General features: G+C 47.9%; 4 protein-coding genes and 1 long non-coding RNA gene across 6 annotated transcripts; 2 read left to right on the top strand and 3 right to left on the bottom strand.

The window, feature by feature from the left end:
- The first annotated feature begins 11686 nt into the window (after positions 1-11686).
- Positions 11687-31195, top strand: GNA11 (G protein subunit alpha 11). The gene is made up of 7 exons (XM_032780091.2): positions 11687-11887; positions 18190-18374; positions 20462-20616; positions 21961-22089; positions 23742-23871; positions 24694-24847; positions 26944-31195. The coding sequence occupies exons 1-7, from the start codon at positions 11752-11754 to the stop codon at positions 27132-27134; spliced, it is 1080 nt and encodes a 359-aa protein (XP_032635982.1). The 5' UTR covers positions 11687-11751; the 3' UTR covers positions 27135-31195.
- On the bottom strand, positions 12758-35146 carry LOC116824692 (uncharacterized). The gene is made up of 2 exons (XR_004373686.2): positions 34437-35146; positions 12758-13493 (listed from the first exon to the last, which is right to left on the bottom strand). It is a non-coding gene; the product is annotated as an uncharacterized LOC116824692 (long non-coding RNA).
- Positions 35147-35690: 544 nt separating this feature from the next.
- Positions 35691-43393, top strand: GNA15 (G protein subunit alpha 15). Its single transcript, XM_075070889.1, has 7 exons — positions 35691-36976; positions 37917-38101; positions 38863-39017; positions 39857-39985; positions 40468-40597; positions 40854-41007; positions 41655-43393. Exons 1-7 carry the CDS (start codon positions 36829-36831, stop codon positions 41894-41896), a joined length of 1143 nt encoding a protein of 380 aa, XP_074926990.1. The 5' UTR covers positions 35691-36828; the 3' UTR covers positions 41897-43393.
- Positions 43394-46440: 3047 nt separating this feature from the next.
- Positions 46441-61535, bottom strand: LOC116824401 (mast cell protease 1A-like). Its single transcript, XM_032779695.2, has 5 exons — positions 61292-61535; positions 61041-61188; positions 54164-54299; positions 52774-53025; positions 46441-47928 (listed from the first exon to the last, which is right to left on the bottom strand). The coding sequence occupies exons 1-5, from the start codon at positions 61353-61355 to the stop codon at positions 47737-47739; spliced, it is 792 nt and encodes a 263-aa protein (XP_032635586.1). The 5' UTR covers positions 61356-61535; the 3' UTR covers positions 46441-47736.
- Positions 61536-64741: 3206 nt separating this feature from the next.
- On the bottom strand, positions 64742-68177 carry LOC116824255 (mast cell protease 1A-like). Of its 2 annotated transcripts, none has more exons than XM_075070888.1 (5): positions 68042-68177; positions 67790-67935; positions 67473-67616; positions 66699-66950; positions 64742-65680 (listed from the first exon to the last, which is right to left on the bottom strand). In XM_075070888.1, exons 1-5 carry the CDS (start codon positions 68103-68105, stop codon positions 65549-65551), a joined length of 738 nt encoding a protein of 245 aa, XP_074926989.1. In that variant the 5' UTR covers positions 68106-68177; the 3' UTR covers positions 64742-65548. The 2 variants fall into 2 exon arrangements, with proteins under 2 accessions (XP_074926989.1, XP_032635361.1); XM_032779470.2 differs by having other exon boundaries at positions 67473-67608; positions 67788-67935; positions 68042-68176.
- Between the last annotated feature and the right edge of the window lie 980 nt (positions 68178-69157).

Genomic DNA, 69157 nt, shown 5'->3' with positions numbered 1-69157 from the left:
CTTTGAAAGTTGTAATTGTCGCCTATATATAGTCCTCCTTGGTACAGAACACCGTGTCAGGGATGTTGCCTCCTGGGCCCACAGAAATGCACAGAATGCTGGCAGAGGACAGGAGAAGAAAAACAACTCAGAGGGGAGGCCGGTGTAAAGGCAGAATGGCAAGGAAAAGGGCAGGAGAGTGGAGGCGACAGAGGAGAGAAGGGAACGGCTGGCAGTGCAGGTCAATCCAGATCAAAGGGGCCATAGTGGAGCACGGAAATGCACCAGGCACTGAGCCAAAAAATTTCCCCCATGCAGGGTATCAGGATTCCTGGGTTCTGTTCTCAGATCTGCCACTTACTCGCTGTGTTGCATTGGGCAAATCATTTCCCCTCTCGGTGCTACTTTGTGCTTGGAGTAGAAGGTGGGGAGCTGGGTTGCACAGGCTCAGGCTGGCCCCGAGAAAGCTCTGGCTCCTGCTCAGACGAGATTTACCCTTATTTCAGAAAGTCCCAGGATGCCTGAGTGGAGCTGTCAACCAAGATCTTCAGCCCAGAACTCTAGGTTCTTTTAGATATCCTGAGTCCAGGCCACCGAAGATAAGGACGGAGACTTTGAACTCAATCCCTCTACTTGACCTCGAGCAGCCTCGGCTGTAACCGCTAGTGAGAGAACACATCTCCCCTCGACAGCTGGCTGAAATGTTCGGAATGAGGTGGTTTTGGTAAAAATGAATTAATAAACCAACTTTTCTCAAAAGTGAAAGTTTCCCACAAAAAACATCATTGACGTTTTTCCCTTTTTTTTTTTTTTGGCAAAAAGCTCCCAAAAAACAACCACCACCCCACCTCTTCCAAAAATAACACCAACCCAACAAAAACTTTTGAAGAAATTATCCACATTTTCCTTGAACCGCCATTTCAGTGCATGAAAAACATCAACAATATTTTCCATAAACACATATGAGTTTTTTAAAAGACGTCTCCTTTCAAACACACTCCCATAAATACAGGATTTCATTTTTCCATTGCTTTTTCAGCCCCCTAGTTTCCCCTCTCCATCATGCAGTTCTGGTTTGTACCTCCTGCTCTAGAGACGCGAGAGACTTTCTTTGGCTTATACAGAAATATTCCATGTCTGTAGCTGGGCTGAGCGAGCCCAGCTTAGGATGGGGCAGGAGCAGCTTTCGGGCTGTCAACATCCACTTTGCATTAACATCCCTTCATGGGTCTTGCGTTTCTGCTGTGCTATGGGTGGGATGAAGGGACGTCCCTGAGGCTGTTGAAATGTCTCAGTGTGGCTCTCCGCCAGAGGCTACTTCCATTGATCCCAAGCCCTGTCTCCTCCTGTTCTCTGGTTAGGCCTGATCACAGCCCACAGTAGCGTTTATAACAATTCCCCCGGAAGACTTGGCGCGACGGAGATGCTCAGACCCAGGAGCTGCAAAAAAGCTGGGGCTGGAGCATCAGAAACACTAGGCAGGGGCTTTTCAAAACGTGTTATTTTAAATGGTAATGGGCAAGCAGCATGGTGCCTGGATCAAAGAGAAGAGAGATTTGTCCCTAGAATGACACCGTTGCATCCTGGTACAAAGCGCAGCAGGCAGCGCAGCTGCTGTGAGGAATTCAAAAGTATCTTACCTCCAAGAGCCACGCCATATGCTTTTGATACGCTGTCCCGGCTCCCTGCTGCCAGGTGAGTCAGTCACACTGATTAGGCTGATGACAGAGGCAGGCGCCTTGGGGCACAGCCCGAGGTATGTGTCCTGTGCAGCCCCATAACCTGGGCCCAAGGGCGTGTCGCCGCAGGGATTCTGCTGGCAAAGGCTGGCAGCCTTTGGTCTTGGAGTTCGAAGTCGTGTCACCAGCAAGCAGGGCCGGCTTTAGGAAGTGCGGGGCCCAATTTGAACAGTTTCGACAGGGCCCCGGCAGGGAAGACAAAAAAAAAAAAACCTATAAAAAAACACGTGGGGCTTGTACTCACTGGGTGGTGCTCCGAGTCTTCGGTGGCACTTTGGCGGTGGGTCCTTCACTCGCTCCAGATCTTCGGCGGCACTGAAGGACCCGCCGCTGAAGTGCCGCCGAAGACCCAGAACAAGCGAAGGACCCACCGCCGAAGTACTGCCGAAGATCCGGAGCACCGCCAGGTGAGTAAAAATTAAAAAGGCACCTCTAGTCAGGGAAGGGATTCTCACTGGGTGCAGGGCCCTCTTAGGCGCGGGGCCCAATTCGGGGGAATTGGTGGAATTGGCCTAAAGCCGGCCCTGCCAGCAAGTGTTCCCTGTCGTTACACATTGCAAAGGGTGCAGGCCAATGCAGTTTCTTGGGCCCAAGCGCAACACTGGGATTATCCTGACGTTGCTCTCTGCCTTCCAGAGATGTGCACCTCCAGCCATGATGTGAGGAGACATCCCTCAAGAATGGCCAGCAAGCCACAGGAACTTAGGCCTAGATCCCCAAAGGTATTTAAACGACTCCCACTGAAATCAAAATATCTTTGAGTATCTGGCCCTTAGCAATGGCCAGACTGGATCAGATCCAAGGTTCCTCTCCTCCAGTATCTGGTCTCTGGCAGTGGTCAGCACTAGATGCTTCGGAAGAAGGTGCAAGAACCTTGCAGTGGGTAGTTATGGAAAAACCTGCCCTTCAGGGTAAAATCTACCAGTTTCTTGTTAGCCCCATGAAAGCTACATACCCTGAAGGGAGCAGGCCCTAGGGTCCCAGACAGGGTGTCCACGTCCCCTCAAAAGGGAGGCAGAGTGCAGAAATGAGGCTAAACCAGGCAGTAGTTCCCTGTTCACTCTCAGACCCTCTGCAGCCTTTGCCATGGGGCCCTGGAGGATAGGCTGGCTCCCCGTATGTCTTACTTCTTTTTTTAAGCCCTGCTCTAAGCTGACTTGTACTTCTAGGCACAACACAGTGCTGGAATCAAGCTGCCACTTTTGCACCTGAGGCTCCCATGAGCCACATCTGGCTAACAGTTGCATCAGCTAACAACTCACAGCAACCCACCTCCCCTCCGCTGATAGCCCCAGCAGGATGAGGCACAAGGTGGCTGCCTGATGCAGAGAGCATTGCCCAGTGCTCAGGACTCCTGGGTTCTCCTCCCAGCTAGCTCCCAGCCCTGCAACTGACTTCCACCTCTTGGTGCCTCCGCTTATTCTCTGGATGCAGGGTTAAGGATGCTGAGCTGCCTGGCAGGCTTGGTGGGTGTGCGCCAGCTTGAAGGACAGCAGGTCAGCAGCCTTGTGAGACAAGAGGCCGGGGCAGCAGAAAGGCCATTTTATTTCCATTCCTAGAACGAGTTTCTCCCTGTGATGGACCCGAGAAGCCGGCGCTCGGTGCCGGCCAGACGCACTACAACACTGCCCTCTGCTGAAAACCAGCCACTGCAGCAAGGGGGACCAGCAACCTCGGAGCACAGCAGGGAGCTGAGGGAAACAGGAGAATTCTCCATGGGGAGCCCCAAGCCATGGACCTGCCTTTTCTCTCCCTCTCCTTCAGCTCCATCAGGCCCTTAACAGCCTCCGGTACAGGGTCCAGAACACGTGCCTGCTTCCCTGCTCTGCTCTCCTGCCCCCCCCCCATTTATTATCCACCCTCTACCAGCCCCGCAATGGAGCTGCCCCAAGAGCACTGCTTCACCCCCCTTCCTCCAGCCTGCATTCAAAGACTGGCTGAGTGGCACCTAAAGTGCCCTCTCGCGTCCCCACAACACTCCCCCTGATCATAGTTTGCAACAGTGTTACCTGGGTGCCTTAGAGACCTGGGGCCGGCCAGAGGCAGGAGGGTTCAGTGGTTAGGATGCTGGACTGAGAGTCAGAAGACTTTGTTCAAGTCCCAACTCTGCCGCTGACCGGCTGACAGACTTCAAGCAAGTCCCTTCCCCTGCCTGGGTACTTCCACATGGCAGCAAGTCTCATCCTCACCACTCCCCGCCCCAAGTTTCAGAGCCCATGCTCCCAACCCGAACAGGAATGGCCACACGGCTATTTTTAGCCCTGCAAACCCAAGTCTGCAGACTCGGGCTTTGAGACTCTCTGCAGCAGGGTTGTTCTGGGGTTTTTTTTTGCACTGTAGATGTACAGTCTGTGCCTCTTTCCCACCCGTGGTCCGCTTAGATTGTAAGCTCTTCAGGGCAGAGACAGGCTCTTATTCCGTGTTTGTATAGCGCGACCCGGTCTTGAACGTCTGGGACCTTCAGGCACTGCTGTAAAACAGTTAGCACAGGGTTCTTTTCTAGGCTGTCTGGAAAAAGGGATTTCACTTAAACGAAGACACTTAAAACAGACATTCAAGTTAGCTGCTGTAGTTCTGCCAGAAGGCTGAATTTTCCCCTGATAGGTTGCTCCTGGCAAGGGCTTTGTGATCTTAACATACCAGCTGCCTCTATTTTCTATTCCCCCTCCCTCTCTCACTTCACAGGCCAACTCTCCTTTTATTCCTTACTCTCTCCTCCCTCCCTTTCTGTTCCTGCTCGTTCTGGCCTTTCTGAGTATTCCTTGTGGTCTTCTTTCCAGCTTTCAGTCTGTTTTCCCGTCGCGTCTAGCCAAAAGGGTGCTTCTGCTTATCAGACAAGACATTAAATGGAAGTCCAGGCTACTTGTGGCTTTTAATCATCCCGGGATGCTTTTTGGTAAGAGTTAACTCTGGTGTCCTGGCCACATCTGAACTCAGATAATTATATTCTACCTCAGCTCCAATTCCCAGTTAGACACCGAGGAGTGAAAACACACACTGCAGTTCAAAATAGCTAGACAGGATTATAATTTCAACTGGCTCTTCCATCTTACTGAACAGATGTGTTGTTTAAAAGATAGTTTTAAAAAAGATATCGAGCATTCCTCAGTTATAGAGGCTTTTTCATCTGTAGATCTCAAAGCAAGTAACGCATAAGGCATAGCTTTAATGTGCTCATTTGGTTCACGGACGTATTTGCCCAAGCTACAAGTCAGTGGCCAAGCTATGGATAGGACGAAAGAGTCCTGACACCCAACCCTGCCCTGATTCAACAATCACTTAAGCAGCTGCTTAACTTTAAGAACATGCTTAAATCCCACTGTGATTAAGTGGATTGCGGAATTAGGGTTTCTCTGCCCAGATTACTAAATCACATCCACTCCTTGTTTAAGGAGAAAAATGTTTCCAGTCCAGTTGAAAGCAGCTGTAATGCACTGAAAGTCTGACCTTGGCTTTAAACGGTGAGACGTTCCCCATGCCAGTCTTGGGCAGACAGCTGCAGCAAGATACAAACAGCAAATTTCTAAAACATGGTGTTATTAATTGTTTTCTGAGAGGCCAAAAAATGAGCTCGGCTCCTCTCCCGAGGAGCAGGAGGCCCAATAGCCCTTCAGAGCAGAGAATACAAATCTAAACTGCTCAGACACACGAAGCAAGGGTCAAAAATGGAGGAGGGTTGAGAAAGGTGACAGTAGCCAGACTGCCCAGTTAGCCAGAAAGGTTTGTCAACATCTTGATGGGCCCAGTGAAAGTGTGAGGGAGGATCTCTTACAAGGGCGTGGCAAAAGCAAATCACAGGCCATCTTTGGGCCCTGGGCATAGGCATTCACTTTCTGTGAGGGAAGACAGATGCTGTGCCGGGCCTCCATGCTAATTAGCCACTAAGGATACAGACTGTGATGACAACTGCTATTGCTCTGAAATTGCCTGCACGTTCGAGATCATGTTTATGCTCAGTACATTCTCATTTATTTGCAGGGGGTGCCCTTCACACAACACACTTGAGAAAAGAGTCACCCCACAAACAAAACACTGGGAAATTACACTTGGAGCAAGCAGAACAGCCTTGAGAGGCCCGCAGTGCATGGGCTAACAGAGTTGGCAAACAGAGGGTGGTATTTTTAGACAGCATCCAGCAAGAGGCAGCGAGGCCAAAGTGAAGGAGGCGCATGGCTGGTGGCATCTGCTGATAGTGGCCGTTAGGGCCATCTGGGGACAAGACAGGACCTTGAGATGGGAGAGAGAAAGTCGGATAAATTAAAGAGACCGGGAAGATGATTAGAAAAGAAGCCAGAAGGAAGATACGTTCTGGAGTGAAGCAAGGAAAGTGAAGAGGAAGGGTTGGAGAGTAGTTGTAGAGGATGAGGTGAGACTCCAAAACAGCTTACAATCAAACCAGACTAGACAGACTAAGGGTGGGAGGGGAAACTGAGGCACAGAGATGGGTTATCGACTTCTTCAAGGTCACGCAGCAGATCAGGGAACAGAGTCTGGGTCTCCAGGCTCCTCGTTCTGTGCCCTACTGACGGACCGTGCTGCACTAGGACAGCGATAGCAAAAGAGAAAGTGGGAGGAATATAATTGCTTGAAGAATGTATGCTTCTATTGTTTTAGCAGTTTATAGTCGAGCAGGAACCATTAAAGCAGATGCCTATCAGTGAGAGACACGCAAACAGCCCCAAGAGGTCATAGGACAAGGGCAAATTTGAATTTTTCCCCCTTTTCTTACCAGTGATGGGGCTGTGGAAGTTCCTTTTGTGTTCACTATCTCCTGAACTTTGGATTTTGGACCTGTGCATAGGAGATAATAGTGATTTTAATCAGTTTTAGAACTTACATCGCACTTCGCAACTGCAAAGCAATGTAGAAACATTAACTACATAGCCAAGTCTCCCAACACCCCTGGGAGAAAAAAATATTTCTCCTCTCCCCCATTTTACAGAGGAGTGGAGATGCAACGAGGTTATGTAACTTGCCCAAGGTCACAGAGGGAGGCGGGAGTAGAACTCAGGCCTTCCTGTCTCCTTGTCATGCCTTCAGCCCACGCTAAGGCCATGCAGGGAACACATTGACTTCCAACAGCCAGGTGAAGTGCACAGGTCAAAAGCCAGCTCCAGAACGTTTTAGCCACCCCCTGCCTGTGACCAGGAAGTCCCAGGGCATTTCTGCCCCGTGGAGGTGCTCCTGGCTGCAAAATCAGAACTGGGCACCAGATAGTGCTCTCACCTTGACTCATCCCACAGCTACACAACGGAAACTCTAGCACCGTAGCTATGTCGGCAGAACTCCATCGTGTAGACACAGCCATTCCTCCATTTTTCAAAATGGCAGTTTTCCTTTTCTGTAGGAAGAGCACCTCCTCTAACAACGGTTGCTATAGTGACAGAAGCATTCTTCCATTGATATAGCTGCATCTACACTGGGGGGTAGGTTGGCGTAGCCGTATCAGTCAGGCGGGGTGGAGGGGAGGTTGATTTTTCACACCCATGATCAACATAGCTACATCAACCTAATTTTTGAGTGTCGACCAAGGCGTATTCTTCACCTCTCTGGCCCGAGGTTTGTGATGATCTGCCTATGAAGGGGGAAGAGAGAATGCTGGGGGAATGTCTACACTGGAGCTGACAGTGAGCCTACTAAACACAATAGAGTGGGCATTGTAGCCTTTGTTAAGTCCCCCAGGTCCAAGCCTGCCCCACATACTGGCTCCACCAGAGCTACCACTAATGACGCAACAGCCACATGGCTATTTTTAGCATGGTAGCTTGAGCGGCACTAGCGTGAGTCCGACTGCTGGGCTGCACGGTTAACTCCCAGCTGCAGCATGGATGTACCAAGAAAGGCCGTGGGCGCCAGGACCAGCCAGAAACCATTGGAAACAGGGAGTTATGAGAATGGCCATTGGAAGCTGAGTCATGGTAATCGGAGTGGGACAGATATTGGAGGGACAGTTGGAATGAGGCGCACAACGGAGCCAGCCTGTCATGGGTACGACGGTTTGAACCAGGGACTAACAACAGTTGGAGCTGGGCATTTATAGAAGTGACAGCTCGGACAGGAGAGTAGGGGGTGACAACTGGAGCCAGGAAGTTTGGGGCTTGACAGTGGGAACTGGATAGATTTCAAAGCCAGGAAGATGTTGGAGGCTAGGCCTTCAGGCAGTAATGGCTAGAACCAGGCAGTTAAGAGAATGATAACCAGAACTGGGAAGATACCAGAATCGGACCCTTTATGGGAGCAACGGCTGGAAAAGGGTGTTTATTGCGCCTGGTTACACCAGAGAGTGACGGGAGCAGAATTTTACCCTGGGAACGGCACTTTGAATGGATGGAACTGAGCAAGAAGGGGAAGGACAATTAGATAAACAGCATGGGGGGGGGGGAGGAGGGAACAACCCCAGCAGAACCAACCTTGGAGGAAAGAAATAAAGAACAGGTAGGAAAGAAAAATGAATAGGAAGCTGGATAAAGTTCAGGAGAAGAGAAATGAAAGTGAGGAACAGAAATGACTATGGAAGGAGCAACAGAAGCATGCAAAAGATGCCTGGAGGAATGAAAGCAGAGGAAGAAAAATAGAGCAAGGAAACCCCCCACACACACCCCAAAAAGCTGAGTGGGCATCTATTTCTGTCTCACCACATGGAATGTGTGACAGGTTTGATTTTTCTATTTCATTAGTTATGGGGAGAGGAAAATAGGATTAAGCAGGAATAGTCCCCTTATTAAAGTATTTATGCAAATCAATGGGGCTTGTGGGTTCCAGATGAAGTGGAATAAATGCCCAACCCTGGTTACAACAGGAGAGTGTAGCTTATAACAGTGTGTTGATCTTGTCAGGTCCTGGTCTCTCTCATTCCTAATTAATAAGTGTGGTAGGTGGGAGCTAGTGCACAGGGAGTATCACAGCATCTATCACAGTGGGGAGCACAGTATGAATGAAAGAGAAAAGGAAGACGGTGGAAACGAAAGGAAGTGGCTTGGAAGGAAAGGGGAGCAGTGCAAAAAGCGACTCGTGTGAAGAGTTCCCCCACCAGGAAGAGACAAAGAGGAAGCCAAGACTAGAGAAGAGATCAGACTAGACAGGAAGGGTCTTGAGAAAACCACGATGGGAAAATAGGGAGACTTAGAAGGGAAGGCAATTAGAGCCCAAAATCTAGGATAGCTCAACGATTTCTGACTACGGGCGGGTGGGAGTCAAGGTTCAGGAGAGCAACAGTGAAATCAGAGATGTGGAATCAAGAGGACTTTTCACCAGGAACATGCACTAGAGTTTCGGATCCATTTATCAGTAACGAGACCTAGTCATAAGGTGACAAGCAAGACTGCCAGGGAGCGATCAGAGATTGATAAAGAGAAGCAGTAGAGTTGGGGGTCACCAGCTCAGGAGTGATCTTCAAGGTTGAAAGCTACCTTATGAGATGTCTCTGTGGGACAGAGAAAAGTACCAAGGCTGAAGGTGTAAGGGCTCTTTAACAGGAAGAAGGCAGCATGGGGGGAAATATCGACCTCTGAAGGAAGCATACTGGAGGCACTGCTTCCTTGGCGGGGGCACGCCAAAAGTGCAGTGACTGTCTAAATTGGATGCTTCCCTGAGATCAAGTGGGGGTAGCAGAGAGAAGGATCTGTAATCACAAGCAGGACATAGGTCAAATCTACCCCTTAACCTCTGTCTATCACTTGTGCAAGTTTGTGCAATGAGACAAACTCATGCATCTCACCCTCATAAAGTTTGTGGCACGCTGGCACATCACAATGCAATGACAGTGCCTTGAAACACTATCCGACCACGGTCCAACTTTGTAACATCAGTCCCAAGAGTTACAGCAGGTACATCTATAATGTTAAAAATACTAATTAAAAAAAAATTAAAATAATAATAACCAAAAAACCTTGCATCAGTGCCCAGGGCTACAGACTTGAGCTTGCAGGGCTTCTGCTAAGGCACTAAAAATAGCCATGTAGATGTTCCCACACTGAGGCCCACTGCCCCACCGGCTTTTGGAGCCCAAGTAGGAATGTCTACAGCGTACAGCTATTTTTAGTGCCGTAGCGCAAGCCAGAGTCTGTAGACCTGGACTCTGAGACTCGCTGCTGTGGGCTTGGGTTTTTTTCAGTCTAGACGTACTCTTAGAGTCTTATTAACATCTTACAAACAAGATTTGCAGGACAAGACATCATTCATTAAAACTAGGACAATCTTGCAGGGAGGGAAGGAAAATGGAATGGGTAGTAGTGACCCTCTCTCCTTCTGACGAATGACAGTCTCTATATTCAAGGAGATAGTCTGGGGAACGGTATTCCCCAAGCCTCATGCCTGCTTATGGTAATGCCACTGCAGTCTTCTTTTCACGTGCCCAAAATATGCATGTAACCCCCTCCGCATCACTCGAGTTAAATAATTTATGGAAGAGGAATGAACTATTGTAGAACGATCTACATATCTAGGTTTCTATGCACCCAAGAGGCTCTGAAGGTGTATCTTCTGCAGGATGTTTTGTTGATCATATCTGCACAGGCATAAACAAATGCTCTTCTGAAACCGAAGGATAAAACCCATGGCACACGGAGGTATGAAATAAGAACAGGCCTGAGAGCCAGGAATTTCCACCTCTGAGGCATCAGGGAAGTTACTTAAATTCTCCATGCCTCAGTTTCCCCCTCTGTAAATCAAGGGTAACAAAATGTTTACCTGACACACACGGATGGCAGGGAAGACTAATTTGTCAAAGTTCTGCAGGGATTACAGGCCCTGTATGTAATTACATTGTAATTCGCTGATATTTGTGTGAAGCAGAAGATAAACCGCTGGTGCTACCAGAACTCATTTTATCTCTGGCGGGGATGGTTAGCCAGGGAGTGGGTGGATTACTCTACCAAAGCCAAGGAAGTCTCCACAACCCTCCCTGCCCTTAGGCACACATTCGCCACCCAATTCTCATCCCTCCATAACAAGCCATGTTTCTTGGGTCTGTCAGCCTGGGACCATCGACTAGAATGGACTGAAGCAGGTCCCCAAAACACACCCAACAAATGTCTCTCTCGCAGGAAGGGCAGGCTCTGAAGTCAGCCTACAAACGAATCTGCCACGCAAGAGGCCTGGCCGTTCTGATAACTGCTGCTATTGTTTCCCTCCCATAGGGAAAGTCACACAGTCTTTCCAGAGAAGTTCAAAATAAAGGCGCGCTCCCCTTCCTCTGCCTGGCTGGGGTCAGCACTGCTCCCACATAGCCCCCCCATTTTCCTAGCGCTTCCCCCTAGGTGTCAGTCTGCGTTAACCCTTTCCTTCCCACAACCGTCTGATGGTACCTCTGGGTAGGTGCTTGGCCATCCCTCCGACTTTCCTTCCCCCCCATATGCCCCAGCTGGTGGAAGCAAATCCCAGCTTCCCCCCTATATGCCCCAGCTGGTGGAAGCAAGTCCCAACTCCCCCCCACATCTCCCATATACCCCAGCTAGAAGGAAGCCCCCACCTTCTCTGCTCCCTCTTTGTCCTGCTCCGCCCCACAACCCAGCTTGGCCAGCAGCGCCCCCCCATCCCCAGCTGTTCAGCCTCCTCCCACTCTCTCCCTCACCTAGCCTCCCCCTTTTCCCATAGTCCTCCACCATCCCACAATGCCCAGCAGCCCCACGCCCCGGCTCCTGAACGCGCGTCCAGCTCCCTCCTCCCTGCCTGCTCGGCCAACCAAACTTGCACTCTGCTCCCTCCGCGAGCCCCGTCAGGCCGTTACTAACCCCGCCCCTCCCGGCCAAGAGGAGCTTCCCATTGGTGGCGGCGGCAGTCAGTCAGGTCTTGTTTTCAGAGACAGCGGGGTAGGGTGTGCGCGCCTGTCGCTCGCTCGGCGGGGCTGAGGGGGAAGGAGGGAGCGGACGGCGGCTGCGGAGGGGAGAGCCCTGAGGGGGGGAGTGGTGCTAGGCCTGGCAGGAGGAGGCGCACGGGTCCCGGGCTCGGGGCTGGGGGCGAGGCCGGGCCGGGCCGAGCCGGCGGGGTCCCGGGCTGAGGAGGCCGGGCCGGGGGTCCCGGCAGCGGCGGAGCCATGACTCTGGAGTCCATGATGGCCTGTTGCCTGAGCGACGAGGTGAAGGAGTCGAAGCGCATCAACGCCGAGATCGAGAAGCAGCTGCGGAGGGACAAGCGCGACGCGCGCCGGGAGCTCAAGCTGCTGCTGCTGGGTGAGGAGCCCCCCGCGGCCGCCGCCCCGCGCCAGGCCGCCCCCCGCCCTGGAACCCCCGCTCCGGATCGCTTCCTCTTCTGGGTGCCCTGCTGGCCCCCGCCCTGGTCCCCACAGCGCCGCCCTGCCCTGGATCCCACCCCGAGCCCCTTTTCTTCTCCTCCCCCACAGCACCGCCCTGCCCTGGATCCCACCCCGAGCCCCTTTTCTTCTCCTCCCCCACAGCACCGCCCTGCCCTGGATCCCACCCCGAGCCCCTTTTCTTCTCCTCCCCCACAGCACCGCCCTGCCCTGGATCCCACCCCGAGCCCCTTTTCTTCTCCCCCACAGCACCGCCCTGCTCTGGATCCCACCCCGAGCCCCGTTTCTTCTCCCCCATAGCACCCGCCCTGCCCTGGATCCCACCCCGATCCCCTTTTCTTCTCCTCCCCCACAGCACCGCCCTGCCCTGGATCCCACCCCGATCCCCGTTTCTTCTCCCCCACAGCACCCGCCCTGCCCTGGATCCCACCCCGATCTCCTTTTCTTCTCCCCCACAGCACCCGCCCTGCCCTGGATCCCACCCCGATCCCCTTTTCTTCTCCCCCACAGCACCCGCCCTGCCCTGGATCCTCTCCTTCCCCTGCCCTCTGACCCCAGCACCTGCCACTCTCTGGATCCCATTCTTTTCTCTCTTCCCCTCCTCCCCTCTTCCCATCGTTCTCGCCCTGCATCTGGCTTTCACTCCCCTGCATCAGTTACCTTCTTCCCTAGTGATGATTGCTGTGGGCACATCCCTTGTGGCTATATGGGCAGCCCTCTGCATATGTTAAAATAGGGATTCTTCACACCCATCACATGGTTAAAAACTAGGTCCCTTTTAAGCACTACATGTATTTGTTGACAGTAATCGTGTTTATTACACTAGTCCCTGAGGCCCAACAAAGAATGGGGTCCTGTTGTGCTAGTAGCCATCCTTCCTTCCCCTGTCTTAGAACCCACTTTTTAACCTCTAGTCTAGTGACTCTCTGGAGGCACATCTATGCTGGCCAGACCCCCAGCTCTGTACACCTTTTTCTACTTATCAGAGTTGACAACTGTCAGGCACTTTGCTGTTGTCCAAAATATAACTTGTGAGGAAGAACAGTATGGGAAATTTTAAAAAGAAGGGCATGGTAACTTCTAAACAGTTATCTTTCTTACTCATTCTAGATGTGGAGTAACTTTAATATTCAGTCCGGGGGCTGACTGGTTTGTTTGTTTTTCTTTCATAGTGGATTTTGTGTTAAAATTACTTTTGACCTAAGCAGAAATTTCAAAATTGAGATGACTCTTAGTCTTAAAAAAAATCCTGTTGGAGAACTCAGTTGGATCTATTGACTTATTTATGCATGAGAATTTTCATTACTCAAACTGGTGTAATTTGTAAATTGTTGGCAGGCTTCTGGGTCTTTCATTAACATCTCTCCATGGAGGAGTCATCTCTACCTAGTCTGGTGGTCTCTATGGTCTTCTCTCTCCTTTGTTAAATGGGGGAATTTATCCAACTACAGCTCCCAAGGTCCCTGGGTGCCATTCTTTTCCTCCCATTCTCTCCTCCAGCAGGGCTCAGAGATGTCTAAACCAACCTGCAGGGAGAAATAAGGATAAGGCAAAGTAATTCTGAAGTCAAATGGAGTCATAAGAATGGTGCAGGATTAATATTGGAAAGGAAAGTAGTCAGGACTAGCTCTAGGAGTGGGGCCCCACTGTATTAGGATGAGGACATACTGTTCAGATACCACACAGGTGGGGTGAGTGTCTTTTAAGTATGTAAACAAAATTTTGTCTGTGTTCATATCTCCATCAGCATACTGAGGTGTCTCATAGTACCTCCGAGGTTCCTAGTGGATAGGGAATCAATTCTTCTATATGGTTTTCGGAGAGCTGCCATCATAAGTTTTCAAAAAGTAATAGATTACAGACTTTAATGTTAGCAGGAAATGTAATGCTGGGGTGCAGCTAGCCCATAAGCTACTCTTAAACCAGGAGGCCTATGAAAACACTAAGTTATTGCTGCTCTTTTATACATTCTGTCATGGGCCTTGTCATTTATTGTATCTGTGATTTCAAATCAAAATGGGAAGCGAGTCTGATTAAACAAGGCTGTTAATTTGGTATGTGTACTGAACTGGCGTGCCAGTCAGGGATTTTTGAAGATGTAAGGTGTCCAGTTCCAAATCCACATGTGAGTATGTCTGCATCAGCTTTCACAAGCTAAGTGAGGCTGGGTCTGGCCAGGAATGATTGAATAGGAATATCTAGGCTGATGCATAGTGGTGTTACTGATTGAGTAAATGGCGCACTTTCTTTCTAGCCATTAATAGTACAGTATCCCAGCAGCATGTTAAAAGCATGTTGGAGGGGCTGCTCTCCAGGTGAAATGTAAAACCAGGTTTCTGATCGCTTGTCCATTTTCTTAAGGCTGAGTCTATACTAGGGAACTTTCCTTCCCCCAAATCTAATTGTCTTTAAAAACCGTTAATGTGAACCAGTTTTAAAACTGGTTGGACCATGGTTAGAGTAAGCTCCAGGAGGTGTGAACCATTCCTTGACTCAACTAGTTTTAAAACTGATTCATTTAAAAAAAAACAACAAAAAACAAACCCTCAAGTTGCCTGGACCCTGGTCTTACAACTGGCTCCAACCTGTTTTTAAAATCAGTTCAGCTAAACTTTTTAAAAAACAAGTTAGGATTTGGGGGGAGACATCCATAGTTTAGACAAGGCCAAAGAATAACAGTGTTAGCCCTAATAACTGCATTCTGCCTCCTTATATTCCATTTTCACTTTCAACAGGATATGATACTCTTCAGTGCCTCTCCTAAACTATTACGTAGTATTGTGCACTTTTAAGCTGCATTCACATTAGCCCATAAAGGGGGTAGTGCTAGTGGTGGGTGAAGTTAATTTCCTCTGTGTGGTTCATAAAGTCATTCAGAATCGTTTAGTGTGTATGGTGCAGCATAAATGCAGATCATATTAGTTAGAGAGAGGCATTTTCTTGGTTAAGAATTTTGGGGAGGGTAGAATATATTTTAAGAGAGATCATATAAGCAGTAGAGTATCAATAAGAATGTAGGGTAAGCAGAGGTAATTTCTTCCACACTGCTTTGCTGTCCAGTGTGGTGTCAGTCGGTTTATATTGAAGGCTGAATTAGAAATATTGAGTGAAAAATAAGTGCTGTTATGAGTTGGACTGCTAATAAATAGTGCTGTTTCAGTGCTTCAGTTACTGCTCACTGATACTGGGCATACATTAATCTTTTTAATGAAGAAAATGAGGTTATTTTTCTTGTGTAAGTTACTTTGTCCCAGAAGAATATGAAAGTAAGCAATGGGTGCCATTGACCTAACACATGAGTTCGTTTTCAAATGCATTTGTCATCAGCAACAGTTATTATAAACTATGTGGCTTTTATGGGTTGACTGAAGGAATGATGAGCTCAGATTATTCTCTTGTCTCAACATTATCATATAAAAAAGGTTATTACATTCTTATGAACACAGGAGACTATCCTCACTTGTGTTTTTGGTGTTCCATAACAGTCATGGTGTGTATATTGTTGAGGGACCGAAGCCAGGCCAGGAGGCACGTATTTAAAAATGGAAGGTCAGGGGTTGTGCATTTGATCTCTTGTGTGCTAGAATAAGTGAACCTAAGTTAGTGATCTGGTGCTGAAGTTTGTATTACAGTTGCATCATCAAAGTGCTTTGAGACGCCTCTACTCTTTGTTGGTTACTGTGGTAAAAGCACGAGGAAGTGTTTCTCACCACAGTGTACTCAACCGCAAAAGATTTCACTTTCTGATTTTGTGTGTGTGTGTGTGGTGTAACTTTCTAGAGGAGACCAAGATAGCTAGTTAGTGGCAATTACATAATTTATTTTAATGTTCAGCAAATGGAGACATTAAAAAGCCTAGCAGAATTTATAGACTTCTTTTCTTGCTCTTTCTGGTTTGGTGTGTGTTGTTCTTTTTTCTGCTTTGGTATTTGTTTGTTTGCCCTGCAGAATAGACATAGGAACTTCAGAATCTACTCATAGGGAGTTAATGTACATTTGTGATAAAAGAGCCTCTGTCTTTATACGTCGAACCCCCCTGATTTCTAGTTGGAGATCTGATGGTGCATGTTGCTGAAGCCAGGGATTTTCCATACATTGTGTCCCTGAATCTGGAGAGTTGAAGGATTTGTCACCTTCCTAATATTTCTTAAGATGGTTCATTACCCTGGTGATCTAGTAATACGCAAGTCAATATAATCAGTAAAGCTCCATATTGAGGCAACTTTTTGTTAAATGCACATCAACTGCAAATCTGGGAAAACTTCCACAAGAGCCTTCTGTAGAATGAACGTACGTATTTCTGGAGATTGGGCAGTGTACAGTTGCTCTGTAAAGGAATTAACTGCAGACTGTGTAAGCTGGCTATGGGGGGAAAGTCTGTGGAAGGCATATATGGTCAATCCTTACAGCTGATCAGTAGCCTTATAAATGAATACATGCAGAAGAGGCCACTGGAGAAAACCCGTTCTCCCCCAATGCTAGTTGGGTCTTGATTGTGACAGGGCTGTGTGAAGCCTTTCTTTGCCCACCCTTTCTCCCTCACATTTACCCTGCAAGATAAGAAAGTTTTCACTTTGTCCCTTTCCCGCTCTTTATTTTCATCACTGGACTGTCACCTGATGCAGCTTACATCTTCCTAAGCCAGTAATGGCAGGAATGTTGATCTGCCCACCTAACTGTATGTACAGAATGCAGGCTTTGAAAGAGTTAGGGATGTATGAAACATCCAACCAGTGCAAATCTACCTTGCCTTCACAAGCAGGTATTAAAACAGTGTAATGAGGGAGGCTCATACTATGTGATGAGTGGTGTGTTGTCTGCATTGTACTTTGCCCAAGCAGCACTTGCAGCACAGCCTTTTTGGTTTCAGAGCACATTCTTGCCATTGCTTTCTTTTATTGGAGATGTTAGCCGTTAGTGCTTGGCTGTGTTGAAGCAACACTCACTTGAAATGTAGTTAATTTTGAAGTCTATAGTTTAAGGTATTGCACCTACCACAGAGTCTGCAGAATCTTCACTGCTGCTGTGCAAGACACTCACACAAATGGAGGAGACTGACTAGGCAAAGTACTGTTGAATGCCACAATGTAACAAACAGAAGAAACAAGGAAGACTCTCAAATCTGTGGGTTAAAGTAATCTTCAATGTTACTTGGAACAATAGTAGGTAAAACCTTTTAGGCAAAAGAGTAACTTTTCCTAAAACTTTAGCAGTCCTCTTGCCAAAATTAACATCAGCCACCTATCTGCTTGATACCAGTTGCGTCCCTCTTACTTAGCCCCTAACTGATAAAGGATGACTTTGTCCGTTTCAGCAGGGATAGAGATTGTTTGTTCACATATTTGCGGCATCTTAACTGTGTCTGACTCTTTATTTACTAATTCCTGCTGTTTGGCCTGCTGGTCTGTTTTTCTTTTAAAACTCTGCTCAGCAGTAGAGATTTGAGATTTCCTTTCCTTGTCCCCTTCACAAGTTGTTTCTCATCCGAACTTCTGAAGATAGTGATCACAAACTAATCCAAAAAGGATTACCACTTCACATGATTGTTTGTTTGTTTTTTACTTATGTATATTTCACTATCAGACAGTGATTTCAGGCCACTGAGAAAAAAAATGTGGTACAGGTAGTTTTTTGATCCTTTCTTCCTTTCAGAGCTTCTCTTTTTAATATATCGTGTTTATATCTCGTAAGGAGATGTCTAGATTGGATAGGGAAAGAGAGATTGTACTAAAATAATGAAAATTCTACTGGAGCTTTCATGATCTAACAGCCTTCCCCATACCCTTTGGCACCCCAGTTTGTATAACATACTGATTTAGGAATATATCAGGGAGTTTAGCTGGAGCTGTGATTATAGCATCAAGCTGAATTGTATGGTAATAGGTCAGGTGTGACTGACTGACAGGGCTTTTGGAGGCAGGATATGTGGGAGTGGCTATAATGTAAGGTTTGGCTGAATACCAGAATTGCTGTCAAAAAGAACAAGTGCTCTTTCCATCATGGTCAGTTAGGCTTATGGTTGCCGTCAGATAGGCACACCAGGACCACTGTATAGACTTCCAAAAAGGAACTGGAGAAGTAATAATCAGTGGGGTAGATCCACTTGGATACATTAATATGTGCAGTGGAGTAGGATGCAATAATAGCTTTACTCCTTCTGTACTGAACCTCATTTGTGATCTCTATTGACTTTTTCCCTTTGTTTGGTCTCTTCATTTGCAGGCACTGGGGAAAGTGGGAAGAGCACATTTATTAAACAGATGAGGATAATTCATGGCTCAGGCTACTCTGAAGAGGACAAAAGGGGCTTCACCAAGCTGGTGTACCAAAACATCTTCACTGCCATGCAGTCCATGATCAGGGCCATGGAGACCCTGAAGATCCTATATAAGTATGAACAGAATAAGGTGAGCCAAATTGCAGTGCTCCAGCGAGCCATCGCTTCGTTGCTTGGTGAATTTGCTTCACCAGTTCATGTTTGTCTGAGGGCACAGCTGTAGGTTTTTGCTCTGTATTTGTGCTGCCTTTTGTGCTATATCCACTACCCATTCAAACTTCCTGGTAATTGGCCCCATATGGCAGTTGTATCCTCCACTGCTTCTGTTGTACTATGCCACTCTGTGGCTTTATTAATAGGGGTGTCAGTAGGGAGTATAACAGTTTGGCTAGATGTGTGTTCTACTTCTGTGAATTGTCCCACCTAAAAATTTCTAGGGGCAGGAACTGATCTGCACCCACCTCACAAAGACCAAAGCATTTTGAAGGTGCTGGGTCTTCCTCTGTATGACAGGTGTCATTACCGAATGCCGGAGGGTGCATAAGGGAGCTGTTGTAGAGCTCAGAAGATTGCACTATTAGAGTGACACCTACTAACAGCTGCAGATGGAGATCTGTCAATTTTCCTTTTATTAACCTTTTTTTAAGGATTTGTAACTCAACACAAACATTTATTGTGGGATGAAGCTTGGTTTACAGGATTTTGGAAACTTTTGGGCTGGCTTTAAAGTGTATGAGTGCAGATGATTTTTAAGTGTGTAAGTGTCAAGAACTTAGATGTTAGTATGCTCTGCTGTCTCAACACTTAGTGGATTTATTTTTCAAAATGAAATTGTGCAAAAGTTATACCAGATGTATTGTAGTTGCTGTATTTTAACTTTTTAAATAGCCATGTAGGAACTGGGAGGCTTTAGGGGATTAGTAGTAGGATGTGGCACCTTTCTTCTCTAGATCATTGGTCCAAATTGAGGCCCAGGTCAGTATAGACTTGAAGATATCACTATTAACTTAGGGGAGAGGGATAGCCCAGTGGTTTGAGCATTGGCCTGCTAAACCCAGGGTTGTGAGTTCAATCCTTGAGGGGACCACTTAGGGATCTGGGGCAAAATCAGTACTTTGTCCTGCTAGCAAAGGCAGGGGGCTGGACTCAATGACCTTTTGGGCTCTCTTCCAGCTCTATGAGACAGGTATATCTCCATATATTATTAAATGGAAAAAGAGTTGAAGGGCTCAGATGAGTTCTTAATGACCAGGTATCCACATCACAGCTGCCTCTAACTGGCTGTCTTGTTTGCATTCTCAACAGAGGGGCCAAGGATTGAATGGTTCTTGAAGGTAGAACTCCCCTTTGGCCTTTAGAAAGAATCTGTCTGGGCCAATGCTGAGGCATGGGTGTGGTGTGAGGGTGCTTGCATTACCTGTGTTTTCTCTAGGGTGTGGTTAAAGGACTCTAGGGGCTATAATCTGTCGCCTTCCACGAAGGCTTAATGTACATAGGAAAGCAAACTAGATTAAATTCTCTCTTTGAAGAAAGTGTAGCGTGGGTGAACAGAAACTGCGTCCAGAAAACCCTTAGGAATTGCAGTGTTGGTGTGTGTAGTAGCTGAATTAATGCAACAGGCTGCAGTGATGACTTCAGTCCAGCTGCACTTCGTGGTGTCAGTTTTGTTCAGATTATCTTTTTCCTCCTCCATAAAAAAGAGGCCTGGATTATAGCAGACTGCAGTAAGGTTTCCCACACTCTCTTAAAAATGTAGGCTAAAAGCAATTAAAGCCTTACAATGAAACACTAGGCAGCTACGTTCTGGTAATAAAATTGACTGCACTCCCCAATCAGGCAGTCTGGGACTCCATGCTCTCAGATCTGTGCTTGGGTTTTGGTGTTTCTAAACAGTGGGTGACTTATGCTCTAGCACAGCTTGGTAAGTTAAATTCAGAGAGTCTGACATTTCTGTTAAGGATCACGTGATGCTTCCAGGAGCTTTTACAGATGTGGCTGGTTCTGAGAATATAAAATTGGTGTTTTTCCTTTTAACCTGTTGGAGATCTAAGTACAAATTGAATGGATAATTTGTAGATGTCTAGTCTGCCCATTGCTGTCCTGTTGCAGGTGATGTAAGCAGCTTGACCAGCATCCACGATGTAGCATTCCTGGAGCCCTTGCAGGAGGATCTAGGTTTAATGTATGCTTACTTGTCTTTCACACTTCTATCCTCAGACCAATGCACTGCTGATTCGGGAAGTGGACGTAGAAAAAGTCTCAACCTTTGAGCAGCCATATGTAAGTGCAATTAAGACATTGTGGACTGACCCTGGAATCCAAGAGTGTTATGACAGGAGGCGAGAATATCAGCTCTCTGACTCAGCTAAGTAGTAAGTACATAGGCACTCTGGTGCGCTGCTGGATATCAGGGCCATGTTGGCTAAACAAAAGCTTCCAAAAATTTAGTTGATGTCTACAGATGCCTGAATATGGTTATCACACTGCAAACTGGTGCTGCTGTCTTTCTTTTAGTTTTTGTAGACTATCCTCTTCCCTCCTATTACTTCACCCTATGATATAGATGTATCTATCTGCTAATGATTTAGTCTGGTAGAGTAGTCTGGGCAATGAGGGTATATGCTTCTGGGTTTGAACTGTAAGCATATACTTCGCTGCCTCTTCAGTAACTCTGGTTCCAAACAACTGTTATCACCGTGCTTTTTTGATTCTGGTTTTGTGGCTTCATTTGTTAAACACACAGAGCTCTGGTGGGAGCAGGGGATGGGATACGGTTTTAGTACTGGAATGTCTGCAAAATCCATACACTCTTGTAGCACCACCAGCTGCTTTCCACGAGTTCTGTTGGGTGATAAATGGAGCTGTTCACACCTCTGTCCCAGGATGCACAGGTGGCTACGCAGTGCCCACCCAGACCATCTCTGTACCCTGTTCCTGGTTCCTACACAGCAGAAATGCCACTTTCCCCTGTTGACTTAGTCTTATGGAGCCATGGGTTAGGGCAGGGGGTGGGGATCAGGATTTGACATTTGGAGCTGTTGCAGAATGTCTGAGCATGTAGAGACTCTGGAATATGGCAGTGCTTTGGGTCAGGTACAGATTTTTTTATAACTAGAAGGGCTAGGTAGTTCATTTTAAATTAAACTAAATTCTGCAGTAAACATTGGAAATGCCAAAAGCCATCCTATAACAAGGACTTTTTGTGGCACTGCTTTCCAGAGACCTAGGAGATGGTAACGGTTTCCTGATTCTGTTGCCTTCATGCGTCTCATTTGAAGCAACAAGTATGAGAAGAGCTGCTTGTATCTGCTGCTTTGCACATGGCCTCCTCTCTTCCCTTGACTGAGATAGAAATTGAATGTTTGGCTGTAACTTTGAGGTGTAACACGTGGCAGTTACTACGTCAGAAGAGATTCTAGGGAATTGCTGTCAATTGATAGAAGACAGTCATCGAAATTTACATGTGGAGAAACCTATTAGGCCGCCTTGGGATTCAGTGAAAGGTTGTTCCCTGAAGTATGACTTCCAGTGCTTGGTCTTGTCCCATTTTATATGATCCTAGTGATGCTGCTAGGAGTCAGATTTCTTTTGGTGTCCTTAACTTGTGTGTGGAGGGAGAGAGGAGCTTATGGCCATAATATGTTAAAACCCCCATGAGTGTGAGCTACAGTCTAAGGTGCTTTTTTTTTATTTTTTTCTTCATATGCCCCTCACAGCTACCTTAGTGACGTGGATCGAATCGCAACCCCAGGATATCTGCCAACCCAGCAAGATGTGCTACGGGTTAGAGTTCCTACAACAGGAATAATAGAATACCCCTTCGACCTAGAGAATATTATCTTCAGGTACTGAAGCTGTAGCACATGCTATACTTGTTCTCTCAAGTGGGACTGAACTGGGGGAGCACTATTCTTGGCTCTTTAAACTACTGATCAAGAGTATCCATATTCTTAGCTAGGGAGGACTTAAGTGTATGTTTGGGAAGGGTGGGGGATATTCTTTGTGGTCTCTGAACATGGTATGATTAAGTTGATTAAGGGCATCTGAGTGAGAGGAGTTGAAACCAATGGCTTCTGGGAATTGAGGAGGGTGTTGGTTAAATGGAATAGTTTTGGTACTAGACTTGCTGATTCTATCCGGAGAACCTGAGGTGAGTATACAGCTGGAATTGTGGCTCCTCCTGTGATGTGTTAACATGCTGGCATCTGGTGAGTACATAACAGCTCACCAGCCCATTGGACAAACTGTTGGTAGCTTAATCCACTAAAGGAAAAACTAAGCCTTCTTCTGGCAACACTGGTTTGAAACATAACCCTTTGCAAGAAGTTCTTCTGTCTTCATGCATTGTTAAGGTTCTTTGATCCATATGTTTTTAACTCTGATGAGAGATCCTGCTTTCTCTGTACTGATACTTTTATGTGTATTCTCCAGTGTGTCTTCTGAAGGCGCTCTCCTATGAATAGCATGTGCCATCAGGATTTGACTCACTTCTGCATCATATGTGTATCTGTAGGTTTAACTGTGCCTTTATACAATCTCCAAATAGACAGTACATACAAAGGCATGATACCATGTTTGCTACTTTGCAACAGGCATTCTCCTTTATTCTATCCAGATACTTATCTGGTCCATGCTGTCATAGCTTCTAATGTTGTAGATGGGGGAAGAGTGAACAAGTGGTAGAAAAAGAGACTAGAAACCTGGAGTTGGGGTTCAGTTCTTAGCTTTGCCATACCCTGAGCAAGTCACTGTCTCTGATTTGTATTCCTCATCTGTGAAATGGGAATAATGCTCCATTGAGGTATAGGGACTGGACTTGGTTGGCTTTGTTTTATAATTTTTTTTGGAGATCTATTTATAAAAGGTACAATAGAAGTGAGATGCAGGTGTAATATAGTGATTCAAATTACAGACCCAGTATCCTGATGGTTTTTCTTACGCATACGGTGTGAATATGTGGTTGACCGGGTTTTATGCTTTGCCTACGGATTAGCATAACTCCATTCAGCGTAATGTCCTGGGGAAAGCCATATAGTCAAAGGAAGTCCTTAACCTCAAACTCTCTTACAATCAGAAGTTTTAATATGAGCCTTAATATCAAAATGTAAATAGCTTTGGCTTTTGGTAGAACAGGATTTGAATGGATTTGCCATAGTTTCTTTTCAGTCTCCATAGTTCAGGGTGATGGATGAGCCTGGTTCCAGAAGCTCTGCTCAGTAAGTGAGGCCAGGATGCAAATAGGAATGAGGATGCTTATATTTGCTGTCAAACGTGGAGGTGGCCATGGAATTAGCATTCAGAAAACTTCCTGTTACGCTGTATGAGCACAACTGCTCATAAAGGACGCATGTTACTGTATCCTAATGCCTGCTTCGCTTGGGGGGAGAAAGTTGTTTCTCTCGTTCATATCCTAGTGCATTGGGTGCAGGCAGAGAAGCTCTTATTGATCCTTGACAGGCTATTGCTTTGATAGATTGTATGTCTTTCTCTTCCTTAGAATGGTGGATGTTGGGGGTCAGAGGTCAGAACGAAGGAAGTGGATCCATTGCTTTGAAAATGTGACCTCCATCATGTTTTTAGTAGCCCTTAGTGAATATGACCAAGTTCTAGTGGAGTCTGATAATGAGGTAAGCCTAAACAGGAGTAGGCCCTAATGATGAAAGGAAAGTGGGGAGGGTCTTTCTGATTTTCTTGGAGGTTGGTACTAAACTGCTTGGTGCCAAGAGAACTGGAACTTGAATTAGTAGTAACTGTTGTTTTTGGCCTTCAGCTTTTCCCACTACAAAGAGAGAACCTGGGGCTAAATGGGTCATGGCTCTTCTGGGAACGGGGTACTAGATAGTTTGAAATGCACAGTGCAGAAACATTCTGATGTCAGTGGGAGTCCCACATCTTAGATTCTCTGCATCCCTGATGAAAAGCCCTCAAGATCTTGTACACGTTCCATTTTTCCCTTCCGTGTTAAATTTCCCACCCTAGATACCTTGCATCATGGCAACCATCTTGCCAAATAATGGCTAGTCTCTTTGAGAACCTCATTATAGTGCCTTGACCAGCTAGAAGAGTGGCTGTTAAGCAGCAGCAGGCACGCCGTCTCGTGAGCCAACACATACCTTTGCTGGGAACAAATCTTCATGACCAGAAGTTGATCCCAGATCTACCACATGATAATGAAAAGCATAAAATGACTTGGGCCAATAAGAAGGCATGTTAACTGGCAAATAATTAAAACCAGCCAAATTAAATTCAAGTCAGTCACAGATGTTGCACTGGTTTCCTACGTACACGCTCCACTGGACCAAAACTGAAATGGGACAAAGGTTTCCACACAGGACATCTGAGATATCTGGGGTGATATGGATGGGTTCATGTGTCTAGGATCAGAGATGGCCAGGTTTTCACAAATGAAGGTTTTTGGTGTGTTTGATGTGGTTTATTTCTTGTATCAGAACCGGATGGAAGAGAGTAAAGCCCTTTTTCGGACCATTATCACCTACCCGTGGTTCCAAAATTCTTCAGTCATCCTCTTCCTCAACAAGAAAGATTTGTTGGAAGACAAGATCCTGTACTCCCACCTTGTTGACTATTTCCCAGAGTTTGATGGTAAGTGATTTTTAAAGAGGATCTTTCAAACTAGAATGAACCTTCTAAATAAGGGGAGGGGGAAGAAAACAACAACAACAAAAATACTTCACCTGTGAGACTTTTAATTAGGTATTAATTCATATGTGAATGGGCTTCTGTTTGCTGCTTTCTTTTGTCTGATTTACAGTGAAATCATGCTATAAAAATGAATGTTACAGATTCAGGGCTGAATTTGTTGTAGGATCGAGTGGTGTTGAGAGGAGACAAACCCTTCATTAGGTAGAAATACTTTTAATAAAGAGCAAAAGTGGCGAGTAAATTTGAATATCTTGATCTTCGTGTAACTTGTCAATTCGGACAGAAAAAACAGCTGCAAACTTTTCATAGATTAACAATTAAAGAAGCTGCCAAATGTCAGTAGAAACATTGCTTTCTATTGGTCTGTGCATGGATCTCAGTTGAGCTGCGATTATTTTGATTTCAGAGTATTAATTTCCGTACTTGAAATATACATACTGGTGTAGAACTTATAGACATGCAAGAATTTAGTGGTAGGAGAGATGGAAAACACCAATTAGACCATCAAACCCCTCCTTCTGTCAGAGCAGGGTGCAGTCCCTCCACATAGGCTAATGTGGACTGATCAGATCATCGAAGTCTTTTTGATGTTGGTGTTGAAAAGCGTCAGGCAGGGTAAAATCCCTGTCAATCTGCTATTCCCAACTTTGGGCCAATAATATCTTCATGATGCAGGGAAGCTCCCATTTGGAGTTAAGCTCTTCAGCATAAACACTGTTTTCTGTAACCTCTGATCTGCAGATCAATCTCCCAGTAAATTGGATGATGCCAATTCTATATATGAGATTGAAGGTATATGGGGGACAGGAGAATAAGGTCAGACAAGCTTTTTTTTTTCCTAAGCCCTCTTCTACCAACTCTTAGCCCTTTGAGGCAGCTGAAAACTGCTGTCTGGGTAAAGGGAGAGCCATCTTTTTTTGATTTGGGCCATAGCTCACTGGCGCAATTGGAGAATCCTCTTTCCCCCTGAAGAAATTCCTATCTGTTCGGTCTTCCAGGCAAGCTGCTTGCCTCGTTATGGGCTTGTAACAAAACAGGTCCTAATTAGTCTTCTTTCCAGCCCTGGAGTCTCCTGCCCCCTGGTGTCAGGAAGTACCGATTTCTCTGAAGTCTTGTGGTAAATATTAAGAGGTTCTCACACTACTCTGGAGATCATTGGTGGTCCATGGTGAATTCATATCTTCAGCTGCTAAATCACAGTAGAAGGTAGCAGGAAAATATGGGAAATGCTTTCCTAATATTACTTTTCCATATAACCAGTTGCTGTAGCTGCCAAAGGATGCTGTGTGATTTTTGAATGTGAGGTGGTCGATGATGCTCTCTCTCAAGGTGTGAGCCATGCTATGGAAGCAATATGAGAACACCAGGCACTTCAGATAGACAGACACCTGGTGATGCTCTGTAGTCTATGGAGCTACTAGTGACATAAAGTGAACACTGACTGCAGCTGCAGTTCATAGCTCTGTAAACTGGCTGGTCAGAGAGTAAATGCTACAGGTGGTTGTCTGAGGGTTGTTTCTTGATTCGAATCTGATTTTGTTAGGCATGCAGAAATAATGGGAACTAGATCTTGTGCTTCAGGGCATGAGATGATTACTGCAGAGGTCAGGAAGAAATCTACAATCCTCAAGATCTGCATTATTTTACAATTGACTAGGTATGTTAACAGGAGAAATTCATTTACATCTACTATTTGCCATTTCAGTATAGTGGTCCAGATAGACTGTTCTTCCAGCAGATTATGTCAAATTCTGTGTTTCACAGATCAGAGTCTAAAGCAGCCTCTCAAAACTTGTCATTGCTTGGTATTCTGAAGCTTAAAACGCACCTACAAGGATTTGACCAGTTAGTATTAGGCATAAGATGTTCCAGATTCTATGACCGAGGGAGCTACATTTCTTCTTCTCCCGTTTGGTCACATAACCTCCTACCCTTGGGGTGGGGGATGGAGAGAAAGCAAACTAGCAGTTCTGGGGTTTCAAATCAAGTAATGGACTGTACGCAGTGCGGTTTACTGTTGCCTTTGTTTGCTGCAGGGCCGCAGAGGGATGCTCAGGCAGCCCGGGAGTTCATCCTCAAGATGTTTGTGGATTTAAACCCAGACAGCGACAAAATCATCTACTCTCACTTCACATGTGCCACAGACACGGAAAACATCCGTTTTGTCTTTGCTGCCGTCAAGGACACCATCCTACAGCTCAACCTGAAGGAGTACAACCTGGTCTGACCTGCTCTGCCCCTCGCCCCCTTGGGGGGCCTCCTTGTGAAGAAAAGACAAAAAAAGAAAAATTTAAAAATTTACAGGAAAAAAATCTTAATTTTTAATGATGTAATGATTGCAAATTGTCTGATCTGTGGAGTGGCGAATTTGCTCAGTGTTATCCTGGAGTCTCATGTCTCTGTCCACAGAGTAGTTGATTTCATATTTTTTAACAAATTGCTTTTATTTCACAGTTAACGGGGGGGATACACCTCACTCTTCGGCACCTTGTTCACCTCTTAATTTTTGCCTAAGCCAAGGCAGCCTCATCTTGGGCTTCACTTTGTCACTTAGCCGCTTCTATTTCCCTTTTCACTCCCGTGGTCTATATAGAGATCTATAACTTTTTTCTGGCCAAGATTGTAAATTCACTGGACTGTGGGAGTGTGGAATGCTACTGGTCCCTTTGCCTTGTGCCATAGGGTGCCTCTGGTGTAATTATTAATCCTGCTTGCTTTTTGTTCCCACCCTGCCCTCCCCAAGGACACGCCCCATGGGTCACTGTGATGAAATGTTGGGGAGGAACAATTGCTCTCCATCTATAGCAAAAAACCCACAACAACAACAAAGCCATCACATTTCCTTTCTTTGTACCGTGTAGTCTGGGTTACTTTTTTTTCTTATCAATTATAAAAGGTATGGAGACTGTGATTATTATTATTATTATTTTTTTTTTAAATTATTGATGTTCTATACATAGTTTGCTACGTATTGCTGTGTTTTGTTCATGGACTTTCAATGATGGGAGCTCTTGGAGCAATAGCTGCTGAGCCAGGGGAGAAGTGCCTGACTGTGTTGTTAGTATTTTTAAAAGTAGGCTCAAGTTATGGAAAGAAACTTACACTCCACTCAGAGTGAAAGGCATTAAGTGAGCGACTTCTCTACGCAGCGAAGATCAGAAGCTCACTGCGTAATTTTGTGGCATTTAAACACCAAATTTTTCTGATTGAAGACCTGAGGTGTCACATGCCACGCTTCGGTTCTCTTGCGTGCTGTGAAGAGCAAGGAAATCCTCATCACGTTTTGTGTCAGCTGTGTGCATTTGTAAGGGTGCTTCATTCCTGCCCAGCTCGCAAATTGCCTAGAAGGGACCAGAGTTGGGTGACACGGACTCTGGGGTGTGGGGAAGATTCTTACTGCTTGAAAAGATTGTGAAAAGTTTTAGGAGGAGTTGGGGAGTTCTATTACTATTTTTCTGTCTGTGCTCTCCCTGAGACAGATGCTGCTGTGGTTTTTCTTTAGAGGAGCATGGATTCTCTTTGGAGCACTTGCACAGATATTTGCTCCAGAGGTGCAGGGTGCCTGGTAATTGAGAGTACAGCAGCCACTTCTTAGTGTATTGCTGAAGTGAGAATCCTGGGACAGGACGGACAGCAGGCTAGTACAGGGGAAGGCAGCTGGCTTTCTTGGTACAGGTGTTACTCAGAATGGATTCTAGGTGCCATATTGAATTCCACTCAGCTGAGGGCTTCAAGCCCTTCTGTCTCATTTTATAGGCTTCCAGAAGCTCAGGTGACTGAGTAAATGTACCAAAGCTCTGCTGCCTCTTGTATCTGCCTAGTGGAAGACTGCAATGGCAAGGCAAGCAGTGAGTAAGAAACAGCGGCATCTGTCCCACCTCTGACATATGTGAAATATGGGCGACACTAATAGTTCTATTACAATTCCAACGAGTAGCATTGGGTCCAAATTCTCTGGATAACCCAGACACGGCTTCAGTTGCTTGTAGCCTGCTGTTGGTCTCGTAAGGCTAACAAAGGCCCTAATCTCCCAAGCTGCACGGTTGAAGGGTGTGTCCAATATTTTGTTGTCTCATTTGTAGACTGAGCACTACATCGGTGTTTTGCACAAAATGTAATGAAATTGAACTGCCCCAGATGCGTTTGATGTGTAACACTAAATCTGGAGTTCACACTACTGTCCAGTCGTTCTGTTTTAGGGCTCCCTCCTGTTTTCCAAAACCGGAGACGGAAGACTGCTGTATTTAACAGAGCACTACAGAAGAAAGAGAGCTCTTGGAAATGCCTGGCCGTGTCAGAGAGCTGGTATTGCAGTAATAGCCTTGGGACCAACAAGTAGAGAACCTGGGTCTGGCTGAGAGTAGGGCAGCAGCTGCTTGTAGAATCGCTACATTCCTGATCCTGCCTAATGTTCAGGAGAAACAAGGGAGGGATTCTCTCGTATGCCAGACAGCTTTGCACCAATTTTACCGTGTTTTTGTCTTGATGCCAAAACTATCCTTTTTGTCGAAAGTATTCTATGAAGAGGATTTTATAATCGTCTTGGGTCTATTCTAAATGCCATTCTTCTGGAACATACGGTGTGCCAGTCCTCCTGCTTCCCTGATTTTGTGAGTGGTTTGCACTGCATCCAATTGCCGGCGGTGGACCTGGCGCTAAGAGATTCAGAATCTTGAAACAGATGTCCCAGAGGTTCCTTTCCAAGGTTAATGACGGTGACATTTCCCACTTGAATCTGTGTGGGTATCATCCCTCTACCTGCCAAGAGATGAGATGTTGACCTGGCACAGAAGGAAGGATCTTGCATCATCCATTGTGTGGAACAGAGTGAATTTGTCTAGCTGTGATGAATTCTGGAAGGATTTTGCACCTTAGTAAAGGTTGGAGCACATGCTCTTTACCCTCCTGCTCCGTTGCTTGGCATAGCTATTGGCCTGGTCACCAGTTGGGCTTGAGGGTCATTCAGTGGGGATATCACCTCAGGGCTGTCCCACAACATGTTTCTGAAATCTCTTCTGTCCTAGAGAAGGAACAGTTCAGAGCTGTGCACAGAATCCAGAGGTGTCTGGGTTGTAGCACAGAAGAGAAAGCAGGGGGATTAGCAGGCCCTGTGTGGCAAGAGATGTCCTGTTTGCCACCGCCTTAGATTGTGAAGCATTCTTGCAGAACCAGCTCTGCTCTGCATCTCTGGGGGCAGACTCCACAACAGATGCCTGCTCTAATGAAAGTGCCAAATCGCAAACCAAACTTGCCTATCTCATCCTCTTCGGTGATAAGGCTGGTCAGGGTTTCCCAGGAATAAGGGAGTGAAGCTCAGGACAGAAGTCTTTTGAGATTCACGTGTAAGAATCATGAATCTTAGGCTGAAGAAACAGCCTCTTGGCCAAGCTCAGTTCACAGCGCACTTTCTTTTGTCCTGAAGAAACAGGCCTACTCCAAATCATCCTAAACTTTACAGTGGAGAGACCCATGGGGGGGAAGGAAGTTGGGAGAAGATCGTCTTGATTTTCCTTGCATTGGCGTCCAGTTTCATTGCATCGTTCCATAAGGATCAATCATATGGTGAGCAACTGCCTCTCCCTGTTCCAGCCCTACTGCCTGTTTCCCTTTCTCCTGGAATCGGATTCTTCGGTCTGCTGCTGTTGCTTCCTAGTGATGTTGGCATTACCTTCAGCTATGGGGTTGTTGTTTTTTTTTTTTTTTTTCCACGTGTTTTTATTACTCGGTAATTTTTTAAAATGTGCTTTCAGAGTGTGCTGACCATCGAATTGTACTATACAAACCCAGGTTGTTAGAGTCCAGCAGAGGTAAAGTCTGTAATGCAGCACCCAGTTTTAAAAGTATGGTTTGTGCCAATGCCCCTTCTTTAGTAGTGCCAGAGACTCTTTACAAGTGCCAATGTGGTGGAAATTATTTGGTTATACTTGTATATTATAGGATCCTGATTTAAACAATTTAAACATCCTATTTAAAAAGATGCTATATAAAATGCTGTTTTTAAACCTTGTCATTTGAAATGCATGTATTGTTGTGCGTGTTAGGGTGGGGGGGAGGGAATGGGGAAGGGGAAAGGAGTTTCTGAATAAGCTGCCCAGTGCCAAGGTCCATTCAGGCTCCAGACTCTCTTTTCTTTTCCAGTCTAGGAGTGTGACGATTTCTTGGAACAGTCCTTCTCTGGCTCCTGGGCACTGACACTTATTACAGAAATACCTGATGGAAATTGATTTTCATATCTTTCTCCTGAAATAAATTCTCTGTTTGAAATTGGAATAAATTTTGTTCCTAAAACTTGTTCTGGTGATGTTTGTCTGCTACTCCCCTCCTCCCACCCCTAGTTGGCTGAGTAACTTTTCCAGCAGGTGGGAGCTGCCTCATGTGGGTGAAGGAGCCGCTTGAATGTTCTGACCTTCTGTAGCACCATTTATCTGCAGGAGACGTAGTTATCCCTATTTTACAGCTGGGGATGCTGAGGCACAACAGTAAAGTGACTTGCCAGGTGCGACAGAAGTCTTTGGAAGTGTGAATAGAACCCCAATGCCCTAATTCTCCTCTGCCTGAACTATGAAACCATCCCTCCTTGGGGAAAGAGGGAGTTACCTGTATTTTGGAATTTTAGTAATCTCCAGTAAGGGCTGGTCTACACTGAAACCTTGCATGGGTTTAGCTACATCTCTCAAGGGTGTGGATTTTTCACACCCCTGAGAGAGGTCCTGCCAACCTGATCCCTGGTATAGTCTGCAATCGTTAACAGAATTGTACAGGTGAAGCTTGCAGAGACAACAAGGCCTGGCATGCACTGCTCCATCGTGAGCTAGTTCCTCATATAAACATGGAGGGGTGTGTGTATATATATATGGAGATATACCTATCTCACAGAGCTGGAAAGGACCTTGAAAGGTCATAGAGTCCAGCCCCCTGCCTTTGCTAGCAGGACCAGATCCCTAAGTGGTCCCCTCAAGGATTGAACTCACAGCCCTGGGTTTAGCACGCCAGTGCTCAAACCACTGAGCTATTCCTCCCCCCTTGTAATTTCATGGCCACTTATTAACTGAAGAAGAGTGGTTATGGGCTTAGTTAAGCGTTATACAACCATGTCTTGGGCCTCAGACCCTAGGTGCCCTTGGCTTCGCACTTTGATGTTCTTGTCCGATGTGTTTAGTGCAAAATGTTCTATCCATGTGCAGTGAAATGCGTTTCTCAGGGTTCCCTGTCTGGGTCATGCTCTCTGCCTTTTTGCAGCTGGACTACTCCAATCCTCTAAATATAAACCAGACCTGATGCATTGATTTCTTGCTCCTTGCTCTTGAGAGATGCAGTGGCCAAGGCTATTGAGTGTATTTCCTAGCTGCCCACCAGATGTCACTAGTAACACTCAGCCAGCTGCTTGGCTTCTGTACATAGAAATGTTGGTGAGCTACTTGTTAGGAATCCACACACTCACTCACTTGGGGTGGAGGTGTGAGGAGAGGAAATAGACAAGGGGTAGGTAACATAACTCTTTTATACCATCAGGTACATGGTAGAGAAAGGGGGCTTTGTTCGGCCTTAACTTTCACTTTTGGCCTGAAAGTGACATGTACACATTCAGTGGGGAAGCAAAATTACCCCTGTTATATGGGGAGAAGCTTTTCTTTTAGACTGTTACTGCTCATGGTCACTATATTACACACACTAGCACAGGGGCAGGTAAACTTTTTGGCATTGGGTTTCAGAAATTGTGTGGAGGGACGGTTAGGGGAGTCTGTGCCTCCCTAAACAGCTAGGTGTGGCCTGGCCCCCACCCCCTATCTGACCGCCTGATGGCCCCCCAGAATCCCTGCCCTATCCACACACACCCCCGCTGTCTGTCCACTGACTGCTCCCGGACCACCCCCGCAACACCCCACCCCCATTCTGTCCCCCCCATCCTGTTTCCTGTAGTCTGACCACACCCCTACCCTCTATTCAACCCTCCTTCACCATTGCTTGCCCCCTTGCTACCCAAGAGCTTCCAATCTATCTGAGCTGGCCTACTGGTCTTTTCTGAATAATACCTCTTCACAGCCTGTTTAGAAATCTGGGTTTAACTCAGTTTTTGTTTTGCAGTTGTCTGTTAAGAACTGCGATCAAAGGTTTTAAAGAAACCTTAACAAACCGGAGTGCCTGTCTCAACTGAGCGGCTCACTTGTTCTGCCTAGTGTGTTGCTAATTCAGCCTTCTTTAGGAAAGAGCTTTAGATACACATGATCTGTTTTAGAAAGACGTTTGGAAGAACATAAGCTACTACTGGCCAAAAGAGGGCAGCATGTGCTCACAAACTCTCCAACCCAATCCTGCTCCCATTGGAGCCTAGGTTGAAAAAAAGGGTCCTAGCTGAAGTCAGTGAAAGCAGGATTGGGCCTAGCACTGACCACAACAAAAACCACCAAAGCTTTGATTACAGCTTATCCCCTTTTCCTTCCATCAGGCTGGCTCACAAGGCTCTTTAAGGAGTCTGAAACGTGAAAAGCTTCAGGAGGTAGCCGTGTTAGTCTGTATCCACAAAAAAACAAGTCTGGTGGCACCTTAAAGACTAACAGATTTATTTGGGCATAAGCTTTCGGTTAGTCTTTAAGGTGCCAGCAGACTCCTTGTTGTTTATGTGAAAAGCTTGAGATTACTTTAGATGGTAAATGTCTTGAGGCAGAGATTATGTTTCCTTTCTGCGTGCATACATTGCCTTGCACAGTTGGGTCCTGGGATCATTAAGGCTGTTCTTATGTGACGGGGAGATGAACATTAGACAAAAGTAAAATTTCAGATCGGACTCATTTTTATCACTTTGTAACTTGAAAAAGTCAATTGACATACTCTTCAAAACTTGAACTCCGAAGACAAAGGAGAACGTTTGTTTATTTTTTTTCCTGTAATCTGGCAACTTTCAGATCAAGTGAATTTTCTAAACCCAAAATAACAGAGAGGGGTTAAAATGAAGGTTTAGAATGGAAGCTGGTTGCGGCCGTGGGTCAGATTTACAAAGGTATTTAGACACCCAACTCCCTTCGCGCCTTGTGGTCTTTTTCTACATCTCTGTAAATCTGGCCCCTTTTCCTGTAACTGCCCTTCTATAATTCTAGTGTTTTCTAACAATCTACTTATGTTGGATTTTCTCTGTTGTACATTTGACCGTCTCCTTTCTGTACACGCTGCTGACAGAATGTAGTAAAATTCAAGAATTAATAAGCTACGAAACCAAATGCCCAACAGTGGGACGGTTCTTATGGCCGTCCTTCCATTTCTACAAAGACCCCTCTTACTCTGTCTTATGCCTACAATTCAGCTCGACCTAGCTACATCGCTCAGGTCTGTGAACATTTTTTGCACCCTGTGCAGTGTACGTAGGTCAGTCTAACACCTCCCACCCACCCATGTCCCCTCCCCAGCCACAGCTACTTTAACAGACAAATTTTCCCACTGACCCAGCTACCACCTCTTACATTGACGGAAGGGATGTACCACCCCTGCAGGAAGCCTCCACCTGGCAGTGCTACAGCAAGTAGTGTTTCCTCACCTGTCTGACTGCCTCCTCTGCCACTGGCCCATCCACATTGCTTGGGCATGAATCATGCTTGATGCATCAGCAGTCCAGACATCCTGTCAGATTTCTGGCATCCCTGAAGTCCCAAACTTTAATCCTTTCCTTCTGGGGAGTTATTTTTTCTCATGGATCACTGTAACTCTCAGTTATAAGCTGATGCGGTGCAGAGTAAAGAGGAGCTTTAATTGTGAGAGGTGCTGAATAAGAGAAACACTCATGTGGATGCTTGTTTGAATCTTCACCAAAATTTTGGCCTGGAGATCTCATGATGACAAGTCCTTCAACAGAGAGTCCCAGTATCGGTCTGATTTCTTCCCTTTTTAAAAAAAATTATTTCCACTGGCATTGGAAATAGGACAGGCTTTCATAATGGATCTTCTCCCCAGTTCTTGGCAAATCCAGGATACTTAGTTGTGCCCCTGGAAAAATAAAACCCAAATCGAGCTGGTTCTGTTCATGGGTGTCCCCATTACAAACCTCCTGCGAACTATTGGCACTGAATGTTCACTCTTGTGCTGGAGCAGCTGTTGGCTAATTGGTTCATGCAGCTGTAATCCTCTTCTCCCTTCTCTGGTTCAGTATTGAAGAACCTCACTAGTGTGCAAGGGGGGATTGAAAGCTCCCACTCTGACTGCCGGTGCTTGTCTTGGGGTTATGTATAAGACAGACCTGTCAAACCAGCCCTGTTTACTGGCAGGAAGTTCCCACGCTTATTTTCTGAACATGTGTAACTTAAAGACTCTTGCATTTGTATTTTTTCGTTTCAAGTTTTCGACACAGTTTCTTGACTCGCTTCTCATTTAATTCCCCACCGAGTGTGTTTCACTTCCATTGTGAACAAACAGAACCCAAACTAGCCTTGCCCTCCCCAGGCGTGCATGAATCATCACCACTGATTTCATGGACTCTTGCTGCTAGTAGGACCCAAGGGATGGCTGGTTTGTGGGCTGCTGGTACTGTTCTTACTCAAATCAAGTGGTACCTTACTCTGTCCCTAGTCCCATTGAGTCTATTAGGGATACTTGCAGAGTCAAATAGTTCTCAGCACGTGTAAGGGTAACACAATTTTCCCCAAGTGCCTAGAGTTAGGGTCAGTGATCGGATTCCTAGTTCTGTTGCTGGTTCTGCCAGGGACTTCCTGTGAGATTTATAGGGAAGTCACTTAACCTCAATCACTTCAAACAGAGCAGCCGAGAGGCTCTAGTTGCTGATGTTTTCGCAGCACTCTGAGATCCTAGGGTGCAAGGTGCTGTGCAATGCAAAGAATGATCTTTCTGCAAAATGTTCCTGCTCTATCAGCCAATGAGCGGGGATGGAACATGCGGTAGAAATTGAAAGACGGCTGACACAATGCAGAAGAGAATGCTCACCACATGGGCGGGGTGGCCTGTTGTTTGAAGAACTCAACGCTTTAGAAGTCTGAGATTCTGTTCCACTCCCCTCCTTGGGCAGGAGGATCTGTGATGCACACTGAGGAAGGAGAGAGCTGTTTGTGCATAGGGGATTTTTCCCCTCCCTGAGCTGTCTTATGTGAGCAGGGAGTGGGAGTTTCAGTACTTCTCTGCATTAGTCCAGACCTGTTGCCCAGGCCTGAGAAGGAAGGTGGGGTAGCTGATGCATTTCTCAGACTGGAAGAGTTTCTTATTCGTCACTGTTCCTACACAGAGAGCTCCCTTAAGATTTAAGCAAGAGGCAACCTAAATATCTCTATCTTGGAAACTGGATTTGTGTAAGGAAGGACGAGCCAAGGCATGTTTCAGAGAGGCAGAATTTTGCCTTGAGAAGAATATTTTAATCGTCATGCTGGGGGAATTTTAAATCAAGATCATTTGAACGCTTCTTGGAAGAGAGATTCCACCTCCACCCTCACCCCGTCTTTTCTGGTTTGATTTGTTTTTCTTATGAAATTTGAAACACCTGCTACGACGAGAGGTTCTGATTTCCCTTTGTCACCAGAAACTGACCAGTAACTTCTGCAGAGCTGTAGAATGTTCTGATTTTCTGCGGGGGGTTGCGGGGGAGAGCTGTAGAGATGCATCTTTGCCTGAAATGGCGGGACAAGAGGCGTGCATGAATTGAATTAATGGCCGGGGATGAGTAATCCCCGCACCAGAAACTTTTGCTACCACAGTTCTCAGACAAGCTGAGTGGCAGAGACCATAGCCACGGAGGTTGGAGCATGTGTGATTAAGTGCTCACCAAGCATTCCCGAGCCCAGTTTAAGAGGGCACTGTGGTAGGTACAGTCTGCCGTGCTCCCACCGGGATTCCTGTCCACGGGGAGGCAGTGAGCAGTTATTCCTCTGTGCTATAAAGTGTGGCGTTTCTCTCTGCTTTCCCCATCGGGGTCAGATCTTTCCCACATCATGGCTTGGTGCTTCTGCTGTTGTCGGAAGTGCCCCTATTTCCTGTCAGAAGAAGATAAAACTGCTGTTGTGTTAGATAAAGAAATCAACAAAATATTAAGAGACCAGAAAAAGCGAGAGAGGCTGGAGCTGAAGTTACTTCTACTAGGTGAGTTACTCTGTGGCCCACTGGATGACCATTTGGTGGAGAACACAGGGGAGGGAAGCAGAGCCATAAGGAGGTTGTTTCAGATGAATACCGGGCTTGCTCCAAGAGGAGCATATGGCCTTCGCCAGTCCCTGCTGTTCAAGAAAGAGGATTTCAAACTGGAACAGGTTCAGGGAAGGGCTATCAGGATGGTCAGGGGCCTGTCTTATGAGAGGAGACTAAGAGAGCTTGGCTCATTTAACCAGCAAAACAAAGGCTGAGCGGGGATCTGATTTTGTGTGTGTGTGTGTGTATATATATATAAAAGCCAGGGAGGTATTTAAGCTAAAGGAGAATATTAGCAAAAGGACAACTAGCCATGAATCAACATAGGCTGGAGATGAGGAGGAGGTTTCTAACCATCAGGGGAGGAAGCTTCTGGAACAGCCTCCTGAGGGGAGTAGTGGGGGCAAACAACCTGACTAGCTTGAAGACAGAGCTCGATGAGTCTATGAATGAGATTCTGGGGTGACCTGGGATCAGCAGGGGATTGGACTGGCAAAAGGAAGAATTGGCCTGACAGTCCCAGAATCTGAAGTCTCCAGGCGTCTCCAGGGCTGGCAGAAGAGCTCCGGCTTCAGAACCTCTGTAATCCTCATCCTCTCGGCTGAGGCTTTTCCACGTGGAAAAGAATTGGGAGGCTCCCCAGAAGGGAAATGCACTTCTCCTGCAGCCTCATGGAGAGACAGCAAAAGGATAGTTAAAATGGGTGGGGGGAGGACACATGATTTCCTTCTCCCCCTCCTTGATGCCACGTCGCAACCTCCCAGGGTCAAACTGTGGGCTGTGAAGTACCTACCCCTTGACTCTCAAGGGTAGGTGACCCTTAGGTTCCCCACCAGGTTCATGACCCCATCTCTCTGAGGAAGTCTAAGGTCTCTCTCCTGTCTGAGGCCAACAGGTGCCGGGGAAAGCGGGAAGAGCACTTTTATCAAACAGCTGCGGATAATCCATGGGGCAGGCTATTCAGAAGAGGATCGCAAAGGCTTTGCCAAGCTGGTGTATCAGAACGTCTTTGCCTCCATCCAGGCCATGATCGGAGCCATGGAGACTCTGCAGATTCCTTATGCCCAGCCAGAGAATGTGGTAAGTGCAGAGGGAGGGAGGTTGGGCCAGACAGGGAAACCCCTGCCAGCAGTTGCCCTGGATGGGGAGTGGAGGCACCCGGATGCCCGAAGCCAGACGCACTTCCTGGGTGTAAACCGACATAGAACCATTGCAGAAAATGAAGCGGTGCTGGTTGATACCATCTGAGGATCTGAGCCCTGCCTGCCTGGAAGGCTGGAGCCTACTAGAATGCAGCAACACCCCCCTCTTTGTCCAGGAAGGAGCCCAACCAGTCCACACAGGAGAGCCAAGGGCCGTTGGTGCAAAGCAAAGGGAGGTGTTGCAACAGGCCAGCATATTCCAGAGCTGGTCTGTCACGAGATGGAGATTGAGCAAGTGGCCCCTGTTCGCTCCATGGCAGGAGCGAAGGTTCCTTGTCCAGGGAAGAAAGGTGCACTCTCCCCCCAAGGCCGAGGAGACTAGTAAGGAATTTTCTTGCTTCCTGACTTCCAGTGTGACCCAGAGCAGGTCACTTGGCTGCCCTATGCCTCAGTTTCCCCTCTGTGAAATGGGAATAGCAGCACTGCCCTCCCTCCTAGGGGGCCAGTGAGGATACATGCATTAGGGACCGGAAGATGCTCAGATCCTACAGTAATGCAGGCTCTGGGCGTGGATGGAAAACCGAACCCTTGGTTACGTGGCTAGGGCTAGACAGCGAATCAGAGGGCCCTGACTAGAACCAAGAAGGCAGCTGCTCCCCCTTTATGTAACTCTTCCCCCACCCCTTCTCCTGCTTCTAGGAAAACGCCAAGCTGGTCATGGGGGTGAATGCTTCGAAGGTGGCGGCCTTGAACAGGCCATATACAAACGCCATTGAAAGCCTATGGAGGGACGTGGGCATCCAGACCTGCTACGAGAGACGGCGGGAGTATCACTTACTGGACTCGGCCCTGTAGTGAGTCACCCTCGCAGGCTGTAACATGCGCGTGAGGCCACGGCTGCCCCCTGCTGGGTGACACATCAAGCAGCTTTCCCAGGGTTTCCATTTGCCTAGCGGTCGAGGTTTCTGAGACGAAAAAGGGTTTGCTGGGAGAGGCAGTGTGACCCGCTGCATAGGGCACTGACCTGGATTATTCTCAGCCTTGAGAAAGTTACTTCCCCTCTCTGTGCCTGTCTCCTCTTCCACCTATCCTGTAAGAGAGTCAGGGCAGAGGCTGCCTCTTATGATGTGTATGTACAGCACCTTGCACAGCAGTATCTTAGTGTCTGCTGGCCACTCTGGATGCTGCGGTAATACACACAACAAACCCCATTATATTTGAATGGGTATTTTAAGTTTTCCTTTAAATATTTAAACACGTTTTTGGTTATGTGCTTGGTCCAGGGCCTGAAGTAGCAACGAATCATAAGTCTTCTGAGTCCAGCCAGATGCAGAAACCTCCCAGGTGTCTTCCACCTGAAATTTTAGGGTGCTTCTGAACTGAGGTTCTCTGGGGTTTGCCCATCAGAGAGAAATGGCTCCAGGCTGCCGGAAGCTCCACTCAGCCTGTTATGCCTTAATAGGAAGGGTAATGGTTGTGTGGTTCCAGCACAGACGTGGGAGTCAGGACTCGGGAGTTCTCTTCCCTGCACTGCCTCTCTTCACGTCTGGCTTAGCTTCCCGCCTCATCTGTGGAAACGGGGACATGATGACTGGCTTACTATAGGGCTGTGTGGTCTGTAAAGTGCTTTGAGATCCTCTCGGTGAGGTGCCAAAGGGACTGACTTCCTCCTAGTTTCATGGCTGTTTTGCAGTTTTCTGTCCAGCCTGGAGCGCATCGCAGAGGACAGTTACATCCCCACAGCTCAGGATGTCCTGAGGAGCCGCATGCCGACGACCGGCATCAGTGAATACTGCTTCTCGATGCAGGAGATGATCTTAAGGTGAAGCTACTGCAAAGCAGTCAGACGTGCATGGGATTCCCTGCCTTGTCTTTGCTGCTGTTTCTGCACAGATCCAATACAGGCCACATCCTCTATATGCGAATGAGGTGTCATGTAAGCAGCTAGGTTAGGAGCTCCTGGTTGCAGTCAGGCTGGGTGGTAACAGAACCTGATAGCTTAGGACAAAGAGTCCAGCAGGTATCTCTAGTCTGCTTTCCTCACAGTCATGTCTCCTACCCCCTCCAGGCAGCTTCAGGCAGGTGAATCCCACCCCGGGTGTTGCTGTGTGCTATGGAGTTGCTATCCTCCACCCCAGAGCTGGCTGCTTGCCGGTGGTGCTGCATCCATCATTGGCACACCTTCTGGGGCAAAGGGAGTCCTGTAAATGCTGCATCCTAGGGGTAAATCCCTCTCCAAGGCAGCTCCACCCCACCAGCGTGACGGGCGCCAGCTAATGCCCCTGTCCTCCCGGCTCCCTGTAGGATTGTGGATGTGGGTGGGCAGAAGTCGGAGCGCAGGAAGTGGATACACTGTTTCGAAAACGTTATTGCCCTGATCTACCTGGCTTCCCTCAGCGAGTACGACCAGTGCCTGGAGGAGAATAGCAAGGAGGTAAGGAGTCCTGAGGAGATGTGCCAGTGTGCAGGGCAAACCTTTCCTGCCAGAAGACCTGGGTGTATATATCTCACTAGCAAGCATGTCTGGAGGGGCTCTGCTCTGTACTCAGATGTCTGGCTCAAGAGACTGCCTCCCTCCCTGCATCTGGGCTGCTGTGTTCCGTGTCTGAGTCCTCTTTGACTCACACAGGGCATTCTGGGAGTGAAGGGGGCTGATGGGTGTTGTCTTTGTCTCCCACCCTCGGGTGCAGAATCGGATGAGGGAGAGCCTGGCCCTGTTCAGAACCATCCTGGAGCTGCCCTGGTTCCAGAGCGCCTCCGTGATCCTCTTCCTAAACAAAACTGACCTCCTGGAGGACAAGATCACCCACTCGGACCTGGCTGCTTACTTCCCCAGATTCCCAGGTAACTCCCGCCAAACCCTGCTATGTGAAGACTGACTCTTGGGGTCTCTCCAGAAGCAGAGCCCGTGCCCATAGAGAGCAGATCTGGAGCAGATCCTCCCTGCAGTCTGGTACTGAAAGAGCCACAAGTGAACATCTCCCCAGTGGTCCTCCCGCACCCCAGCCATCGCAGAGAACGCTTCCTGCACCATCATTCCATTCTCTGCTTTGTTACTGGGTAACTTGCTTTTTTGGCATGCAGAGAAATGGGGCGGGAATGATCCTGTGTGTATTCTCTGCCCTTGCTCTGGTCCAGAATAGCGCAGGCTCCCGTGGGTAACACGTAAAAGTCTCTCACTAACTCTGTGTGTGTGAGGGGGAGTGTTTCCCAGTCAGGGGCGGCTCTGTAAGCTCTCTGGGGCACAGGCTGTTGTCTTTTTGCTATTTATTGGCATAACAACCAGCACAATGGGATGCTGCTCTCTGACCGGCGTTGCCTGGCACTGGCTTAAAATGAATTATCAAGGTTTTCTTGCCCCGTTCACAGTCACCTGTGCAGAGGAAGCCGTGACTGCCACTACCGTGACTTCCCGTTCTACCTTGTGTGCCAGAGCCAGCCGGGCTTTCCGTGGCAAAGCCCTGCTGAGGTCTGTTCTTGTTCCATGACAGGACCAAAGCGAGATGCGGAGGCGGCGAAAAAGTTCATTCTGGAGATGTACGTGGACACCTACAAGCGATGCTCCGCGGTCCCCCGCAACGCAGGGCAGAGACCCTCCGAGACGGCCTCCAAATCCAGGTGCCTCTACCGCCACTACACCTGTGCCACGGATACGCAGAACATCCGCAAGGTCTTCAGGGACGTCAGGGATGTGCTCTTGGTTGGCTATTTGGACGACATCAACCTGCTGTGAGAAGGGCTCAGGCCAGGTTCGTGCATGGCAGTGACATTACAGTGCTTGGCGTGGCCAGTGCACAAGGGGACGAATCAGCTAGGGGTCGGGACAGTGGACCTTGGCTGCTGCTGCTTGTAAAATGCACTTGGAACGTGCCCCTGATGCTGTGTTTGGACGGGGCCTGCCTGGTGCTGGGAGCATGTGGGGGGAACGGTCTCACTTAATGCCGCCTCGGCTCAGAGGTCTATGGAGCTGCCTTTTTCACGGCATCCTGCCAGAATCCCTGCAGGGCTGCCTGCAGAGTGTCATCTCAGGCCTTTCTTTAGGGGTCAATTTTACCCCTTTCTGCGGGAGATGGGCCCGAAGCCCAGCACTGACTGGGGATTGGCTCCTATGATGGCCTGTAGCTTCTTCAAGGGCTATTTTTGCCATCCCTTCATGCTAGTGGAGGGGCTGCTTCTTGCTGGGACGCTGGGCCCAGCTTTGTTTTTATTCTCAGGGTTTTTTTTCATGTGGATTTAGCCCTAGGAATAGGAGCTGGATTGAGAGTCCCAGAGACCAAATGTCCCTGTTTATCCTTCCCCAGCACTGCCCAGCCAAAGTCCTGTCCCTCTGACCTACAGGGTCACCTGTAAGGATGAGAAGGGAGTTTGACCACCATGGCTCATTCAGTCATTGGCCTCCTCTGCTTTCCTGCAGGGCAAATAGGTAGTGACTCCAGCTCAGCGGGAGAAGAGAAGGCACAGTTGCTGGTTGGACTCTGTTGGGGAGCTGCCGTGTGTGTGTTGTGGAATCCTTCCAGTTCCCCGGGAGTCTCTAGCTTAGGAAGGCATCATGGGGGACGGCACCTCATGTTCTGATGCTCAGAGGAAGGCGTGAGCAGTGATGTGAGCGAGTGTCTCTTCTGGTGGGAGGACAACCACCTCCCGGAGGAGGAGCGGGAACTTCTCCAGAGGGAGCTGGAGCCGGTGTCCGGGCCCACCGTGCGCAAACCATCTCCCCAGACAGGAGACCCAGCGTGAGCCTCTGAGCATGGGCATTCAGCCAGAGCGGAGGGGTGAATTGAATAGGGACTGTTGTGAAGGCCAATTTATGAAGCAATCTTTATGGGTTGGGGGGAAATTGTTAACCCCCAATCAATTCTCTTATAGTTGTCTGCAGTTCTCTTCCTTGTGGTATCTGCAAACCACACTACAGCACCTCCTTAAAGATCCTTCTAGTTCAGCGGTTCTTCAAGGTTTATACTGGTGACCCCTTTCAGACAGCAAGCCTCTGAGTGTGACTCCCCCTTATAAATTAAAAACACATTTTTTTGTATTAAACACTATTATAAATGCTAGAGGCAAAGCGGGGTTTGGAGGTGGAGGCTGACAGCTCGCAACCCCGCCACGTAATAATCTCGTGACCTCTGGCGGGGACACGACTCCCAGTTTGAGAACTCCTGTCTGGTTCATGTTTGCATTGATATGGGCTTTCTGCTGAAATGTGAAATAAGGAGGAGCTGACTTTATCTGATGCTTTAACTCCTTTGCATATATTCTGGTACAAATTGTTACGCCTCTCTGCAGCAGGACTCCTAGGTTCTGTTCCAGACTCTGCTACTGACTTGCTGTGTGACTGTGGGCAAGTCATGTTGTTGGTCTGGGCCTCAGTTTCCCCATTTGCAAAATGATGGGGACATATAATGATACTTCCCTCCCGCGGAGGAGCTGTTGGGTTTAATGTCTTGCTGGAGTGTAGGTGCTTTTATAAATGACAATTGATGACTGTAGTTAAAAATGTGATGGCTTAACTCTAATGGTGAGGACATTTAACCATCGGACCAAACTCCCCAGGGAAGTGGTGGATTCTTCACCCCTGGATATCTGCAGATCAAGACTGGGTGCCTTCCTGGAAGATAATTCTTTAGTCCAACACACGTCTGGCTCAATACAGGGGTAACTGGGTGAAACTCTGTGGTGGGGAGGGGTACGCAGGAGGTCCAACTAAATGATCATCTTATAGTTTATTCTGGTCTTAAAGTCTATGAATCAGCTAGTTGGTGGATCATGTTGAGATAAATTTATTTTGGTTGTTTCTTAGTGCCCTGACTAAGAGCCGTGAAGTGATTTGTGTTTGAAAAGAGGCCGCTTGGCCTAGTAGGTAAATACTGAACTGCGGTTCAAGAAACCTGAGTTCTGTTCCTGGTTTTGCCTTTGGCCTTCTGGATGAACCTGGGCAAGTTATGGCACTGCCCTGAGCCTCAATTTTCCCATCTGTACAATGGGGATAATGGTGCATCCCTCCTTTGTAAAGTGCTTTCAAATCTTCTGTTGAAAAGTGCTAGATAAGAGCTAGGGGTTCCCAAATGCTAATATAACTCGGGATCAGAGGGTTTGATCCCTGGGCGTGTGCCTCCCCCTCTAGTTAATTACAGCCTTGGACCTCTTACATAAGTAGTCAGGAATTGATTTCATGGCACATGTTTACTAGATTTTTCCAGTCCCTTTAATGGGGACACCTGGGAGACCGTATATTGAATAATAGGGACAGCTGGAAAAATACCTTTCCATTGCTTTTCCGACTTGGAGTTAAAAGTGCCAGAGCTGTTGATTCATTTTCAAAAATGGCCCCAGTGACTTTTGGTTCTTGGATTTGGGGAATGGCCAACTGTGGGGATCCCTGGGCTGTGCAGCTGCTGCTCCCCTGAGAGCTGAGTGACCAGCCTGCTTGAAAACCAGGCCCAACGTGTCTTAAGCTGGGCACCGAAAATGAGAAGCCAGTTTGGAAGAACCTTCAGCAAGGGCGCAGATGAACCTGGGCACGTTTTTTTGTGGTGGTGTCCATTTGCACTTGCTAGTGCGGAAACCCTGGCTTCTTTTATCAGGGATATTTGGTTAACTGGGCAGGGACAGTCCTTTGTCAACAGAGCCGCCCTTGCTCTAAATTCTACACTGTCAGCCTGGCATAGTGACCAGCTGGAGCCTGGATCATCATTGCTCAGGTGATAAGTGAGGCACTGAATCACTGATGCAACGACAGGTGTTTTGAGGACAGAAAAAGCATATAAGGGCGTCCAGGCTCCATTGGCATCAATAGACCCCTGAGTGGATACAAAATTTTTATCTGCATCCAATCTGCAAAAATGGTTTGTGGATGTCTGCAGATTTGCAGGGCTCCAGACGTCTATAGCAAAACTCCCATTGAATTCAATAGGGAAGGGGTTTCACCCCAAGTGTGTGGTCCCAAACTCTGTGGGGATGTCTCTCTGACACAGAAGAAGGCTGATCTTGTGGGGAAAGCCCTGGACTGGCACTCTAGCTGGGTTCATTCTCTAGTTCTGTCACATACTCTCCCTTTCACATTGGACCAACCCTTTCACATCTGTAACATTCCTTACGTAAGTTCTTAGGGGAAGACACCTCTAACTCCTGGCTTCAGCCAGAAGAGGTCAGGTTACTGTTTTTTCAGCATCACCGATGTCCGATGTCCTCGCTGCTGAATGAGACCCGGAGATAAAAACAGAATCCCTGACCTGGAAAGCTTAAGTTCTGCTTGGGGTTTGAGGAACAGGAGGAGACACAGATTGTGGGCAGAGCTGGTGCAAGGATGTTTCGTGCCCCAGGCGCAACTTCCACCTTGCGCCCTCCCCCATCCCTGAGCTCCCACCCTGAGGCACGCCTCCCATGGCAGCTCCCCTTCTCCGCCCAGAGGTGCCCCCCCAGGGCAGCTCCCCACCTCCTACCCTCCTCCCTGAGGCACCCCCCCCGCCCAGCTCACCCCTGCTCTACCTCCACCCTGAGCACCACTTTTCCTGCCTCCCAGGCTTGTGGCACCTAAGCTGATTGGTGCCGTAAGCCTGGGATGCGGGAGAAGTGAAGCGGCCACGGCGTGCTCAGGGAGGAGGCGGAGCAGGGGGGAGCTGCCGTGGGGAGTTCCTCTGCATGCCGCCCCTCCCCCCCCTTACTTGCTGCAGGCGGCCCTCCCTGCGCTCCCCTGCCCCAGCTCCCTCCGCCTGAAATGCTGGCAGCAACCAAGGCAGCTAAAGATCCAGCTGCTGTGATTGCTGCCAAAGAAAACGCTGCCCCCCCAAATCCTAACACCCTAGGCGACCGCCTAGGTCGCCTACATGGCTGCACCGGCCCTGATTGTGGGGGCAGGAGGGAGGGGATTAGGGTTTTTCTGAACCAGGGCTTGTCTACACTGGACCTGTTTTGCTGGTCTAGCTAAGCTGGCAGAGCTCCCCTAGTGTAGATGCTGTGTTATGCTGGTGAAGAGTCTGCCACGGTGGCCACACTTCCTCTTCGAACCACATTAGCTGTGTCACCAGAAGCATTAGGCTGCTGGCAAAGTTACATCTACACCATTTTGCCAGCCTCACTGCCCATTGGTCATGTCATTCTTTTCATGCTCTTAGCCCATTTACCGCTGCCAGCAAAATTTTGTCGTGCAGACTAAGCCCCAAACTGTCTAACTGGAAATGAGACTCCCAGTGATTCACGGTTCTGGAAATAACCCCTCAGTCTCACGTTCTCAGAGCGATGTGCGGAAACGCCCAGGCAATGAGACTCGGAGCAGAGAAGGACTCAGAAATGCAGCGGAGAGTGTATTTTTCACGCTCGGGACAATCCGGCAACGCAGCAACAAGGCAGGAATGAGGCAGTGATCAGAGCAGGGGTTATGCGTGGGTGCAGGCTTTAATCCTGGCTCGCTGGGGAGGGACACAAGCTCCTGCCAGAATTGGGAGCGTCGGACCAACTTCAGAAATGTGCACGAAGGCGGCAGTTAGACTCCCTTATACCCACCAGTCTGGTTCTCTGTGCTAATATTCTCCACTTCTGACATATATTGTAACTACCCATGCAACTGCCCCACTGGGAGCACTGGGGTAGACAAGCCCCTGGCCTTCATTTAACCTTTTGTCATGTAGATCTGCTCAGAGCTGGCTTATGTGAGGGGAGGCCCTATTGTCTCCCATGCCCTGCACCTTGTGGGATCATTGACACCAGCCCAGAGTGGGAATAAAATGATAGCAGGCAGGCAGGATGGCTCAGTGGTAAAATCACTGGCCTAGCACTTGAGAGACCTGGGGTCAAGTCCTTGCTCCAGCTGTGTGACCTTGGGCAAAACTTTTAACCTCTCTGTCCTCAGGTCCCCTTCCGTACAATGGGGATAATACAAAGAGTGCGAGGCACTTGGACGACATAGTCATGAGGGCCAAAGTATCTTAGACAGCAGGCGCAGGACAAGGGAGAATCAGGCCCCTGGGTTAAGAATGCTGATGGCCCCGGGCAACCATGTCTACCTTAGCGCTCCCAATATTGATGCCACGGATGGAATCAGCAATGGTTCCGGACAAAATGCTCATCTAGGCACTTTGTCTCCCTTAACCCAGTTGGCACCACCTTCCCAGTGGGGTGTAAGCTGCAGCCTTAGCATTGTACGGAGATGTTTGTACATCCAGAGCAGGCCAAACTTTTTTTGGCCACGGAAAACTTTTTAGCCTATTACGGAACACTTATAATATTATTTTGTAGTCGTTTGGTTTTCAAGTAAAAAAATTGCGTTATTTATGCTCAAATATATTTTATTAAACAAAGCAAAAATACAAATTTAAAATGACTTGAACTAACAGTTCCTAAGGGGAAAGCGCATATAAAGCAGTACACAAATCAAGGGCAAGCGTCTTTCACGGAACACCTAGTCCCATCGTGTGGAACACAGTTTGGGAAACACTGCTCTAGAGGGATTTTTTTTTTTGTGACAAGGACAAGGGGAGGCTCCCCATCAGCACCACTTCTTGTCTTAGCCCTAACTTGCCACTCAGCGCCCCAGAAAAGGGCAGGGAAAAAGCCACCGAATGCAGCACAAGGAAATGCCTAACTTTCAAAGGCAGCCGATGATGCAGGAGAAGGTTCAGCCTCTTCCTCTCCTGTTTGTTTTTTCATGGTTGTCTTAATCCAGTGAAGGTGGGAGGCAATGCTAGTGTAAAAACCAGGAGGGTTGTTGAAGTCATAGGAGAAGATTCCTTCTGCTGTCCCATTGCAGACTAGAGGGCTACCACCATCCCCCTGAGAAACACAAGGAAGATATGCACAAACATTCACTCTATATTTTCCATTCAAAAAACCACTACATTTAAAAAGAACAGGATGGCTTCAAAGGCTAGGAAATGCCAAACTTAAGGTAGCCTCTATCACCTTAACTCTGTCCTCTAGCATGTGCACGCTCCAACACAAGCTGACATTTTGGGCCCCATTGAAATCAACAGCAAAGCTCCCATTGATGGGGTCAAGAATTCACCTCTAGTCATTGATATGATCATATACTCCTGGGTTGGCTGTTGCGTGTGAACAGTAATATGGCAAAACACAAAATCTCCAATGGTTTCTTTGACTGTGTTGATGACAACTTCTTGCTTCAGAAGCTGGAGGAATTAACCCAGGGGGCAGCTGTTTTTGATTTGATTCTGACTAATGGAGGAATTGGTTGCAAATCTAAAGGTGGAAGGTGACTTGCATGAAAGTAGTCATGAAATGATAGGTTTCATGATTCTAAGGACAAGGAACGAAAGCAGCAGCATAGAATATCAGGGTTGGAAGGGACCTCAGGAGGTCGTCTAGTCCAACCCCCTGCTCAAAGCAGGACCAATCCCCAACTAAATCCCCAAATGGCCCCCTCAAGGATTGAACTCACACTGCTAGTGAGCTATCCCTCCCCCAATAAGGGTAGGGGCCTTCAAAAAAGCAGACTTTAACAAACTCAGAGAACTGGTAAAGAGGGTCCCCTGGGAAGAAAATCTGGGGTGAGGGCGGGGAAAGGAGTCCATGAAAGCTGGCATTTTGTCAGCGAGATAATATTAAAGGCACAACAAAAAACTATCCCAATGCAAAAGGAAAGATAGGAAGAATAAAAGGCTGCATCAGGAAATCTCGCATGACCTGAAAATCAAAAAGGAATCCTACGAACAGTGGAAACATGGACAAATTAGTAAGCATGAGAATGAAAGAAAAGCTCAAGCTTGTAGGGATAAAATCAGAAAGGCTGAGGCTCAGAATGAGTTACAGTTGGGGCAAGGGTCATAAGAGGCAATAAGAAGAGGTTCTGTAATTATATGAGGAGCAAGAGAAAGATGACAGTAAGTGTAGGCCCACTGCTTAGTAAGGAAGGAGAGCCAATAACAGACAACGCCAAGAAGGTCCAGGTGTATAATGCCTACTATGGTAGACCCAGGTCAGGGGGGTACAGCAGAGTAGTTGAAGGCAGATATACTGGCCACTGGATAAGTAGTTTTCTGTTCCCTGAGTGACCAGGGCAGGGGCTGCTTCAGGCTAGAGTGGACACATGACTCCAGTTAGCCTGCAAAGAGTCAGTTGAAGCCGTTAGGCTAATGAGAACAGCTGGCTCCAATTAACCTGCAAAGATCACACCACGTACAGTCAACCTGCGGAACTCCTTGCCAGGGTTTAAAAGAGAACTAGATAAATGCATGGAGGTTAAGTCCATTAATGGCTGTTAGCCAGGATGGGTAAGGAATGGTGTCCCTAGCCTCTGTTTGTCAGAGAGTGGAGATGGATGGCAGGAGACAGATCACTTGATCATCACTGTTAGGTTCACTCCCTCTGGGGCACCTGGCATTGGCCACTGTCGGCAGACAGGACACTGGGCTGGATGGACCTTTGGTCTGACCCAGTAGGGCCGTTCTTATGTTCTTATGAGTCAGGTGCGGCTGTTAAGCTAATGTGAACACCTGACTCTAATTAAAGCCCCTCTGATACTATCAAAGGACTCACTCCATTCAGGCAGAGGAGAGGAAGTGCAGCTGAAGGGCTGGGTAATGAAGACACCCTCTAACCACTGGAAAGGGAGCCCTAGGGTCAGGGTGAAGAAGGCATTGAGAGAGAGAAATGGGGGAGGTGTGGGGAAGTGGCCCAGGAAAATGTAGCAACTCTGGCAGTGAAAGGTCGGCTGCCAACAACTGCTGCCATTAAGGTCCCTGGGCTGGAACCCGGAGTAGAGGGCGGGCCTGGGTTCCCCCCAACTCATCACTACAGAAACACCTCCTGGGAGAGGCAGTCAGGCCCCTGCAAGGACAGGAGGCTAAACTGTTTGGGAATAAGCCCGTAGGGACAACAGAGACTGTGGGAGTTTTCTCACCACCCTCCTTGCTGGCCTATGATGAAAAGGGCTCAGTAGACTGTAACCCTGGTCCTAGAGGGAGAAGGGCTATGTGAGGGGTCACAGTGAGCCACTGAGGCTGGTGTAATCCAGCAGGAAGCGTGGGACCCACTGACACAAGGTCGGCGCTCTGCCGCACGACTTTGCTTCAGTCTACATAAAAAGGGGTAACTGTGGCCAGATACTTAGCAAATTAATATTAACAACAAGGGGGAAGCCAGAAAATGGAAAGACCAGGTTAAAAATATTTAGATAAGTTAGATGTATTAAAGTTGGCAGGGCCTGACAAAATTCACCATTGGGTTCTGGAGAGGGGTGGTCACCCACTCCTGCCCTGAAGGGCTTCAAACAGCCCTGGAAGAGGGCTGGGGCAGGGGGAAAGCTGGGCTGATTGGCAGAGCAGCCACAGCTGGGCCATGCCCCAATCAGCCACAGCTGGCCTGTATAAAAAGGCTGTGAGCCAGAGGCACAGAAAGAGTCTCTCTCCAGGCTGGGAGAGAGCAGGGCCTGGCTGCCCAGCAGAAAGGGTGCTAGGAGTGATGCAGGGCTGGGGAAAGCCAGGGGAGCTCCTGGCTGGCAACTTCCCAGGCTGCAAGGGCTGGTTTAAGGCCCTGGAGGTACTGGGTTGCAGGGAAAGGCAGCAGCTCAAAATGTCCCTTGACGATGATGACTGGCTTATACAGACTACAGTCGGCCGCAGTGAAAGGGGGCTTGGTGATGACTGGCAGCAACCCAGACTGAGGCAAGGTGGGGATTAGAGGGTTGGGGGTTCCCCATAGAGGGGAAACCCTGAGACTGAGGGGTATTGCCAGGGGGCAGCACCCCAGATAACGGGGCACTGGGTCCAGGAGGGACACAGGGGCCAAGCGGCAGGGGGACACCGACCTGCAGAGGGTGTTCCGGAGGCTGGCAGAACTAACTTCTGAGACGGCCAGCAGGAGGTGCTGCAGGGGTGAGTCTCAAATCGCTACAGGTTCTTAAGGATCTAGTTGAAGCAATTATCTTCAAAAACTTATAGCGGGTGGGTGAGGTCCCAGAGGACTGGAGAAGAGCAAACATAGTACCTCTCTTCAAAAAGGGGGAACAAAGAGGACCTGGGGAATTATAGACCAGTCAGCCTAACTTCGATACCAGGAAAGATACTAGAGAACAAACCATTAAACAATTAGTTTGTAAGCAGTTAAATTGTAAGAATTAGCCACCATGAATTTGTAAAAAAAGAAATCATGTCAAACCAACCAAATTTCCTTCTTTGATGAAATTACTGGCCTAGTGGACGGGGGGGGAAGCAGTGGAGGTGAGATCTTGATTTTTAGTAAGGCTTTTGACACAGTCCCACGTGATGTTCTTACAAACAAACTAGTATCTTAGTGGGGTCTTCAAGAGTTTCATTAATGACTTGGAGTGGAGAGGATGTTTATAAAATTTGCAGATGACACCAAGCCGGAAGGGCTTGCAACACTTTGGAGAACATTAGAATTCAAAGTAATCTTGATAAATTGGAGAACTGGTCTGAAGTCAACACGATTCAACGTAATAAAAACAAAGGAGTTCACTTAGGAAGTAGAAATCAACGGCATAACTGCAAAATGGGGAATAACTGGCTAGGCGGCTTTACTGCTGAAAGGGAGCTGGGGGTTATGGTGGATCACAAATTGAATATGAGCCAGCAATGTGATGCCATTGCAAAAAAAGCTACCGTTATTCAGGAGTATTATATGTAAGACATAGGAGGTAACTGTCCCAGTTTACTTGGCAGATGAGGTCTCAGCTGGAGTGCTGTGTCCAGTTCTGGGAGCCACACGTTAGGACAGACGTGGACAAACTGGAGATTCAAGAGGAGAGCAACAAAAGAGATAAAAGGTTTAGAAGATTTGATCTATGAGGAAAAGTTAAAACAGCTGGGCCTGGTTAGTCTTGGGAAATGAAGACTGGGGTGGGGCTGGGGGGGACATAAGTCTTCAAATGTGTTGATGGTTGTTATACAGAGGACGGTGATCAATTGTTCTCCAAGTCCACTGAAGATAGGACAAGAAGTAATGGGTTTATTACTGCAACACATGAGATTTAGATTATATATTAGGAAAAGCTTTCAGCTCTAAGGATGGCTAAGTACTGGAATCGATTGCAAAGGGAGGCTGTGGAATCCCTGGCATTGGGGGTGTTTAAGAACAGGTGGGACAAACACTCGTCGGGAATGGTCTGCATTTACTGGGCCCTGCCTCAATGCAGGAGCTGGATAGATGATCTCTCGAGGTCCTTCCAGCCCTGCTTTTCTATGATTCCCCCTGGGGTCATCTTTGCTTCCACCTGCGGAAAGTGGGTACCCATAGAACACGAGTGTCTTTGGCTCACTCAGTACAAGCACAAGTGACCCCATGAGGGTCAAGTCCAGGAGGAACCAGGCTCCGGATACAACACAGGCCTGGTGGCAAATTTCTGGAGTGCCTTTTCAGCTAACGTTGGCAGGGCCAGGAAGAAACAGAGAGGGACCTACGGAAGAAGATGTTACAGAGAGACAGAGGAGGAAAACAGAAGTTGGTAGGAAAAACAAAATAAACAAGACAAAGGGAGAGGCACCTGTCCTGGCCAGAATGTTGTTTTAAACTGGCGATAGTAACCCAGATAGTTTACAGATCAAGACCTTCCAAGGTTGGACTACCGCCATGTACGTCTTGGTAGCCCTTTGACCGGCCTGCCTCCCCTGCCATCCTCCCCTAGACGTGGCTGCTACTGACCTGGCTGCAGTTCTTCACCCGCTGTTTGCTGGATGCACAGATGATGCCATTAATTATCCCGGGGTTAACAGCGCGGCATTCCTTTGGTGACCAGATGAAGACGTTGGTCTCAAATAGCTTGTCGGTTGCTTTTCCCTTGTTGATATGGCCCCATCCAGCTGTGCTGCACTGGCTCCTCGGGGCGACATTTCTTTTGGCCTTGGGCAGGCCAATGGCACTGACGTATTTGTTTTCTGTGGCTTTCCCCTTCAGCTGGGGTAGGGGAGATCCAGAAATGCATGAATGGTTTTAAATATCGCCCAACAGAGGTGCTGTCACCTGCACATTTCTAAGGGAGCAGAAGGCCATGCTGCCTCTGCTGCTTCTCCCCTCTCCATTGCATCAAACCGAACTACTTTCCAGGCACCTCCTGGCCTGTTCCCACCCAACGTCCTATCCTTGCTCGTGTGATCAAGAGCTTGACTCCCGCCCCCAACCGCCCATGAGACCGGCCTCCATCACAGATTTTTTATGCTCTCAGATAAGCCCCTTTGTGCTCTCTCTCCCCTGCTGCCCCTCTCGCATGGGAGGAGCTCCCCATAAACCTCCCCAAAGCCACTTCGTTCCCCTTCCAACACCTCAAACTCTCCTTTGGCATGGTGCTGACACAAACCTTGACAATCAGTAGGCAGCTGCCGTGACCGCTGGCCAGCGTGCTGCCTGATTAAATACCGTCTCCTTTGTTTCCTTGTACTCCCCCATCCATCTGCCTCTTGTTTTAGACTAAGCTCTTTGGGGCAGGGCCCAGTTTTTTGGTCTGTTTTTGTACAGGGCCTAGCGCAACTGAGTTGTGGTCCGTGTCTTGGGCTGCTAGGTATTACTACAATACAAATCTTCATCCAAATCATGCTCTACAGGGTGGGGTCTGTGCCCTCCGTCCCAGCAGCAGCAGGGCTACCCAGAGTGGGGGCAAGTGGGGCAATTTGCCCCGGGCCTCACAGGAGCCCCACGAGCCCTGACCTGGCGGCAGTCTGGGTCTTTGGCAGCATTTCAGCGGCAGAGGGGGGCCCTTCATTGCTGCTGAAGAAAGGGAGCGACTGAAGGGCCCCCCGCTGCTGAAATGCCACCAAAGACCCGGACTGCCACTGGGTGAGTACAAGGGCCACAGCTCCCTCACTTTGTCCCAGGCCCCCTGAATCCTCTGGGCAGCCCTGGGCAGCAGAACCCAGATGATGGACCTTAACTGGCCCCCCGATCCAACCTCTGGGGAAAGGGCAGAGTCAGCTCTGCACATTGTGTCTTCTTCTCCCCTCTGGCATAAATTACCCCTGTCCACAGCCAAGCGCCAAACTTCCCATAGTGCCCAGAGGTATGAACTTGGAAGTGAATATTAGCCCAATAAATCTGTTACCTTCAGCAAAAGGATGTCATAGTCTTTAGGATGTTCTTGGTAGGCGGGGTGCGGGTGGTAGCTCTGAACCGCGAACGTTTGCTGGGAGTTCTCTTGCTTGTGGATATTGTGAGCTCCTAAGATGACTGTCAGGTTCCTGAAACTGGCAAAAGCAAATCAATTGTTAATCCCTTTTCCTTCTCTGGCCTGGTCTGTAGCTGGTAGCTGGTCCTGCCACCCACCCACAAGCTGCCTAGAAAAGATACTGCACCGTAAACCAAAGAAAACCTATTACTCAGCCTAGGGATTTGTAGATAATGAACATCTGTGAGCTGATTGCTGATTAAAATGAGCACGTTCCCCTTACACTGCCAGACTAACTAGCGGGTCCTTAATACACTTGAGAATCAGGCCTGTGTCTGGGAGTTTGGGGAGCTTTGGGCATCAGGACTCCTGGGTTCTACTCCTGACTCTGCTGCTGACTCACTGTGTGGCTTGGGACACATCACAGCCCCTCTGTGCCTCAGTTTCCCTGGCTTTAAAATGAGAGTTGAGGATATACATCTGAGGGTTAATTAGCATTTGTAAAACCCTTGAATGCTGATGTAATTAAACCGTGCTGTGTTTCTCAGCAGCAATAGAGGCGAGTCAGCAAGCAGAGTCTGTTTCCACTGCAGTCCCGGAGGGATCGATTCTTGGCTCTACGCTATTTAACATCAATGACCTGGAAGCCACCATAAAACGATCACCGATAAAGCGTGCAGATGGCACACAAATTGAGGGCCATTGTAAAGGACCAGGAGAGACAGGTGGCCGATTCAGAGCAATCTAGGATGGCTGGTAAACTGGGTACAAGCAACCAAATGTGGTTATTAATATGGCTAAATGTGTCCATCTTGGAGCAAAGACTGTCGGCCATACTTCCAGGATGGGGGAGCTCTATCCTGGGACGCAGGGACTCTGAAAAAGACTATGTTGGGGAGTGCAGATAATAAGCTGAACAGGAGCTCCCAGTCTGTGTCCGACCACAGGATGCATAAACAGGGGATTCTCGAGTAGGGAGTACAGGGGTTATCCTACCTCTGAGTTTGGCACTGGTGCGGCCGCTGCTGGAATCCTCTATTCAGTTCTTGTGCCCATAATTGAAGAAGGGTGTTGATAAATTGGAAAGGGTTCAGAGAAGAGCCACGGGAATGGGTAAAGGATCGGAAAACCTGCCTGAGAGTGATTGACTCAAGCAGCTCCATCTATTTAGCTCAGCCAAGAGAAGGTTAAGGGGCGACTTGATCACAGTTTATCAGTATCTATACATGGAACAAATATTTAATAATGGGCTCTTCAGTCTAGCTGGGAAAGGTCCAACACAGTCCAGTGGCTGGAAGGCAAAGCTAGACACATTCGGACTGGAATTAAGGAATATTGTTTTCACAGTGAGTATTTAACCACTGGAACAATTTACGGGGGGGCGAGGGGGGAGTGGATTCTCCTTCACAGACAAGTTTTAAATCTGCGTCAAACAGATCTGCTCCAGGGGTTATTTTGGGGCAGTTCTCGGGCCTGTGCCATACAGGAGCTCAGATTAGATGATTGCAGTGGTCCCTTCTGGCCTTAGGAACTATGAATCAATAGTTTAATAATTCTGGAGTTAAGCACTTTAAAGCGTTTTCAGATAAAACCTCCACCCTGGGCCCTGGCCTGGTGATCTCCCACTGGAGAGAATCTCCCTGCCACTCCTAGTTCTTTCAATCAAAGTGGGACACCCCCTGCTCCAGGTGCACTCTGCTCTTAATGGGAAGGAATTAGGGGAGGGCAGAAATGAGTTGCAAGTTTTTGGAGGATGATGCTCTGCAGTAGAGCTGAACAAAATGTGGACAGAAGGTTTCAGGTTGGTTTGGGTTTGGGTTTTCTTTTTCCCCTGAACAAGGTTGATTTGATGACACTGAAAGATTTTTGTGAATTTGTGTCTGTTTCAGTGAAAAATTAAAAAAAATAAATTTGGATATATCTCTCTCAAAGAACTGGAAGGGACCCTGAAGGGTCACTGAGTTGAGTTGAGTCCAGTCCCCTCCCCTGCCTTCACTAGCAGGACCAAATACTGATTTTGCCTCAGATCCCTAAGTGGCCCTCTCAAGGATTGAGCTCACAAACCCCAGGCTTAGCAGGCTAATGCCTAAACCACTGAGCTATCCCTCCCCCCTCCAATTGTTTTGACCAACAAAAGTCTGAAAAAGTCAGTGTTCTTCAGTTCAAAAATGTCAAAGTACTTTTTTTTAATGGGGGGGGTGTCAGATGACTTTTAGAGCTTTCTTTCAATTTTATCACAAAATGCAAACACCTGAAAATACCTCTCGACAACTAAACATTTTGTTTGATATATATATATATATATATATATATGGCCACTTGCCATAGTGGCCATAGTGGATAGCGTAGTGGTTAAGAGTGCTGCCCTTTGATACGGGAAACCGCCCTTCGATACGAGAGACGGGTTCAAATCCTGGTTGGTACCCAATTTTCCAGTAGGGGTCCTTGGGCAAAAGACCCCCTAATGCTTCACCTGCCCTACCTCAAATATGAGAGTGACACGAACTAGGACAGTCATGCTGGCTCGGACGTTGCCTGGATTAACAAGGTCTGCGCCAGATGTTGAGGAACCAGGACAATCTGAAGATAAGTGGGCTACTGGAACAAACCATTCATGGACGAGACAAGAGAACCTGGAATTGATGGAGATGCTACTAACATCCCTAAGGTAAGATCCTAATGAGAGGGGGAATATAAATTTTACGAAGGGCTGTGGAGGACAAAAGTCCTACATCCACACTTACTGAGAAACAGCAGGTTACCCAACGTTCAACAAATAGTAAGAGGAGCTGCTCTCACAGCTTTGAAGATAGACCAACTCTACATTACATCGCAACTCCAAGAAGACCTGGAAGGAACAAGTGGATGTGCAGCCGCACACCTGAAAGCTGAAACTTCACTGCCAACTCCCTCATTGGCAGAGTAAGCAGCTGATATGAGGCAATAAGATCATGGAGAAAACTAGTACAGTCCAAATCTTGAACCGATTACCAAGGCTCAGTGGAGAAGTACCAATCTGATAGTATGTTAGAAGATGCACAACAGAGCCCTCATGACAATTCTACTACCACCATAACTCAAACAATGACATGGTAATATCGCTACAGCCTCTGTAATCCTGGAGATGCTTGGCTACAACGATCAAGAAGAACAACAGTATGTACCCACCTGGAAAATGAGGTTTGTGAGGATAGATCAAGGCAATCAGAGAGAAGTTAGCAGCTGGTGGAACTACAGAAGGTGGTAGAGTATAGGATAAGACTCGTACTGAAAAATATCAGGCACTGAACGTCCATCTGGACCTCGGCAGCACTGGCTAAACAAATGGCTCACAGCAACTGTGTTACCAGTTGGTAGGAGATACACTAGAGAAGTAGGCAGGCCAAAGGTACATGCCCTGTTTCTCCTAAAGAACATCAAGGTGTTACCCAACTGCAGTGCAACAACCATTACAGCAGAGGCCACCAGCAAGAAAGCTGAACAGTACTGGATAATACATATGGGAGAAAAGGAAGACTCATAACACCAGTGCGATGCTGCAGGACCTGAGCAACAGCAATCTCTCCCGAACAGAACCAGTCACCATCACAGATAGAAGTACATCCAGCAGTGTGGTCAGAACACGAATAGAGCTGTGCCCAGCATTCTGTCCCTACACTACTGGTCTAAAGAAACTATACCCGCAGTGACATGACACTGCCTATGCATGCACAGAATCTGAGCCTGCTTGCGTAGCTAGCTGGCTCCCCACCCCAACCTGGCTAACACAAGGCAAGGACAGTTCTGATTCTCATGACAGACCCTCTGCACAGGGACAGAACCTCCCAAACTACCATGCCCATATACTTTTCCTTCCCCCGACTACTTAGGAAAGTCCTACAGGACATCAAAGCTGCCCAGCTACATGGCACAGCTCCAGATAGGCGCTATTGGGTAACAACCGCAGAGCAGCTCACCACTAACACTTATGTTGGCTCACTTGAGATAAGAGCAGCTGTCGCTCACGTCTTAGGACAGACCCATTCTAGTTGCACAGGCCCTGTGATGACTACAGCAGTCCTACTAATTCTCCGGATATCCGCACACGAGATCTGTGAAGTTGAGCCGATGGATCAGCTAGTTACAAAGTCAACATGCGACACTAGGACCTTCCTCAGAACTTCAATGGGTACTATGGTAAGACCAACCTAGAAGTCACTCAATGCTAGCTGCACATAGGCCATCACGTTGTGGATACAATTTCCACCAACGTTGATGCACTGTCCCCGCTGCTGTTCTGCAATAGGCTTAAAACCCCTCAGCAGTATAATCTAAAGGCATGCTGGCATACGGTACACGGTTGTCAGGAGTGGAAGCTACCATCAGCACACCCCTACTACACTGAGCTGACATCAAGCTGTTATATTGCATAGGAGACTGAACGAGACATGCGAACTCGCTAAATCACCTGAAAGCTGTGGTATTCTACCCAGTTAGAGTGAATAATCGCGCGACATTGTCATTTCGGTAAGGCTGGATGAAGTGTGGTTCCCTTGATGGTAGTGAGAGAGGGAAGGTAGTCTAATGACATGATGGGGTGGAACCTACCAGCGGGCCACATAGCAGACATACAGACAGCTAAAGTACTTGGCGTCCCCAGCACATGGAACAATGCATGAGGCGGCACAGGAAGACTGCAACATCCAAGTATCACAAATGAGATACGACAGGTTCCTGACAGAGCCAGCCATCTCCAGGGGAAGAACAAGATCCAGCCATTAACGGATACGCCGTAGCCGGTTTCAGATACCCTGCCGGTATAGTGAGCTGCAAAGGAGACATGGAGGCTGCGACTGTGAAAACCGGAATCCTCACAATGAACGGAGGTTTTCCACCTCCCAAGTCCAACACCCCAGACGCTGTTTTATCCACCAGCGAAAGAAAGGCGGGCGGGGCTTGGTGCTAGCCTCAAACCACTGCCTGGATGAACACCCGAACTCTCCAGGAGTACATCAGTATAGAATGGCCCCAAGATAGATGCTGCTGTGAGATGCCTGAGGCACAGGGACATGGGATGGCAAAGACCAAGCAGAAGCAGTGCCATAGCAAGACAAGACCCTGAATGGGATGTACCATCGAAGATAGCTTGAGGGGTGTCAGTTGGGAAATACCTACCGTGGCTGGAAAGGGTTGTGACTAAACAGACAGCCACCGAGCGCACTGATCATCAGAGCACAGGACCGGCACTGAGCACCAGATGCCATTGAAGCAGGGGTCTACCACACTAGAGAGGAGCAAGTGCAGACTGTTGCAGAGAGGCCTCAGAGAAACAGTCCCAACACATAGTGGCAGGATGTAAGAGCAGGCAGGAACAGCATATACTGACGGCTACAACCTAAGTGGCTGGCATTGTGTAGTCAGGAACATCTGCAAGCGTATGGGCTAGACCCCTCCTCAAGACCAGATGGGAGATTCCACAGAAGGTTGTGAGCCATAGCGGGCAAGAATTCTGTGGGACTTCCAGATCCAGACGGACAGGCAGGTACTGGCCAATCCACCAGACATCGTGGTATAACAAGGACCAGAAGAACAGCGGTGGTGATAGATATAGCAGTGCCAAGTGACAGCAACATCAGGAAGAAGGAATATGAAAGTTGGAGAAGTACCAGGGCTGAAAGAAGAACCTAGAGAGGATCGTGGACAGTGAAGGCCAGAGTGGTCCCGAGTGGTGGTAGGACAGCACTCGGGGGCTGTGACTCTAAGCTGGGTGAGTGGTCAAACAGATCCCAGGAACAACATCAGAGCTTCTGTCCAGAAGAGTGCAGTGCAGGAACAGCTAAGATACTGCCGGCAGGGCCGAGAACGACGGATGAGAGTTAATCGGACAGGCCGTAGGAGAGTTTTTTTTTTGTTTTTTTTTTTTTTTTTTTTTTTTTTTTTTTTTTTGTTTTTTTTTTTTTTGTTTTTTTTTTTTTTTTTTTTTTTTTTTTCTTTTTTGTTTTTTTTTGTTGTTTTTTTTTTTTTTTTTTTTTTTTTTTTTGTTTTTTTTTTTTTTTTTTTTTTTTTTTTTTTTTTTTTTGTTTTTTTTTTTTTTTGTTTTTTGTTTTTTTTTTTTTTTTTTTTTTTTTCGTTTTTTTGTTTGTTTTTTTTTTTTTTTTTTTTCTTTTTTTTTTGTTGTTTTTTTTTTTTTTTTTTTTTTTTTCTTTTTTTGTTTTTTTTTTTTTTTTTTTTTTTTTTTTTTTTTGTGTTTTTTTTTTTTTTTTTTTGTTTTTTCTTTTTCTTTTTTTTTGTTTTTTTTTTTTCTTTTTTCTACTCGCTACTATATATCTCTCCAGGGCTCGTTCGGTGAGATGGACTGGAGGGGTGAGGAAGACACATACCACCCATAGGGGTGAGAGGGGAATTTTTTTTTTTTTATATATGTCACTGAAAATTTCTTAAAAAATCATTCAGGTTGACCCGAAAAGATTATTTTCAGTGTGTTTGGCATAGCCAATGAACCAAAAAATCCGTTCTATGGTTCTAGATACAAGGTGGGGGAGGTAATATCTCTTATTGGTGAAGAGCTCTGAGTAAACTCTAAAGCTTGTCTCTCTCGCCAACAGACATCAGTCCAATAAAAGATATTACTTCCCCACCTTGTCTAGCTAATACCCTGAGTCCACTACAGTAACCCACCAGTGCATACATTGTTTGGCTTATCTGCTGTACATGTGGGGTTTAAACCTGAGAGAGAGATATTTATTATTTGTACTGTGGGAGTGCCTGGCACCCCCTGTCATTGATCAGGAGCCCCTTGCGTCAGGTGCTGTACAAATACTGAAGAAAATCTTACCCCTTGCAGTGAGCAGCCGTCATCACCCAGCCTGGGTGTACCAGAAATCCCCCACAGAAATCCAAATTGGTCGTCTTCAGATAGGCCATGTAGGGTCTGGAGTGGGGCTTGGCTTCATGCCCCCCTACAATCTCACACCATGAAGCTCCTGAAAGAGAGAGACACTCCTGGTGATGTGACTGGTCGGTTCTCTCCTCATCTGGTGCATGGACCCCTGGTGATCGTCCAACCCCCTGGCTTTCTTCACTAACCAGCATGAGTGGAAGTGGGGGACAGCAGAGTGAGCAGGATTAAGAGGTTGCAGGGCTGTCTCATGTTGGAGTTCTCAGCTTCGCCAATCCCCTTCCAGCCTGGGTTGCAATTTGGGTCTCCAGCAGCTCCCTGCCTGGTTTTATAGCCTGAGACCCATGAGCTTCAGCACCTAGGAAACCACAGGGTTTGGGCTCATCTGACTAATCAACATAGAATCAGTTTGCTCATGCACAGCCCTGGAGCACTAGCTACAAAGTGCATCTCTCAGCAGCATGGTTATTGTGGTCAGGGTAAAACTCACCCCCTACGGAGCCAGCACAGGCCTTGTCTCAGTCAGATCCCACCCAGGACCTCTTCTGAAGGCTAAAGTGGCACCGTCTACACAAGACATTTTAGCTTTGAGTTGTAGGTTCTGGGGAGTGGAATCAATTTCATTGAAAATAATTCTTTACCGCCCTCATGTAGCAACTTCTTCCAAGTTATTTACAGTGGTGCCAGGTCACGGTTCAGGGCAGTTGCATCTGGACTCCCGCTCTGGGCTCCAGGCAGGACACCCATGCTCAGGTCTTCCCCTCTCTTGGGTGGGAGACACGTGTCTCTCTCCCTTCTGACCAGGGTACTTCTAGGCTGCAGAGTTCCCTGCCTTCACTGTGTTATTTCAGGCAGAAGGCAGGCTATCTAAGCAGACCTGCTTTGCTTCTGCCCTCAAGGCCACTACACCATGTCATTGCGGCAGTTAGAAGCTAGGCACCAGCTAGGCCTTTCTAAGCAAGCCGAGTTTATTCTTAAGATAAAAGTGCTGCAGGGAAAACCAACCCCAAACCATAAAAGAACCTACCTGCATGCTAATAGGCTGACCAGAGATTCCCCTTGCTCCCACAACATGGACTCTGGCAGGAGCCATCCTCCCAAACCCCACCTGGGGGCTTTCCTGTGGATTCAAGTTCATCACACCCTTTGCTCAGAATGACAACCCACTGTCAGTAGACCAAAGTCCTTCCAGTCGTTCCCTTAGGACTAGGGCCCTCCAGGGACCAGGCATCCTGTCCATTTAAGGTCAGGCTTGACAAAGCCCTGGCTGGGATGATTTAATTGGGGATTGGCCCTGCTTTGAGCAGGGGATGGGACTAGATGATCTCCTGAGGTCCCTTCCAACCTATGATTTGCTGGATCAGGGAGGAGGCCCTGAGTCAGTTTAAACTCAGGTTATTTATCCCAACCTCTTTTCTTTATCTGCTAGTCTCCAGAGAATCCACCTTGAGCCTTGGAAGAGACCGGGAATCGGTGTCAGCTGACAATGGGTCCCCTCCCCAGGGTGCTGCTTCCCAGGGCTGGTAACCACAGGAATTCCATCAGCCTACCCCCTCCTCCAAGAGGTGGTACATACAATCTCACAATCACACATGGACAATTGTGTTTTTAATACAGTGGACAGCTCAAGGAGCTCAGTCTGTTTAATTTAACAAAGAGAAGTTGAAGGGTGACTTAATCCCAGTCTGTAAGTATGGAAATCAGAGCAAATGTTTAATAATGGGCTCTTCGGTCTAGCAGAGAAAAGTAGAACTTGATCCAATGGCTGGAAGTTGAAGCTAGAGAAATTCAGCTCAGAAATAAGATGCACATTTTTAATGATGAGAGTAATTAACCATCGGAACAATTTAATTCAGTATGGTGTGTCCAGGATATTGCAGGAAATTGCTGTCTGTCACAGCCAGTTCTTGTGATTTGATCACGAGTCTTGCAATATTTAGGATTATTCATAAAGCCCGAGCTTCTAGAGTCACATGATTATGTGAACATCTCAGCTCTTGGGGCTGGGGAGGGGAGGAGAGTAAGTTTCTAGCCCTTATTGTTGGGGAGAAAAGATGGAAAATGTGACGAGTGTGATCTAAAGTCTCAGAATCCAGGCAGCAAAGAACCTAAAATGTATTAATTAAAAACAACAAACACATGATTTTTAATTCAATCTTGTGAATAGTTTTTGGAGCCTGGCTCATCATTTCTGATGTTTGGCTGTTGTTTGTCAGTGTAACTTATTTGCCTTACGTGCGAAAACCAGAAAGACAATCCTGAATAATTTCCTTACCAGCATTGTTCCCCACTGTATTTGTATAGCGTCTCAAACCATCCACGCGACATCTGTGCTGGGGGGGTTAAAATCTTAAAAGCAACTTTCCCTGCTCTCCTTCAAAGCTTTCCGTACCAAACCTCCTTCCTTTATCAACCTACTTCCATTAGGAGTTCTGGAGACAGAGTGGGCTTGATCACTTTAATGCTACTGAAGCCAAGGGACCTAGACTGATCTACGCCATCTGGAGATCTTGCCTGGCGATTTACTGATGATTGTGATGGAGGATGGGCGATCGGGGCGGAGCCTGAGAGTCTTAAACATTGGGCTTTGGAGATAATGTTATCAGCGATGATTGTGATAAAGTTGTCACGTCTACATGTTGATAGCATCCTTTCCACGGTCACAAATTTTTTTCCATGGTGTCTCGTTGTTTTTGCTGATACAGACTAACACAGCTACCCCTCTGAAATCTGCCATTTAGATTGTTACCGGAAGCCACAAGCCTTCTCTCCACTTGTATGTTTGACTGACAGCTTTAAACCCAGCTAGAACAGATGAGTTTCAATCTGTGGCCCATGAGTGCTTCTAACTCCCATGTGGTAAATAATGAGATGCTCAGATGAGGGGGTCACGGGGTCTAGATCACACCCGAAGTTTCTAGTCCACTGTCTTGTCTCTAACAGTGGCTAGAACCAACTGCTTCCAAATAAAGCATAAGAAACCCGTTTCTTAGATATATTACCCCAGGGAAGCTTCTTCCTATCCCCCATGGTTAGCGCTGGGCTAGAAACTTTTTAATGAAATGAAGGCTGAGAAAGGAAAACACCAAGATGTCATGATAGGCAATGAAATCATGCGAGTTAGTAACGCTGGATGTGCTCAGCACTGGCCTGACTCTGCTCCGACAGTGGGAGTTTTCCTCCTCTCGAGATCTATCTAGCAGCGATCAGTGACAGACCCAGGACCACAAGAAAAGCGCAAGGAGGCAGCGGGCCGTATGTGAGAGGGTCTGTGTCTAAACTGAATGGCAAAGCTAATCAGGTGGGTTATGCATTCCCAGCAATAAGGACCAAGGACACCTACAGGCCGTGCCCCGCCCACTTGCAGAGTTCCCACTAAAAGGCTGCGCAGTCCAGAATCAGAAAACCACATGGGTCTTTTTCAGTTCTGCTGGGGCACTTCCCTCTGTGGCCTGGGAAGTCAAAAGAGGACTGATCTCCTCTGGGCTGAGTTGCTCATTTACACCCGGGCAACCTTCTGAAATCAAAGGCCCTGCCCCATTGCAACTGGGAGCAGAATTTGGCCCCTTATGTTTGTCTGGAGAATGATCAGAAACCCGCTGAAGCAAGACGTCGTGGAGTAGGAGACTGACATGCTGTGAAATGCAGATTGGCCTTTATTTTTCAAGCTTGTTACATGCCCGGCATCGCAGCGAGTGATAGAGAAGGAATGGAGCAGTGACCAGGGCGAAGGAGGTGTGAGAACATAGGGTTGGAGAGTCTCCCCCCTCTTAGAGGGACTGGCAAGGATTCAGACTCCTGCTGCTGCATTCTTTGTTTTGCTTCTGCTCTGACAATGTGGCACCAGCTGAAATTGCCAGGGAGAGAAACTCCCTTGTAAACCCAAGCGAAGCCCAACCTCAGCCTGGACTGATCCGGGGAAACAAATCAGGGAAAGCCCAGGAGGGAGCGAGCATGGGTCAGAGCTTTCCCCTCCAGGTGATCCAAAACCACCTCCTTGGGCTGATTTCAACTCACTTCAGTGCACCCTGCTCTAGAATCATCCCTGATTCTGCTCTGATGGTCTTAGCACCGTCCTGGAGACTGGACAGCTGTGACCTATTCACATCAACAGGGGCAGAAGGAATCCTGAAGCCCCTCAGAACAGCAAAGCTGCTGCTTGTTCAGGGGACCAGTCAAGAGAATATTAACTTGGGGCTGAAAACTTGACATTCCTCTCCTGAGTCAACAGAACCCAGATGACAAGGGAACTGCTGGGCCTGCAGGCATTCAGATCTACAGTAACCAGGTCATAGAGGCACCTAGAGAGAGTCTTGTCCCCTATGGTTTCAGACAACACCCCAAAGGGAGAAAAGGCTGGAGGATGCAACATAAGGGAAAGCAGCACAGGTCTCCAAGGCAGAAGATGCTGGAGGAGAAGCTAGAGCATCTCCCTCTCCGGTCCTCTAGCCCATAATCTTTTTAATCCATGGAAGGTAGTTAGCAATGCGGGTGTAGACACCAGGAGGCGCGCTGTTGCCAAAGGAGACAATTCCCTGCGCCACTCCGTTGCAGATCATAGGCCCACCAGAATCCCCCTGCCAAACAGAGAAGAGGAGACACTTCAGAGGCCCTCCTGTTATGGGGCCAACTTAATCCCTAGTGTAATTTGATGGACTTCTATACGCTTAGCCCCGGGGTCAACCCATTAAGTTGGCTGTTCTGCACAAACCCAATGCAGTTTCCCCATGTCACAGGCACTGCAATCACTGGGTGTGACTGCGCCTCATGGTTGATGTTCCCGAGTGAGCATTACTGGAGCAGTGACGCTGCAGCAGCGTAGGCCGTACAAACCCATCCAGAACCCTGGGTAAGCACTCCCAGGTCTGGCCCATGCTGCCGTGCTTCACTGCTGTGGCACCCAAGTCCGCTAAATTAAAGCCAGCTCGGCCACGTGTACACAAGTGGTGATCACCCCCTGTGACCGCGGCCGGCACACGCTGTCTGGGCCAATAATGGAGTTTTCATCTCGCGCCAGTTCCAAACAGCAGCAAGGAAAAAGCGGGTCTTGGAAAACGGAGGGAAGTTTCCAAAGGGAGAGGTGTTTTGAATCGAAAAATCCAAACATTCTATTTTGAAAAGGTCAAACAAACGTGTTTCGATTTTGTTCAGAAATTGGGAGAGGGGGGAAGGGAGGGAGTTGTTGTTTTTTTATTTACCAAAACCATTGGGTGAATTGAACACAACTTGGTGCAATGTTTTGGTTGACCTAAATCTGCATGTTTTTGCCAAAAAAAAAAAGAGGGGGGTGGGAGGTTGGAAAATGTTGCCCAGCTCTCGTGCAGATGACACTCACTAAGGAACCCATCAATGCCAAGCCATGTGCTTCCGCAGGCCTCCGGGTTCAGCAGCAAACTCTCCTTCAGGAGCTGAACGCAGGGCTTGTGTCAACCTGGGTAGCAAGAAACCACAGAGGGGGAACCCTTATGGGAGACCCATGAGCTGGCAGGAGATTTGCATCCATGAGCGTCTCTCCTCTTAGAGTGGCACCTAAGTAGCTTGCCTGGTGCCCACACTTCCCCATGCCACCCGTTCGCCGGTGTTTCCAGCACTGACCTGGCTGGAGTCCTTGAGCTGGTGGAAGCTGCCGGCGCAGAGCATGCCGTCGTTGAGTTGGGGGTAGATGTTGAGGCATTTCCTGCGGCTGTAGATGGTGATGTTAGTCTCAAAGAGCTTGGCAGCGAGCCTGTTTTTGTCAATGAGGCCCCATCCCGCTATGCTGCACTTGGTGTCAGTGGGGATGTCGCTGCTGCTCTTGGGCAGGGGGATGACCTGGACGTATTTATTCAGCTGGGCCTTTGCAGTCAGCTGGGTGAGAGGAAGAGGAAGAGTATTAAGCTCCAAGAAGTAGTCAATGGAATCTGGAGGCAGGGGTCATGCTGTGAGGATGGCTCAGGAAGATGTCCAGTGGCCCTACCTGGCCAGGTGATGGGAGAGGCTGAGCATCCTCAGAGCCAGTGCTCAGCAACCTACAGCAATGGGCCCTGAGCAGCCTAGGGGACAGGAGGGAGGCAATACTAGAGAACATGCAGCTTGCAGGGGATGTGGGACAGTGCAGTTGACACTGGGTGATCTATTCTGAGAGGGGTTAAGTGCTTCTGACCCTCGGGGAACTCCAGGAAGGGTGAGGCTGCAGGATCTGCCCATGGTTTCCTTTCTCTGGCTGGACCATCTTGAAATAATAAAGCCCAGTTTGCAAAGTGAACTTTGACTTCTCCCCACACAGCACAAGGCGTAAAATTCTCTCTGTTCTCAGCCATTCGCACTTAGCCCTTCACCCCACAAAGCAGTTGCCAGGGGGACCTCCCCTGCTGCAGACAAGTCACTTACCTTGAGCAGCAGGATGTCATTAGTCATGGACACTTCGTTGTATTCAGGGTGATTGTAGTACGTTTCAACTCCCAACACCTGCTGAAACTCCTCTGGCTCATTGATATTGTGAGCTCCCAGGGTCACAGTGATATCCCTGAAACCAGGAGGAGACAGCGTGGGTCACTTTCCCGGGCACAGCCCCTCTCCCCTTCCCTGAGCAATGGGGGCGAGGGTGCAGAGACAACTGGCTTCACACAGATGGCAGATGACTCCTACTTTAAAATTTATTCCAACAACCAGCCTGAGAAGGACAAACCCGGCGACAGTACCTACTCCATGCAGTGAGCGGCGGTCATCACCCAGTCCGGGGCCACCAGAAACCCCCCACACAGGAAACCATTGGAAATCTTCAGGGCTGCCATGTAGGGTCTGGAGTGGGGCTTGGCTTCATGCCCCCCGACAATCTGACTCCGCAAAGCACCTGAAAGACACACAGACTCCTAAGCAGGAGGAGATGGGACGGCTCCTTCCTCACCTGGTGCATGGACCCCGGAGAGTCACCCTGGCCCATGGCTTCCTCTACTCACCAGCATGGGTCGAGGGGTAGGACAGCAGGGAGAGCAGGAGCAGGAGACATTGGGGCCGCTCCATCTCTGAGTTCACAGCTCCTTGGATCCTCTTCCAGGCTCGGCACCAACCTGAGCCTCCTGCTGCCCTGTGGCTGGTTTTATAGCCTCAGACCAACCGGAAACCAGGAAACCACATGTGCTGGGCTGATCTAAATGATCCGGGCACAATCAGTTCCTTGTGCGTCTATCTGCTACCACCTCTCCACTTGCCTCTGGTCACTCGCTTCAGATACTCGGAAGCTGGCCCGAGTTGACAGCTTCTGGGGGCGTGCAGGACAATGGGCGTGCAGGACAATGCATCTCTTCGTTCCCAGCAGGGCAGGCCAGTCAGCAGGACCTGTGGGAGAGTAGTTGCTGTGTTAACGGGCCCTGTTTAAAATAAACACAAACCTGGCTCCATAAACGACCTTCCCAGTGTGACGTTGCCGTCTATGTGATTTTATACAAATATGCTAATAAGGGAATATAATGTAACTGGAATATACTTCATGCAAATTGACTCTTGTAAGGTATCGTTACAAAGCTTATAATCTACTGAGTGTGGTCATCCTAGTTCTATAAATGTATCACTCTTGTATTTAAAACTAGAAATATGAAATATAACTCTGTGGGCCTATTGTAATTATGCAAAGTGTGGGCCATTAATGGTGGTTGGGAATCTTGATGGCTCCCAACAACCAGGACAATTGACTGGCTGGCTCTGTTTGCAGGCAGGCCTTCCTGTGAGTCAGGCTGGGAGGAAGGAAGGCTTGGGGTCTTACAGTGACATGTGATCGTGTCACCTGAACTGGAATCCATCTTTAACCTGGTGATTTTTCTGTAAGGAGGGCTAGGAACCCAGAGGGACGAAGGATTCCCACCTTATGCCAAAGATATATAAGTGGGTGGAACAGAACAAAGGGGGAGGCATCATGAAGAATCCCCTAGCTACCACCTGAGCTGGAACAAGAGCTGTACCAGGGGAAAGGATTGTGCCCAAGTGCCACCCAGAGGATTCAGGGGGCCTGGGCAAAGCAATCTCACAGGTCCCTTCCATTTAAAAAAAAAGTTGCAATACTATAGAATACTATAGTC

This window comes from Chelonoidis abingdonii, chromosome 11, assembly GCF_003597395.2.
Source record: "Chelonoidis abingdonii isolate Lonesome George chromosome 11, CheloAbing_2.0, whole genome shotgun sequence".
Classification (NCBI taxonomy): Eukaryota; Metazoa; Chordata; order Testudines; family Testudinidae; genus Chelonoidis; species Chelonoidis abingdonii.
Note: the sequence above shows the minus strand (reverse complement) of the source record. Positions and strands in the feature narration are given on the sequence as shown.

Excerpts from the sequence above, each read along its gene's own strand:
- GNA15 (XM_075070889.1), top strand. The coding sequence starts at position 36,829 with ATGGCTTGGTGCTTCTGCTGTTGTCGGAAGTGCCCCTATTTCCTGTCA. Across the intron at positions 38,102-38,862 it reads ATGCCCAGCCAGAGAATGTG|GAAAACGCCAAGCTGGTCAT; the intron begins GTAAGTGCAGAG and ends TCCTGCTTCTAG. Across the intron at positions 40,598-40,853 it reads TGGAGGAGAATAGCAAGGAG|AATCGGATGAGGGAGAGCCT; the intron begins GTAAGGAGTCCT and ends CCTCGGGTGCAG.
- LOC116824255 (XM_075070888.1), bottom strand. The coding sequence starts at position 68,105 with ATGGAGCGGCCCCAATGTCTCCTGCTCCTGCTCTCCCTGCTGTCCTAC. Across the intron at positions 67,617-67,789 it reads TGACCGCCGCTCACTGCATG|GGTTTCAGGGATATCACTGT; the intron begins GAGTAGGTACTG and ends CTGTCTCCTCCT. Across the intron at positions 66,951-67,472 it reads ATGACATCCTGCTGCTCAAG|CTGACTGCAAAGGCCCAGCT; the intron begins GTAAGTGACTTG and ends CCTCTCACCCAG.
- GNA11 (XM_032780091.2), top strand. The coding sequence starts at position 11,752 with ATGACTCTGGAGTCCATGATGGCCTGTTGCCTGAGCGACGAGGTGAAG. Across the intron at positions 11,888-18,189 it reads GCTCAAGCTGCTGCTGCTGG|GCACTGGGGAAAGTGGGAAG; the intron begins GTGAGGAGCCCC and ends CTTCATTTGCAG. Across the intron at positions 18,375-20,461 it reads ATAAGTATGAACAGAATAAG|ACCAATGCACTGCTGATTCG; the intron begins GTGAGCCAAATT and ends TTCTATCCTCAG.
- LOC116824401 (XM_032779695.2), bottom strand. The coding sequence starts at position 61,355 with ATGAGACAGCCCTGCAACCTCTTAATCCTGCTCACTCTGCTGTCCCCC. Across the intron at positions 61,189-61,291 it reads CCCCACTTCCACTCATGCTG|GAGCTTCATGGTGTGAGATT; the intron begins GTTAGTGAAGAA and ends TCTCTCTTTCAG. Across the intron at positions 54,300-61,040 it reads ACGGCTGCTCACTGCAAGGG|GAACCTGACAGTCATCTTAG; the intron begins GTAAGATTTTCT and ends TGCCAGTTTCAG.